Source organism: Polyergus mexicanus, unplaced genomic scaffold (assembly GCF_030449975.1).
Source record: "Polyergus mexicanus isolate NDT 795.1 unplaced genomic scaffold, iyPolMexi1.0 SCAF_27, whole genome shotgun sequence".
NCBI lineage: Eukaryota > Metazoa > Arthropoda > Insecta > Hymenoptera > Formicidae > Polyergus > Polyergus mexicanus.
In genome coordinates, this window is record NW_027223347.1 from 572,357 (window position 1) to 644,445 (window position 72,089).

General features: G+C 33.2%; 2 protein-coding genes across 3 annotated transcripts; one reads left to right on the forward strand and one right to left on the reverse strand.

Annotated features, from left to right (window-relative positions):
- The first annotated feature begins 2,792 nt into the window (after window positions 1-2,792).
- On the forward strand, window positions 2,793-4,339 carry LOC138943603 (glutamine amidotransferase-like class 1 domain-containing protein 3, mitochondrial). Its single transcript, XM_070314573.1, has 4 exons — window positions 2,793-2,942; window positions 3,395-3,684; window positions 3,890-4,053; window positions 4,125-4,339. Exons 1-4 carry the CDS (start codon window positions 2,793-2,795, stop codon window positions 4,337-4,339), a joined length of 819 nt encoding a protein of 272 aa, XP_070170674.1.
- Window positions 4,340-4,439: 100 nt separating this feature from the next.
- On the reverse strand, window positions 4,440-57,339 carry LOC138943566 (uncharacterized). 2 transcript variants are annotated; one of them, XM_070314487.1, is made up of 4 exons: window positions 33,309-33,635; window positions 32,919-32,961; window positions 11,674-11,717; window positions 4,441-7,302 (listed from the first exon to the last, which is right to left on the reverse strand). In XM_070314487.1, the coding sequence occupies exons 1-4, from the start codon at window positions 33,360-33,362 to the stop codon at window positions 6,385-6,387; spliced, it is 1,059 nt and encodes a 352-aa protein (XP_070170588.1). In that variant the 5' UTR covers window positions 33,363-33,635; the 3' UTR covers window positions 4,441-6,384. The 2 variants fall into 2 exon arrangements, with proteins under 2 accessions (XP_070170589.1, XP_070170588.1); XM_070314488.1 differs by lacking the exons at window positions 32,919-32,961; window positions 33,309-33,635 and adding an exon at window positions 57,049-57,339 and having other exon boundaries at window positions 4,440-7,302.
- Window positions 57,340-72,089: the final 14,750 nt, after the last annotated feature.

A 72,089-nucleotide genomic window follows, 5' to 3' on the forward strand; every position in this document is an offset into this window, starting at 1 on the left:
TCTCTCTCTCTCTTTCTTTGGAGTTTTATACGCATAAAATATGGACGTAGCGTGATATGGCTCAGGAACCAATCAGTAGCGATCCGGAAAATTGACAAACGATCTCCTTTTTTTCTCCCCTATGGCTCGGTTGTGTCGTTATCGGGTATTCCCGTAAATCGAAGCGTCCAATACCGTTAATGGATTATTAATGATCGGCAGAAATGTCGCGGCTTCCTGATGAATCCGACGAACTGCGTATATAGTTACGATTCGCCGGTGCGTATGTATCGGCCAGGATTTCGGCATCGTTCGGTCGCATAATTTCCCGCGCTGGCAATCATATCGCGCGAGGATAATTGGCACACGATCCGACAATCGTCGTAATTTCGCGTTCCCGCTGCGCAAATTCTGACGTGTGACACGCGACGGATCGACGCTCCTGGGAGGCACCTCATTCAATTAGCCACTCAGTTACTCGCATCACATCGCATTTACCCATCAGATTCCCGCCCGGGTGAACTCTCTGACGACCCTCTCCGAAATTCACGTCTGTACGCCGTGGGGCCGCCGCGCGGCGGCGGTCTCTCTGCGAATTCGTGATTTAAACTTTTCGAGATCGACGACGCGAGGGGGTGCCTTCCTTCTCGAGTGAGATGCACGTACCGGCAAGGATCTCACGAAGCTGTCACGCGGCAAAACGGCTTTAGTTTGCGCGTCACTTTGCGCTGGCAGTATTGCCTCTCTGCCATGCTTCGTCAGCAAAACTTTGTTAGTTTTCCTAACGCTCTTTCCGCGACGCTTTATCAAGTACTTCCTAAATCAGCGAGAGAAATTGCTTTCATAACTGCGAACCGGTTTCTCTCCATCTACCGGGGAGTCCAATAATTATATTTTCGATATAATATCGATTAGATTATCGATAGATGCGTTAATCATAATTCATTGATTATATAATTCACATATATAATTTTATCTCTCTTTTTTTTTTTTTTTTAAATAAATATAGATAGATTGAATATCATAAATGGCTGTCTTTTTAATCTTCTGTCGAGGGCAATAGAAATAATAGTATTTTTCCAGGGTCAAAGTAAATGATTGTCAAGCTATCGGCGAAGATGGCGGAGAAGTCCGCGCTGCGAAGCCACAAAAGTTTCTACGAATCCGCGGCTGGTTGCAAACTCGCCGAAGGGTCGAAACCACCGGCGCCGTGAAATTACTCGACGGACTCCCGCGGGGCCGAACTTGTCCGCGACAATTTCAAACTTATTTTAACATTCATATAAGCTCCGCGCCCTCGCTCGTGTGCGAGAGCCCTTGAACCGTCATCTACGCATCCCTTTCGCTGCGTAACCCGAGAAGCGACCCGTGTACGACGCTCTTCCTCGATGTAAGGACGCGCAAGCATAAGGGCGGCTTGGGATTTACATAAGCTTATGCGTAAACCTTCGTATGCCTCGCGGAAAGGGGATCGACGAAATGATGTCGCGGCGAAACAACGCTCCGGGGTGCGCTCATCTCGCACTGATAATTATAATAAAGCGGCCTTATATGACGTACGAGCGACGCGATAAGCGTCATTGTCGATTCTAGTGGAGTACAAGCGATCAGATGCGATTTAAAATTTTTTTTATCGGTTTCGTAATGCGATCTGACTTTAAATTTTACAAAAAGTTATGTAGCAATATTATCCCGAATATGTACAAGAAAAGAAACTTTCTTGGTTAATTGTTCTTATATCTTATTGTTTTATTATAATATACATATAAATATATATATATATATATATATATATATATATATATATTAATTTTTTTATATTTTATTTTTCATTTATTACTTGTAATTTTAAAATTTATTTATACACATAATATTGTATATATATATATATATATATTTTTTTTTTTTGCATATAATATATAGTCTAATTTTTACTAAGTATTTGCATAGATAAAATTGTAATACATAAAATAAGAAGTGTCCTTAATAAATAAAATGACGCAAGAATAATGTAATATTACAACGCAAGTATTTTTAAAATTGAATTAATAAATTATGTGTTATGCATCATGTTATGATTTTATCATTTTTTATATACCGGTACAAAAATCAATTTTTACTTGATCTGCGAACTACTTTGTATTTCAATAACCCAATAGGATTTATTATCACGCGCGTAGCTGTTGTTTGCCTCGTGGCGTTGTTAAATCTTACCTCCCATCCCATGGTATGTTTTGTATTCATAGTCTGAGCGAAAATTGCTCCTAGAGCACAATAAAGATTATACGAACCATAAAGTAAGTTCAGCTTAACTTGCCGATGTTTATTTAAGCGTGTGAGATATATTACGAGAACTTTTTCATTAATTTTATCTCTATACGGGCTCATCCCTTATATCCTTACATTTTCTTTTCATATTAATCTCTTTCTCTTGCGGCTCTCGTGAAACTCTGTCGAGCCAACCGACCGTGGTTACTGCGAAACCATTGTCGGTGTGTATATCGACAGAGAGAGAAAGAGAGAGAGATTCTCTCTGTTGGACATCGAGAGTACTGACTGGAATTCTGAATGAATCTGCACTCTTACGAAAATGTCTGGAACTACGCGAACATTCGTCCTGACGCACGATTAACAAGGAAGGTAGCATCTTTCCTATGAAGTATGATGGGAACAAATTAAAATCGCAGTCTTGAAAATTAAGAAATCGTGGAAAACATTCCTGCAAAAATCATTGATCGATGCATTAGGTGCATGTTAATGTTTAATTAATAAATTTAAAATCTTTTCCCATTCCTTTTTTTACACGAAAAAAAATGTTACGAACACAAATCGTGCCTATCTTGCGACATGACACTTCCATTTTTATATCTATGTTTTTTAATAACCTTCATACGTCGCACATTTCGCCTGGATTAAGCAAAGGAAAAAAAAATAAAAAATGTGACGCTATACCTGTGGCCGTGGTAAGTATTATATTGCGATATACACTTTCCACAGCATAAAAAATTCTTCACGTAGTAGACAAAAATATTTGCGCGAAGCTTATGGAAGCAATTTATGTGCAAATATCCGCTAAACTATTACATATTATTACATACGTTTATTTTATTTCAGTTATCTCATCGAATAAAATGTATTTCAACACTTACTGCATTGATTTTCAAACACATACGGCATCTTATAGAATATTATTAATTTAAATATATTATTTCTCATATAATAAATGTTTAGACGCTAAAAAAATATAAAATCTGTCATGTACGAGCCTCCTAAAAGATTTCAAATAATGATTAATAATTTATTATACATAGTTATTTGAATTATCCAAAATTTTGAATACGGCAAACGCGATTACCATACTTTTCATAATATATAAAAAGTTTTTATACAATAGCTATGCAATATCTTGCTATAGATTCTATGCGGATGCGGTCGATTAGATGGTACCGAAATTTCAGAAGCTATTTCCACGGCCATACACTTACGGCAGAAAGATATGAAGCCGCTATTTTATGCTCCGGACATTGAGATTTGTGGTTTAGTCAATCATTTTACCAGAGAGATTGATACTACCTGTCCTTCTAGAAATGCTCTCGTGGAAGCTGCCAGATTAGCAAGAGCATGTATAAAACCTTTGACCGAGTGCGAAGCTTGTACACATGGTGCTCTTATCATACCCGGAGGGTTTGGTGCCGCGCGTACTTTGTACATATATATATATATATAATAATTTGATAGCGTAAAATAGCGTAGAAAAATAATAAAATACAAGACAAAATACTAAGCCGTATAATAATACCAATAATATTATATTATAATAGCATAATATAAAAGTTGTGAATATATTCGATGTTGAAATATGTAGTAATAATTTTCACAAATATTCAACAATTATTTTATATTTATAAAGGAGTAATTTTGTCGAAAAAGGAGCAAATTGCACCGTCTTACCCGACTTAGAGAAGCTTATCGAAGACTTTTACTGCGAGAAAAAACCAATCGGATCTATGTGCATAGCTAGCGTGCTTATCGCTAAAGTGTTGAAAGGCGTGAAAATTACACTTGGCAAAGAATGTGAGAATAATTGATCATCTTCTCTCGTCGGTTCTCTCTTCTCTTCTTAATATCCGTTGATCATTTTACAGCACCTAAAGAATGCTGGCCATACGCGGATGCTATCAAGAAGGTCAAAGAGATGGGTGCTAAAGTAGAAATGAAAGATGTCAAAGGAGTAACACGATGCAAGAAGTACAACGTTGTCAGTACACCAGCCTGGTTGTACGAGCCTGCTACTTATTCAGATATTCACGAAGGTATCGGTAAACTTGTCACGATGCTAAAGAAATGCATAAATAAGTAATATACATATTTGTGAATATGTCTAAAAATCATATCTTATGATATTTTCATATTTTAATAATGTTTTTCGTCATATTACAATATTTATTATATCTACCATTTTTATATGCCTTTGTATTTTTGATGGGTAAATATTTTCATTATATCTGATATGCTTTAATACTTTTGTAATTGAAATTTGTAAATTGCAAATCTTATTTTTTAAAATATTAAAATTAACATTACCCAAGTCTTATGTGCGAGAATGCGTATTTTTCTAAAGTAGGATAGGATTCCATGGGTCAGGAATGTTATTTTCAAAAAATATACTTTATTCAATTTTTTTACTATGCCTCTTCGGAATGAAATGAGATGAACGAGGCACACGTTTCTGATATATATTGTTAGCGCAGGTCAGTAAGCCTAAAAATACAGTTAAAATAATCAACAACAAGTAAAACAACAATGAGTCGAGATCCGCGTTAACAAATCTCCATTGATTTAAAATCATATTTTTGTTCGCTAAATAATGCGCGAATCTTGGTCGAAAATTTCGTCCGAAGTAAAAGTCGTCTTGAAATTCTAGTAGGTAATTCCAGCGTAAATACTTAAGTATTCTTTATTTTATAATGATTACGAATGGCAAGAAGTGCTTAGAAATTTTCCTTATTAATTGTAAGTAACATTTTCCTTATAAATTTCGAGGTCGATTTGCCAATCTCGTTAAACCTGCAAACACTGAGAGAAATAATTAACATATTTTTATAATTAATTACAAATATAAAATAGACAGTCTTTATTAGTTTAATAAATGTATGCGGATCCTCACCTAAAATATATATCCAATTAAAATTAATTTTCTGCGTTGATGGACGCAGCTATAAATCCCGCATGTTTAATATTATTTGAATAAACGTAATATTATTATCCTGTTTTCGCTTTAGCTATTAAAATATTAGAAATGTAAGCATCACATCGATATAATATAATTACGATAATAACGATTTTTGTAAGTCAATTTGAAATTTTTGTATAAATGTTTTCACAGGTTAGTTTTTTTCGTACACATTTTTCACTTTGAGCACCCAATATGAAACTAAGTCACGTTCGTTTTGGAAAAAAAAAGAAAAAAAGAACGAAAGCAAAGCTGTAACTAAAAGAATCAAATCTTATATATATTTTAAAATATAATATATTCCATATTATATGCTGTGTGTTTCGTATAATGACAGGATAACGAGGCCGCACGAATCTCGTGGAATTCAGGTTTAACTCGGGCACAAGTGTCATTGATTCCAGAATTGAAGCTTACTCGAGCGTAACGTTTACGTACAAGCGATGAATTCAATCAACGTAAAAGGTCTCCGTGCATAATAGTTAGCTTTGCAAGCGTTTTGCCAAAACGGGAACAGTTCTTCAGAAAGTGTCTACATGTTTGGCATAAGTTATAGTGTCACATGGAATTTCTTAATCGATGCAATGTAGGCTCGAAAAATCATATAATTAGAATCTTTCAAACTTACGCAATTATCACCTAATGTAGAGAATAGTTTATTGGCTAATAAACAGAAACGACGGTATTATATTGTATATATCTAACGCAATACCTTCGCACATCATAAATGCATTTTTATCCTATAATATCTTAAAATCTAATTAATTATCTCGAATTCTCGAATCGTTTAGGAAATGTTATAGAAAGTTTGTACAATGGTACATTAAAGACTACGAAATGATGTTTTCGACTCTCATTTCATTCATAGTTACAAACCACCGTCGGAGTTCCACCAACGTTAGGAATTAAATACCTTTTAAACCCGGCGACGTTAATTTCAAAATACGATTTTTAAGTCGCCAGCTTTCCGAATCGATTGAAAAAGTTCGGTACGCGCACACAGTATCGTACATAAAGATGCGAGTCTTCTCTGTCTCTGACGCACGTTTTCAAAAGAGACGACTCTTTTCAGAGATACCTTGGTTCTGATCTCGAGGCCAGATTTCGCGTTTGGAAGAAATCCCGAAGTTAGCGTCCGCGTTAACGTACACTTTAGCGATGTTTGTGATCTCTCAGCTGAGAGCAAGCAGTGGCTCGACCGACATGCCGGATCTCCTAGCCTTGTCCTCTTCGTATTGTTTGATTTTCATAAGCTTCCATTTACCTTTACTCTGTTTCTTTTTCGATGTTTCTGTGGTGGTCATTTCCTCTGTATCAGACTGCTCTTCTTCCTCCTCCAACATTCTCAGAGTCTCGATGATGTTTCTGGGTTCCGTGATGCGTCCAGTGGAAGTGTCATTCTTGTTAGCGTACACTACGGAAAGATGTGAAAAACTGGATTTTGGCGGCGCTGTAATATCGGCGAAATCGCGAAAATTTGCGAACAAGTCTCCGCCGCGGATTGGTTGGGGTTTAGGATTCCTGTAATACTGCGCGCGACCACGATTATGATAGTACGGATTATAGAGGCTTTCGTCCACCGAGTACTCGTCGTTCTCCTTATCCTCCGGATAATAAGTACCACCGCGAATCACGCCAAAGTTACCCGAACCTAATAGGGAATGCTGATCTTTGCTCGTTGCGGCTGGATAATTACGTTCGCGTTGGAAGTAGCCCAAAAATCTGTTAGGACGATATCGTTGCTGCTGCTCCGTCAACGGAAGTCGGTGATTCGCGAAGAGTTCTGCGAAAGACGGGAAGAAATTTTGACTCTGCGTCTCCAAGTTTCTATCTCCTACATCGGTAAATTGTTCGACGGCGATGCGCTGTGTATTTTTCGCCTCTTGATCCTTAGAGGCGTCAATTTTTTCAACTTCGGATGGTCTCTCCTCGCTCTTATCAGTAGTATCATTGGACGCTTTATCCAGACTATTATATCGCGTGCTATTTTCTACGCGATCCGATTGCAAAGTTTCGGATTCATCCGGCTCCATATACATGTCGGAATCGTCGTATTCTTCGCCTACTTCTGACGCTGACGCCACGGAATCCTGCGACAGAGGAAAAAATTTTTGCATAATGAAAAAAATACTACGAATTGTGACGTCGCCTTTCGAACAATAAATGCGAAATGCAAGCTGAGGAAAGCTTATCGGTACAAGCAAAGAAATGTTTTACGAGCCACGTTACGGAAACGAACTATTTTAAATTCAATCATTTTGTAACGCGAGAACTTTCTTCGCGCTTCTAAACGCGCATCCGATGATTTGTGTAACAAGCGTAACGATTAGTTTTACTCGGCATCAATATTAAAGAATTTATTATAAATTATCGAAATTATCATTATGCTAACCGATTATAATATAATAACTTGATAAAAGGATACTAAGTTCTCCGTTACGTAATTTTTTGCGGTCTAATATTATTTCAAAATAGCGAATGATACTTTTATTTACACTAATTACATGATAATTGTGGATTACGCGTTAGCGGAACTTAAATAAAAATTCTACAAACTCAGCATGGTTATTTCTTATAATTTTTTATTTTTTCATTGTGGTTTCCTTCTTCTAGTTTGTTTCCTTATTCAAGAAATTAACAAGAAAAATATAGATGGTCACTACCGGAACATTACACTTTCTATACCGTTATTCTCAGAATTATTTTTCTGTATCAATCTAACGCGACAGCTGCAGTGATTAAGGATCGTTCAAGCGTGACAGGAAATATTTCAATAAGCGCAACAGTTTGTTTCGGGGAGTGCATCGACCGAAGAGGGACAATCTGCGTGTTCGAGCCCACCGTGTCCTCGCCTTGACATTTAAGACATCTTCGTGCGAGATCGTTTGTGCTCAAGATTAGTCACCATAGGTCATACGTAACCCATACATTGTACTATGTACCATCCACGCGTACCATAATATCGCGTTGTATTGTACAAGAGCGCGGTACGATTGTATATCGACTACATGGCGTCGTGGTAATGCGTACGAAGCGCGTAGATGGTCGTTGAAATTGGTTGCGACACATCGCCGAGACACGCCTAGCATTGTTACGAATATGTCGGGTCAACACTCGTCTCATATAGCTGTATCTGCCTTCCCGAAGTTAATATAATACCTTGCTCCCGTATCAAAGTTGTTCCCACAAATGCGACATTAAGCTCGCGCATGAATCTAGTTTTATCATCAACTACAACACATTTATTATACATGCCAATTTATAATGCAATGTGTACACTAGAGATATGTCCCTCTCTCTTTCCCAAAACATATTATATCGATTAACTCTACTTTTTGTCGATTTCTAAATTTTATTATCAAAGCGCTTATTAATATTATATGCTTTGATAGTGAAATTAAAAAATTTTCTAAAAAGCGAAGTTGATATCGTATAATACTATTCGAACAGAGAAAATTATTATGAAAGATTTTGTTTGAAACAAAGCAATTATAAATCAATGGTCGCGAAAAAAAATGGCTTTGACGAAGAAGGATCGTGGTAGCGGTTCCGAACGTTATACGGGCGTGTAGACAATAAATTCTACACGCACCGACGAATGAGGTTGATGGATGAGCGTCTTTCCAGCCCATAATGCGAAATGAACGATAGACTTTACGAGCAAGATTCTATCCACGGAGTTTTGATCGTATCGGAAAGAAAATAATATTTCGCAGTTAATCACTTCGGTATAATTATTCGCCTGCTATACTAATGTAATTAAGCGGCACTACAAAGCTTACATGTGAGACAAATTGAAACACTACCTTTGCGACATTATATCGTACAGTAAAATTTGAATTTGAATGTTTACTTATCTCGATTGATACGTAATAATTAAATATCCATGATATTAGGCGTAATGGGTATAATCATGCAAATATTAGTTTTAATTAGAAAATAAATTATTTCCTAATGTGTATTATAATTTATTACAATGTGTGTATAGTGTATGATAATAGTATAAATCTTTCAGAATTGTGTTGCACGCACAGATACAAAATTAGTGATTTGTAGAGAAAGCTCATTGAAAATAATAGAGACAGGAGACAGTGAAATTAATATTATGCCATATAATTAGAAGAGTTGGGTATAAAAAAAAAAAGGAAGAGACAGGTTATAATTATGTGATTGCAAGGTATGATTTAATCAGTTCATATGTCCGAAAGAGTTGCAAGATAAATGCTATAATAAAAGTACTGGCATTTCCATGTAGATCTGAATATTTCATCTGAATTTTTATGTGTGCGTACATATTTATTAAAGAGTTCTCTGAAATATACGACTATTATTCTGACAAAAGAACACGCAAATATAAGCGTTGTTACATTTCAATAAAATTGATAAAAATGTATATTAAGTAATATTGTTTAAGGAAAAGATACAAGTCTCAAACTCGGAACAAATATATTAATGTATCAGAAATATACTTGATCAACGATAATAAGAAAGTAAAAAAATACAAAAAGACGTGATGATAATTGTTATACATAATTACAGAACGCAATTAGTTTCGCGATTTGCACTTAATAAATATACTAAGTTCTTATTAATTTAAGAATTATAGTACAAATGACAAAATAGCAAGCGTTTGAGCAGAAAATTTAAACAGGATCTAAACTAGTATGAAAGACTTAGAGGTCTTTGTAACGATCGAAATTGACGAAGATTGACAAAGAGAAGAAAGCTGAGAGGAAAAGAAGAACACGCTATTATTATGCGATTACGAGATGCAAATTAGGCCTGCGATGCGTTTTTTTACCAGGTAAAATATACGATGTGCATCCGAAGATTATTATATTATCTCCATGTGTGCATGTGCGTTATCCAATTAACTATAACGCATCTATCCCCGTCGGTTGATACGAATTATATGTGAATTAGGGGTAATCACACAGCACGAACAGCCGCGGGCCATACGATGGATGATCCGCGGTTCTTAGAGCAACGCGAATTGTCTTAGCACGAGGAAACTTTAGGAGCTAACATTAGGAAAGCGCATGTGTTGTGACACGCGAAAGTGCGGCAGAAATCCTGGAGCGAAATCGACATAAGTTACTCGGCTGATCGATCGTGAAATACAAGCTTGTAATTTTATAATGTTTTTTTTCTTTTTTTCATAAAGTTAAATGAGCTTAAATAAGATCAGTTGCGTATCAAAAATCCATATATTAGAAAAATTCATTGATTAAAGCATTATAATTGTCATCTTGTTTTGTTTTATTGATTTAAAAAAAAAAAATAAACGTATGAATAAATAATGACGTAAAGAGAAAGTTATTTTCAGATGTAAAAAGATTAATACTTTTTTCTTTCCTTTTTACTTTAAAATAGAGCTGTTACAAAAATAATATATTGCGGCGACATATGGTAAGAAAAGTGATTATTGTCATCTAACAAAAAAATTCTTGTTAAATTTATTCAAACGAAAAATATTATATGGAGCATATTTATGCGCAAGCTATATAAAATTGTTTTCCTGTATACTTTTTGACGTATTATTGCCGATTAGCATATTGTTATAATATTATATTTCATTGTCAATGATTGCTCGTTTGCATCGTCATAAATGTAATTTACAGCATCCTGTCGATACAATCTCTGAGCGAAATAATCGCACATCTGATTTATATTACTCGTCATCCATGAGAGCGTTACGTTATGGATATTGAAACAGAAATATACTACTTGCATTTATTGCGACAAATGGAATTATACTTTAGCGATGGATAGAGTTATAAGCGTGACGGTCAAGAGCAGGACATAATCAAAACAAATGCAGATATACTTGCATTTTTCAGATGTATACTTATATTTTTTATATTTAATTATATCGATGTAAGAAAAAAAAGGAATGTAAAATATAAATATAAATAAAAGCATACATATATATATATATATATATATATATACATATATGCGTTTGCATATACTGTACGAATAAAAGATAAGATAAGATAACATAAATTAAATTATGATAATTTATTTTATATGTTAATAACATAATATCTTTGCAACTGTGAAATTAATATATTTCTGACTATGCTATAAGTTACAAAGACATTTTGTAATATATCAAATTGATCAGAAGATTTTATCTTCGCTCAAGTATAGATGGTACAATGGTTGGCGTTAATATTCATGCGGATAACTATCTTCATATAAACTAACTTAATATAATACGCGAAAGGAGAACACGAGATGTTTTGTTGAAAACGAGATGATATCTGTATGAATCTGATGATAATCCGTGTAAAATATGTAGGCGATTACTGAGGCAATCCTTTCGCCTTATATACCGTATATGTCGCGATTTCCCATTGAAATCCGACTTTATCAAGCTTTAAACATTCGAATTGTAGCATGGCGATACTATATATGCAATCTGTTCCTTTTTATTATTCTTAAAAAATTTTTCTTACCTCGTGTTCGACAGCATGTTCGTCCTCGGGAACCGGCGCTCCATCTGAAACAAAGAACCAGATCTTTGTGAGAAAGGTTACATCCTATTGGTAAATGTGTACGCGACACACGTACAACACGGTTAAATTGAGAGTACTGATATTTACGATGCAGTTATGCGCCGTAAGCAAAGAGCGAAACATCTTTGAGACAAACACGCATCCGCGAATCGCGGATGGAACGACTTCGATGGTCGATATCGAAACTTGACAAAACATATCGCAGTCCGTTAATGATCACCCCCGATTGCGTGCGCGGATCATTGAACCGGTCGTCGCATCACTATATAATAATAGTTGTTCACTGTGTTTTGTATCGCGATTTTCAAGGAGCTTTGTGGAACACCTTGAAAACGCTACATACATTACATACGTATATTGGTTATACGAGAGATCAAATATATCGTAAAAGTCGATAATTTATGGTTTCATATATCATCGAATTAAGGGGGTTATCTGAAATTTTGTGTAAAATTTATTTTTATTTTAAAAAATAAGCGGATTCAGATATTCGGCAACGATACCTGAATTATGATGTAGTAATTTAAGTTATTTTTACGCTACGTAAACTAGTATATACGTCCTCGTAAAATACATTTTAATACCACAATGGCAAAGGGATCCGTTCCTGTGAAATGCGATTTTTCATCTGCAAAACCTTGGCTACTCTTGTTTGTGTCGTCGAAATAAATTCAATTGTATTTATCGCTTTTCACGAGCGCACGTTTAAATGTTAATTTATATCCACCTGCCCCCTCCCCCCTCTTTTATAAAGTATTGATCGCGCACAGTGAAACTCATTTAAAAATACAAAAACATACGGAAGAAGAGAGAAAAATAATGGCACGTTGTTCCGTAGCATTCGATCGAGCAGTTATTAATTAGCTCACAGACATCATCGGACTTGCTTAATTAGTTCGTATCTTACTGACGAACGATCTTGCCGTGTTTCTTTCATTCTCTCGACACGAGAGAAAGTCAATTACGTCGACGACAAGTCGTGGACGTTTACCGAGGATTTAGTACGTCTCCAGAGATACTTGTATAAAGTCAAGACCCTCGCTCCCTCGACATTGCTTGTCAACTGTATATCTGAGACACACGGTACTGGGTTGACAATGTTTCCAACATTTCCGCCTCTTTTTTTTATTTCGCCATAAATCTCAGGAGTTACGAGTGAATTTGATAACTTTTTAATGAGACATGTGATATTTGTGTAATACTTAAATTAGAATAACAACTGTGATAAGAAAATGGCTTCTAACATATTTTTGATTAGATTGAATGCGCGTATTTATTTCCGCGAGATAATTCGCGATATTTCTTTCGGTGTTCCATTTTTTGATTTATCGATCCGATTTTCGGATCGCATCGAAAGAAATTAGCTCAATGGACTTGTTAAATCGCGATCTGTCAGTGCGTCAGTATTTCACCGCGCCAATTATGGCTCGCCGCGATGTAATGAGGCAGCAGCCGGCAATTTGTTGGTGCGATTCCGCGGGATTCTCGTAATTTATCGTGCCGCGTGTCGCCATCAAGAATCACGATCCTTGATCACCTTCCGCTTAAATTGTCAGATACGGCATCTCTTTGAAACGTGTTAACAAAGAGAGAAAACTATACATTTTTAATATACAGATATACACAGCGCGAGTTATTCATATATAAATAATCGCTAATGTAGCGATCTATACGTTCACTCTCAGTTTCATTTGCCACATTTGTTATCATAAAAGCGCATTGAATTCAGAGAGGAAATGTTGCACGATGACACGACAATCGGTCTTCCTTAAACATGCACGACGTATTTTACTTTCTAGCGACGAACCGCGAACGAGCGCTTTCTGCATAATAGAACAATCAAGTCCGAGTGACGAAAGACACGCAGAACACTACGTGTTTCGTGCGGAATGTAAATCTTGAGTAATAATACAGTCTGCCAGATTGTGTTACTTTCGACAAATATTGCCATGCATTGGCAGATCTAAAAAAAATCGCGTATTATTAATTTCATTTATTATGTTGATGAAAATTGATATAGTAAATAATTTTTTAAAAATTTATTTAACATGTGTATATATATATATATGCGTTGTAAATTTAAAAAATTACCGTTTTATCAAAATGTATAAATTATAAATTATATTATCCTCTAAAAGAGAGAGAGAGAGAGAGGGAAGATGATACATATTGCTACTCAACTACTTATTAAGCATCAATTTACCTGCATGGCCCCATTTTTCAATGACATTCTGTATGTGTATCCTGCAACAATGGAGATGACACCAATGCGGGAATTCCGCTTCCTCGCGTGCGCGGCGTCGTCACACTCTCAACATTGTCCCAGCGACCCTATTTGCGACACAACCGGAGATGACGCTTTACCATCGCGCTCGCCTCGCGTGAAAAGAACATTGCGCGATCATTATAACTTAATGAGAGTTGATAAACTTCGCCGATTTATGTCGCTTCGTGACATGCGACGATTGTCTCAGCTATCGAGACTTCTAATCAGAATTTATGTTGCGTATTTAAAAGAACATTATTTTGCAAAAAATAAAATGATTGTCAAAACATTATTCATGGTGTAAAGTAACGTAATATCTAAAGCGAGCGTTTTCGTAATTAATATTTTGATAACTTTATATTTATATTTATACTTTTTTGTGCCTAAAATTTTACGATAAATTAAAAAGATTACGTTCATCTATATTCGGTAAACATTCGACAATCGTACAATGTGTAATAAATAAATTATACAGTGTATTAATAATCTAATTTACAAAAAAATAAAAGAATTGCATTATATATCATAAAGCAAAACAGGAGTGAATTTGTATAGCACGTATATTTCTCTCGTGCAATATTCATGAAAATATATGCTAGACGAATAGACGAATACGCTACGATATTGATGGAGGAACGAGATGTGTGTTCCGCCATGCTACAGCTTGCAGTTTCCCATTTTGACATTGCCGCACCCTACTTAGAAATTGTAATGAATACGCGAACGACATAATCAAATCGCAAATCAGGTTGGATTCTTATGGGCGCTCCGCACGCCGACGAGGAAGTGATTACATTAGCTGAAGTGCGCTGCCCCTTTCGTTCCTTTTTTCGCCCTAGGTCACGAAGGGAAAAGACGCGGGCTATTACGTTCCATGGAACGAGAGGAAAATTTCGTACTGACTAAATTGAAATCGGGGAACGTGCGCTTCCTGCTTTCGCGAACTTTCTGAAAAATTAGTGACGACGGTGCCGCTGGCACTGGCGCGTAATCAGATATACCGTACCATAAGATATGCAAGAAAGACGCCTTCTTGTCAGTTTATCAACTTTCCGAATCTAACCGATAAATTACTAAACACGCGAATAAATTATTTAATTCTTCAATCTCAAGCGAAATAGATTTTAAATAACGTTAGTATCTCCTTTTTTTCAATATTTTATCAAATAATTACATAAAATAACGATTTATAAATATTAATATAAAAATATAATTGGATTGTATAATGTGTGAAATAATTACATACTTTCATGCTGATAAATATCTAATAAAAGCAAAATTAAGATTATAAAAAGTGGTCGTTGCATCAATAATCATTAATGAGACACACACACAGGCGCTTGGTTTTATATTATCATAAATATCTTGATGATTTCAACACAAGGATTATTCTTGGTCTTTTTTCTCTCGTAACGCATCTCTCTGGCGTATAGCAAGAAACAACTTTGCCTAATTAATCGATCTCATGATCACGAATCTTGCTGTGCCGACATCTGCATCTTGAATCAACGTCAGTTACAATCTCAATAATTCGATAAACGGACTGTGAAAAACTGTATACATTTTCATGATTTTATGCATGAAATATTGCAATTTTATGTATAACACTTAAATAGTTTAATAATTTTTAGAAACTTAATAGTTTATTTAATATTGCAATTCTATGTAAATTTTTTCTATTCTTCTTCTCTAATTTAATTTAAAAACAAAATTAAAATATTTACATTATAGAAAGAAATACAATATATCATATTTAATATTTTTGCACGATTTATGTTAATAGGACTACTTTTTGCTCTCTTGTTATAATCATTACAGATTAAGAATACGATGATAAAACAAGTTTAAAAACGTTTTCATTTGTTTTATTCGAGGTGTGTTATCGGCTTAGAAAAATCTGTACAACTTGCATTGGGATGCAACGTTAATAATCGATAATATTATGGGAATCTCGCAGTATAGAACGTGGGAGTTCGACACACGTTGGCCACACCTTTATCTTTGAAAGATTATGTGTTGAAAAGGACTGCATAGAAGAAGGATAGGAGGAAAAGAGATAGAGGAAAAAAAAAAAAAGACGCGGCTCCTCTCTCGAAAATATTTCTTGAGAGTGAAAGCATCCGGTATTCGCTATATAATATCATCCGAGCTTCACACAGTTTGCACTGCACGTATTAAAGTAGCGATAACCTCGTAGAAAACGTGATGACTTTAAACTTTCGTTTAATTTATCGCAGCGTTGGCGAGAATTCAATCGCAAACTTTCTCCCGAAAGGAAGTCACGATGAGATTGATAAACTACCTCTTGCGACATTTGCTTTAAAAATCTTCTTCTTCTGTATTATTTTTTAAAATCTGTCATTGACGAAACAACTTTTGCCGCGATATTTTTTCCATGATATGGAAATAAATAAGACGCGTGAAAAGTTGTAAAAATTATTTTTAGTAATTGTTATATAGTTGGATGATAGTGTTGATTGGTGATATACATGAATATTTAATTCTTCGTATCTTCTTATTCCGATTCAATTTTCTTCGATTAAGATACGTACGGGGACACGGGGCTTATGCAAAGTGGTTTGAGTGATAAAAAAGTTTTCTTTATCCGGAGGACATCAAGATGTATATTGCTGAAGTAATGACGGTGTGTCGAATTGAGCGCGCAACTTTATATAGCACGCACTGCACAACTAAAGACCATTATGTTACGCTATAATAATGTTCGACTGATAACATTTGGCCAATGCTTTATAGATTAACGTTTTGCAATATTTTATAGAGACTGAATCAAATGTCTCTTTGCGATTTATCGACGAATTTTGAGATTCGGCATTGTTTTAGGGGGAAAAAAAAAAATCTTTTAAAGCTTTTCCGTTTGTACGTCTAAATGCAAAAATTTAGATATGCAAATCACGTGTACAGAGGCCGCCGATGATATGACAATATGCATAATATGAATCCCCATTCTCCTCGCACCTTTCTCAGAGTATTAATCTCCTTTCACAATTACATTATGTCGAAAGTATACTATTATGAATATGACACTCTCTTTTGTTCTATCAATTTTGCTAACATTTACGTACTAACATTTAAAACACGAAATATATAATAGAAAAAAAACCAATTTTTTTATTTTATAAATATAACTTAAACGATTCTGTATTATGTTGGATGGTTTAAAAAATATATGATGTATTATCAAGAATAATATGGGAAACAGCATGGGAAACAAATCGTGAAAGTTGTTGAGAAATCTAGGTTTGCAGCTTGTGCTTTTACGTATATATGTTGAGATTCATAAATATATTCCATGAGAACGTAATAAATAGCAAGGAACAAAGCGTGATGGATGGGATTAATTAAGAATTAACTGCGTTTTGCACAATTCTCTGATGTAAGAATTTAATTTCTAATTAAATTTCTAATTAAACGTAATCGTACGAATATTTTTTGAAGAATAATTAAATAGATTATTCAATTCTCGATAAATGTTAAAAATAAATTCTTATAGCATTTCTACATTATATTATATATAAAAAAAAAATATATATATATATATATATATATATATATATATATATAAAATACGCACACACAAATATAATAAAAAATATATTAAATAAAAATTGCAATTTAATTAATTTAAATATACTATACTATATGAAATGCAAATCGAATATTATTCATCCAAATATATCCGCACAATTTACAAAATTTTCGATATTAGAGAAGAGAAAAGAGAATATATCTTTAATGGAATGACGATAAGAGTTAAAAATGCCAGCAAAATATTCCATTTTTGGCTATGTGAATGTCAGCACACTAACAACTAGTTAGATGAGATTAACCTTGACAGTACAGTCAACCTATTCAGCCAATGGTCCAGCGACCACCACTGGCATAGGTCGATGCCACTTTCACGATCAGAACTATATAATTATCTCGCTACACGAGGGTTCCTGTGAAACTTGTTTTCAAAACTCGGATATAAGAAGTGGGACGTCCCACCGCTTGATCATAGAGATTATATATAAACTAGACTAAATTATTTTAAATGTTAAAGCATAGTTATCAAGATCGCCATTATATGTTATATTAAAATAAAAACTAAATAATTAAGAATATAAAAATAAATTATATAAACTCCATTTTTCTGTCAATCTTGACTTGATAAAATAATCTTGATTATTTTATCAAATTAAATCATACAATCACGTAATTATGAACGTTTATTTCTGTGCTTCATAAAATCGTTATACAGCAATATAGAATAAAATAAATAGATTAATAAATTTCCATTGCGAAGATAATAATAAAATAAATTTTACTGCAATAAATAATCCAAAATTATTTCCAAAGAAAAATGCTCCAGCTTTGCTTGGAAATCTAATAATTAATCTCTAAGATTCTTTCAAAGGAGAAATTTAATAGTCGTTGACTTTCTCTTTGTTTAAATCACATATAAGTTCCTTAAGGCGACACTATTAATTGATATTTCATCTTTCTATCAACTAATATTGATCTCGCGTATATCATTACTTTCAAAGTGGAATTGATAATCATGGTTCGATATAATCAACTTTATTTTCTCTCTTTCGGATTGTATTTATAGATTTACTCTCTGACAATCAATTTTATAGTCAAAATCTTCGGATATATTATTATTGACGATGATAGATCATTAATTTCAATGTAAACTTTTTATCGATTAATTAAATCTTATGAACCATTAGAAAATTAATATGTTTCAAGATTAATATATAATCGGAATGATCGATGTGTGTTAGATGCAATTTTGGCGCAGATCACTGAAATTCTCAACTTTCTCTTTTCCCTTATATCTTCGTCGTGGCGTATTTAATTTCCGGGTGTCACGAAGTATATAATATATATTGAACACGATGACGAGAATTCTCTATGTTCTCTGTAGCATAGTTTTTCTTTCGGTACCAGTAGATGAGTTAACGACGCAGTTTAGGACGTAATTCTTCGGGAATCGTGATTCCCGTCGGGCACGATCGTTGTAGATCGTTGCGATCCTTTCGACGGCTGTTGGAGAGGAAAGTGGCTACCGATTATATCCCTCATCCTGCCAATTCCACGGTATAAGATTTGTATAATACCTATATCATTCGATCTTCGTTCCCTGCAGCAGGTTCTTTTCTCGCGATCAGACACGTTAATGCCTCTACGTAAATTGCAATGTTTCACTTAAGAACGCAAAGTTTGCTTTCATAATCTCCCTAAGGGGCTAGCCGTACAGCTTCATATTATTATATTTTTCTTCTTGGTTGTAGGAGAACTTTCCGTATTGAAAAGAATAGTCTTCTTCCTTCGATTTTATGTAACTTTATTTGTACAGGAATTTCTATGGGACTATAAAAAAAAAAAAAAAATAAACAAATAAAGCTATAGGCTTTACGAAAGGAACGTGCATTCTAGGACATTCTATCGTAGTTTCGAAATAAACCGATAGTTCCTCGCTGTCGTTAGACCTTCATGTGATGCGTATCGATGGCAAGTATGAAAGTACATCGTAAAAAGACAAGTGTCTAAGAAGGACATGGCATCCTTGTTACCGTTTTCTTCCTGCATGTCTAATTACCGGTGGGATCTAGAACGTCTCGATCATTGGCACAAGGACGCATTGATCATTAAGATTCTGCGCTAACCAATTAGCTTCGAGACGAATGTTCGCGAGCTCCGATATGTATTTCTATTTCTCCCGCTATGCTTCATTAATCAGAGTCATCCTAACAAAGATGATGATTTTCAAGATAATATGTTTTTCACTGTACAGGCAGTTGTCATCCTTAATGTTGTGCGTTAAAAAGGCTTTTCATCGTGTCGTGATTTATGTATTCGTCGTAATTAGAATATCACGGGTAGTTGAAAATACCATTGAAAATATTCAAGTAAATTCAGATTAAAATCCTCGGCGTGTTCTGCCATTTTTCATTAATCATTTTTCATTATTAATTAAACCATAGTAAAATGTGTACTCAATATAAGTATCTCAATAAATAAATAAATATAAACATATATAAATATATTATACATTAAAAAAAAAAAAAAAAAAAAACTATTAAATTTGTTTTCGTTGCAATTATGAGATAAAATATTATAAAAAAAAAACACAATTTATATTACATTATTTTAATATTATATATATAAATTTTTCTTCCAAAAAACATAAGATTACAAAAATAGGCAAGTGAGAAAAAAGTAAGAGATAGAGTTGGGTGGTATAAGATTATTCTCTCTCTTTCTTCATGTCTACGATCTTTGACAGTGCAAAACGGATGCTACTTGAATAACTTGGACGTTTAGCAAAATGATTTAATTATTATTCAAGCCACTGTTCGCTGGCTTTATTGCACCAATCTGCGCCAACGCAGTCATCGATTAGCAAACACGGCGACGTTCTAAGGCAATACTGATTCTGCGTTTAAAAGTTCAACGATCACCCTGCATTAAAGGGCATTGTCCGGAATGAACGCCCTTCAGTTCGGGCGGAGTGAGACGTGAACGAAACTAACTAGGCATCCTACATGATCGAAAGTCGACCGACAGATAATTAGTCATTTTCTTTATTACGCTACATACAGAGGCGTAAATGTCAGCTGACCGATCTTGATTGAAATTATGCTCGAAAGCTTGGTGGGCAGAGCCGGTAAAAGTATCGACGGGGGGCTATTACAATGCTGTGCACAATGAAACGGGGCGATGTAACACTGCAAATTACATTAGCCATACGTGCCCCGGTGACAACTAAAACAAATTTTATCGAATGCGTTTCGAAATACCCGCATACCTCATATCCAAACGTATCTCGGCGTATAAACGGATAAAAATGTCTCGATTGCTACGGCATACTTTGCCGCAATAATCGTTTTATTTTTAGCACGACGAGGTTTGGTGAAGAAAGTATCGCGCATTGTGCGCTTCGTTAACCCCTGTGTGGGTGTAGCTCGCAAATATGGTACATTACTCGCTCGAGCCGAATGATCCGCGAAACGGATTGCGTAGGTGGTGCGTTGTCGTGGACTACCGCATACGATAGGCGACCAGTTGCTCTAGGGAATGTACCCGGCTCATTTACAAGGCGCGAACGTTTCGCCTATCGATTGTGCGCGCAGGATAATAGGCATAATATGCGTGCCAAGGCTCACGAGTCACGCATGATCCCGGGGTTCACGTGATCCGCGCGATAGCGATCCCCCCACTTTTACGTCATACACGTGCAGGGACTGTCACGCAAGAGTGATGCGCGCACGCATCGGTCACCGCCGAGAAGAGCGTGTACTTTCACACGCGATCTTGCCATCTTCGGTGTCCTTGTCGATTTTTGCTACGCGGTTAACGGATAATAAGCGGTAAATTTACGCCGTTCCCGTATCCCGATGCACTTTCGCGCGACCCGCGATACATCACTTTAGAGATAAATCTGCAACCAGCGCGTTGCGTCGAGAATATGTATGTAGACATTTTGGACACCGTAATACACATCCTCGGTGGCGGAATGTTATTTGTTTACTTTCAATATCAGCAATTGGGTAAATCTTATTGTATTTAGCAAAAATATATAGCTTTACCGAAACGAAAAAAAAATGTTTAAATATTAACATGTTTTTTTAAGTAAAATTGTGTAAAGAAACAAGTAAATATATTATGTAATTTTTTAATATATATAATAAATTTTGTATATATTATTTTATATATAATTGATGAAGATACAATTGTTTAACATATATATTAATGCTATATTTCACAAATATTAAAATAATTACTATAGATAGCGATATATGCATGCTTACATATGCATATTTATGAATAGATAGCGGATAGCTATTTTTAATATGTAAACTAACGTTCTTTTTGAGTGACAGATTTCTTGCGGTCGCGAGAGCTCGTGAAAACGCAGGTCAGACATAAATTGTCGAGTTTCGCTTAACCCGTTTTACCTTCAAAAACAAGACTTTGTTTTTTTCTCGCGTGGAAATCCGCGGTGAACACGGTTTGTTACACATCAATCACTTTACTTGGCGAAACTGTTTCAGTAATATCTTCTCAGCAGGTCGCCGCGTACTGTTTCGAGTAGCGTATAACGTACATTTGAGATTTTACCGAGCGATATATATGTAAATTTGTAGTAACTCGGCCATCGTTTTTACAACGCGGTCGGGTAACAGTTTTGCGGAGAATAAAGAGCGTCAAGATTTTGTTTCGCTTTCGAATCTTACGTTACGATGTCGCTCATTACTATTTACTGTCCATTCATCCTGTCAGTGTAATTGATTATTTCTCGCAAAAACAATTTGTCAGCAGAATTAATGATTAGAAATCGAACGAATCAAAGCAATATTAGAATACAATCAATTATATGGAACTTACTTAAAGAAATCTTTATTGACAGTTGCTAATTTGTACTTCATTGCACTGCCATTATCTTCGTCACAAATGGCAAGAAATAAACATTTCACGCGCTTTCACGAAAATTCGAAACTCTCGGGTATGTGTAGAGAGCCGATGCGATTGATCGATAGCATGACATCGGTTTATCGTACAATCGGCAACGGGTTATAAGCGTGCGGGAGGATAAACGTTGATTCGAGGATCCGGTGAAAGCGAACGAAAAATGATCTGGTTATCACATGAAAGAGCTCTCTCGTGCATGACAAACTTTCTTTCGCGTTATGATGTTGATTTATCGTCCATCTGCATTATTTAAGTTGCAAAATAATGATCGAAAAGGTAGACCTTCTTTCTAGTCAGCCAGCCAGTAACGAATCGCGATTCTAATCAGTTTACATTAGCATGTTTGACAGAAATCCGCGGGTCAAATCGGCTGTATAAATTATTTTTTATCAACAAACTTTTGTTCCGATTTCTTATTATTACAACTCGTTTTTCTAACTCGATTATATGATCCTCGACACGTTCTCCATTCCGACTTTTTTTTATGCAGCTCGTTCTTGGTATTCGTATCTCGACGCGTCGTTATAATAATTTTTGTGCGATAACTATCCGACAGTCTAATGAAATGGTTAGATATATTTCATAAAATATGTCAACATGTCGGATTAATAGCTGAGAATTGTAATACCAGCAGAAATATAAGAGAGACAATTATGATTTTATCTAACTTCTCTTGCTTGTCTCTTGGTTTTTCAAATTGAATGCTAATATTGCAAAAATGTATACAAGCGTAATATAAAATTGCATTATAAAATATAATTATTTTATAATAATTTGAGTTGAAGAATTTAATAGATCCAAGATCTTACAAAAAGCTAAACAAGTATTGTTCGCGGCCAAGGTGATCAAGATATCGCGTAGTCTTTTCGATACTCGATTCTTGCCTCTTTTGCTCCATCGAAATAAGCTAATCTCAACATACGCTATATGCGTACATCTTCGCTATTATGGAATCACTTTCACACGCAACATTCAGAGAGAGAATCTCCAATCTCCGGCAACGCGTCGTCACGATATCTCTCTCGGCTACGACCAAAGAACATTTCGACGCAAAAACGCGCCGAGACGCGATCTATCGCTTCCTGTTTAATGTAACTTTCTTCACTCATTCCGCCATAGGTTCTTACCGATCGTCTAATGACTTCCTTGAAATTCGCTTGAAGAAATCTCATTCGCCTAACGTTTCCAGTGCATCGAATTCCATCTATGCGATAATAAATTAAGAATCAACGTAATCCATGTCAAAAGAGCATAGAAAGTATAACAAGAAGAACGGAATACATATATATATATTCGATATTGTATCAAAAAGTTACTTGGGGATAGCTAAATTTATAGCAGTTCTTGACCAGTTACGATCATTTCAGTTACGATCGATCGCGGACACTGACATCACCGAGCCAACGAAAAACACATTTCTCGTATCTTTTTTTTTTGTGCCATGACATGGCATAAATATCGCGGATACACAGGGGTACGGATGAGTAATTTCACAATTCGACGAGTGAAAGATATTCCGGTCTGACTGGAGTATCGGAGAAAGTGGCCGATCTTCGTACGCGTAGGTTCGCACTGTTTCTCGAGCTCATCCTGTCCTTCATGAATCGTTATCGCGAATCAAACACGTGATCGATTGTCGGATCGCCTACACACGATGATTTACGATCGGGCAATTTAAGGATCGCGAGCACGATGAATGAACGCGCTCGCACATCCATCGCTCTTTCGTCGGATAACAAATTGCCGCTCGTTTGTCTAGGATAGCAAATTCTGGATCGTCGATCGCAGATCAGAATGCATCCTTGCTCTATAAAGCGTCCGTGGGTCTCCATTTTTTTTTTCAGCCATGATAGGAGGTTAATATATCGTTAATACGAGGCAATTTGTCAAGAAACGCGTTAAATCTCAACGGTGGAAGATCAGGATCGCTCTACTACGTATCTCTAAATAGTTGATAGCTTAGTATTTTCAAATGTCTACTATAGTTCCATAATCGGAAAATCAGTATTTCTTGCACACCAATCTGTTGTCTAATAATATCATTTTTGTCGTTGATTATCTAATAATACTTTCAAATTGCAATGAGCAATGTATAAAAAATGATACATAACAACGTGATGCAAGAGTATGAGTTTGATCGTTATACTTCTGTTCGTACTCTCACAACTTCCCGTATATATCAGCTTTCTCTCATAATAATTAAATTTATAAGGAGCCTCGTTCTAATTTGCGAATTAAAATTTGCCACGCTTGTCAATCGCGCATTTCATATAAATTGCAATTTGATATATTGTTTTTCGCTTTAAAGGGTTTTAATGTAATATGGTTTAATTTTTTTATCACTCTATAATTATACAATATACGAATAAATATAAAACGATGCAGATTTAATCGAGGTTTTCGAAGGAAGCTAAGATATATTAAAATAAAGTATCTACTTGTATTTTTGACGATAGATGAATTTCCTGGTGACTGGCAAGCTTGTTTTACCGCAATAAATTATCAAGTCGCTATTACAAATTATGTATCCTTATATAGCTAACCAGTTGAAAAGTATCTTATTCGCCATTTTTGTCGGTTATTACGTTCGTATAGAAGAACACGCGGATGTTATGCTCGCGAGATAGAACGCCCCGAAGTCCGTGACAAGGCTAATAAGTACATTGGACAAGATTTAATAGAGTTCCGGTGTGGCAGCTTAAATTCTTTGAAATTATATTGTTCATTTTATACGTAATCTAATATGAATTTTATAAGTACTTCAACGCGTCATTTTTAATATATATATATTATGCATCATATCTTTTAAAATAATTATAAATATTAATAGAAATATTTAATTATTGTATATAATTAAATGGTACTAAAGAAATATATATTGTATTTATGATACGTTTGTAAAATGTAATATCCGATATACACTTGAGTTTATTTTTAATCAAACAAAGTTATTTTAGAAGATCGAGATCATTTGATTTAACAAATCGTGCATAAGTGTCCTATCGATTTTTCTAGTTTCTTAATCGTTTGCGATTGTTTTTTAATTTTGCCTCGAAACAAGAATCGATTACTTGATACTGATACTTGACAAAGTAAACATTACAAATAGTACGTCCTTATTTATGCGAGCTGATCGGGCGAAGAATGTATTTCTTGGCTATACAATTTTCGTCTATCGATCAGGCGATCGTGTATTTGATCCTGACATAAGTCGGGCAGCAAGGAGACCAGAAAGACTCAAATACCATTACCTCACCAGGCCGGATTTCTTAAAAGTCACGAATTATGAGGGATACTGGCTTTTCGCGATTTCCATACAAATCACATGAAATAATTCTTTCTCCGTGTTCTACGCGCCGGGATTCTTTTTTTATTTTTGGTGCATCTCGTTAAAAGAAATCTATTTAGTGAGACAGAATTCAGTGGAGAATGCAGAGTCGAGATTCGTGCTCGTGAATTTATAAGATTACAGAAGGACTGAAGCGTGTACCGAATCAAATATTCCACGATTCACCAACATCCACGACATTCGCTCGTGTTTAAGCTCGTTAGCTTGGCATTCGATCGAGTATTGAAATCGATGGCAATTACGAGGTGTTGTGCATTTCGAAAGAATCAACCGATACGGAGAGAACCGGAAAAACGAGAGGAACCGCTGACGGGAAGGCATTTCTAGAACGCGATTTCTTACATGCTTTTTGCGAGCGGCTCTTTAAGGAAGATATATTATTAGGAAATTTCGCGCGGCAACCGCATTCAATTACCTTTTACGTTCAGGAAGGGCCTTGGTGAACGGTAACAGTATTATCTATGTTCTGCTCTCGAAACATAAAATAATTCTTTTTGCACCACATTGAAATACGCAAGGAATGTTGGAGTACGTAACTCGTGAAGTATAAATCATTATCGGACATATATTCAAGTGTCGGATTCACGCGTGTACTTGTTAACGTATCGACATTGAAATTATTCATGCAATAATCTCGTTAGTGATCTTACGTAAAGCAATAATTAATTATATTAAACAAATTTTAAAGAAATATTTATGTCCAACTGTTTCTAGATAAAAGTAAATATATGATACAGCAAAACCGCAAATTAAAATTATCGAGTATTACGGAATGAAGCAAATGATTTGACCGCATCCGCATCATTACATATAATTATTTCAAATCATCGAGCAAAGAATTATGCCAGAGTGAGAAAGGTATTCAGAACGGATATTAAAGCTGACATTGATAAGCCAGATAGTGCTATAATTTTTCTTTTTTCTATATGTAAGGAATATATTCTTCTTGCGATGACTGTAAAAAAAGCATTAATATTATAAATGTTGCAACATGTATATAATATATATATATATATATATATATATATATATATATATATATATATCTAGAAGTTAACATACATTTCTTTCCAATAGATTACAAAACCTTTTTAAAAATGATTAATTATTGTAATTGATTCAATATTGTTTTAGATAAAGATTTAGTTTGCTGATTGTAATGAATGCACAGCGGTAGATTACAAAGGAAGGAATACAATGTAAAAAATAGAAAATTTATCCGCAAAGAAGACTATATATCTTATAAATCCGTAATGAGTAGAAAAGCAAGGATAAACCGGTAAAGCTAAGCCGAGCACCGGCCCGAATCGAATTACATGAGATCGCATGAAAGAACAGATCGAAATAGCAGATTACATAGATCAGCGGTGTTTTACAAATGTAATTAGTTTCTTAATACTAGTTTCTTGTATACTATAATTTTGAATCAGATACAGATATAATTTAAACCAAAGCGGTGCTAAAATTGCACGTCGACGAGTTCTGATCGTCCTACACACCGTCAATTATCGCAAAGTATTCGGAGAAAGTAATAACTTTGCATTCTACTCTCGATCAGTTAGAAACGAAATTATAACTTTCTTCAGCGGAAGTAACATCAAAAATTCCGTCTCATACTTCCGTGTCTTTGCAAAATTAATGATAGTTATCGAATTAAATTGAACTTGATTAAAAATAAAATAAAACTTGAGAAAGTTAGAAACTTTAACTAGGTGTATAAAAAAAAAAAAAAAAAAAAAAATTGTAAAATGACTAGAGTACTTAAACGAGATGCTTCGACGATATTTTATATAGTACATTTAATTAACCATAACATCGCGCGTAATAAAACTTTGGTTTAAAAAAATGCCGTTTACGCGGGACAATTCGTGAAGGAGATTTCTCACCACATTTGTTTTACGACCCTCATTTGTGCGATGCTCATTCTCATTATTACTTCAACGACTGCCGTGAATATCTTTTTTACACGTCTCGCTCTATTTGCGCGTTTTTTTTATCGTTTCGCACTGTGAATTTATATCCGCATGCGTGGACCTTCAATTACGCGCCGACAATAACTAACGATCGGCTCTCATCGAGCAGTCCGGTGAATCTAAGTTGTTACAATACGTAATGATCATATTAATCACGCGTATAGGGAACGATATGCTATAAATATACACGATACAGCGATTTCTCGTGCACTTATTACGAAAGATTTGCACAAGTATTAAGTAATGCGTAGAGCAGTAAATCAATTGAATAAAGATGATAATCGCGTATATCTTTTTTTTTTATACCGTTCCGTATTCATGATAACGCGTGAGTAATCAAGAATGCTTTTTCATGTACTTTTATCGCATAAACACATTGAGAACATGTAGCAATTATAATTAGTCGTATAATGTCCATCCGTATACAATGCTGACATATAATCGATTATATGTAATATCGTTTATTATCGACCATAAAAAAATCAAACAAAAGACTGAATCAATTCATTGATTTTTCTGATATGTAAAATGTAAGAAAATTATTATTAAACTTATTATAAATAATAATAGATAATAGATAATAATAGATAGCAATAATATAATCGCAAGGTATGTTTGTGCCGATCGACAAAGAATTATATTGAACCTCGAGAATCGAGCAACTATAATAATTAATCACCCATCGATGATTTCGTGCGAATTAGTTGATACACGTTAATACATATGCCTCTTCAGTTCCTTTATTTTATTGTATATAAACACTCGAGATATTTTCAACTGTTTCGTTAATCTATATTGTGTTAGCAAATCGCGGTTTGAATGACGCGTACGAGGATTCACTTTCTAATTTCGACGTTGGTCCCGTGTATAACTCGAAGTTCTCGTTACGGGCTTTGTAATTTTTACGACGCGCACTTACCGCTTCGCACGAGCGTCATAGTCTGATTAGCCCGTCGACCTCTCTTCATGCTCTGAGATAATATTGTACAAACAAGCCGACATGCGTGTTATATATGTATAACACGCCCGACCAGCGGATGTATGATTATTATGTGCGATTTACAGAATTACGGATGAGTAAACGATCACTATAGGTTGTACCAGTAGACATATAGAGCTTAGCATGTAACATATGAAGAGAGAAAGAGAGAGAGAGAGAGAGAAAGAGAGAGAGAGCGATACGCACGTATGTAATTGTGTTAAATGAATTGGAATGGAATCTCAAAGTAGTCGCGTGCATCGCTAATGTTGGCAATTGTCCAGAAATTGTGTAACGCTACTGCATCAAAAAACGCGACTGGCGCCAAAGGAGATATTCTCCCGATGCGCAATAAATAATTTGATATATGTCGATTTCGAGCCATTGCGCTTTACTAAAGAGAAGCAAAAAGGGAAAAACGGCTGCATATATTTGCACGTGATATTGAGCCTGAAATATATTTAGACAAATAATTATTTTGCGCAAAAATATAATTATTTTTCCACAAAACAAATTTAATTTAATAACAATTTAATTAATTTTTTCATTAAAGTTCGTTATATATATATATATTTAAATGACCGAGTAATCACATACTTTATTGTAAATTTTTTATTCTTAAAAAATTAGTCTAAACTTATCGAGAAGTAACAATAAAAAAATATATATTATTGCATATTTCAAGTTCGCAATTATCGGAAATAAATGATAACCGATGATCGCTACCGATATAAAAGTTCATATTACATTGTAACGTCAAAAATAATCATCAAAATTCCAGCGCTCTATTAATAATTGCCGACAGATTTAATACAAACGTGTTTTTTGAAAATAATAAAAGATGCAACGGAGACGGATAGATGCCGCAAGTCGCGTACATTTGTAATTGTTTTCGCGGGTCATTTGTCGGGATGGCCGCGATTTACATACGCAAGTGGCGATGCCGCAGCGGAACGTTTCCACGGCCGTTACTGGCAAGACATTGCAATCTCAGTCATCAGTTCTCGATCGTATGCAACTCTCGCGGCGCAATCGCGGCGCTTTTCTAAGACACGAGAGGATCTTATGCGAACCGAGCGTCATGACGATATTCATGTCGCAAGAGAGCGCCTACCTCGCGTATTCCTAACGTTCGATTATATATATATATTTAGATATATACCCATTAATTATAAAATTAAATGCGGACATGAAGAGATAACTATATATGCTTGTAAAATATATATGTTTACATGAATTATATTTGGCATGCATTATATAATACAAATGATAAAATAAGCGGATGTGAAATAAGAAAAAATAAATTTTTTTTTTTTTTTTTAAGAAATAAAAAGTATCACCTTATCGCTCGAGATGAATCAATTACCGTCATAACAATTCGCATTCGATTATACGCGATTTCTGCGAAAGCTCTCTTTCTAATATATTCGGAAGTGTCAGATATTCTAGTCGAGCCGGTTAATAGTGTCGATAAACTGCATATTAAATTAGTTCTCGCGTCTTTCTGCCTACAAATATCCACGTTTGTCAAGGATAACGAGTTGCGATAACTGGTTTAGCGAGATAATATCTCAGAGGCCAGCATACGGTACTAAAAATATTTCCAATGCTTTGTATCGTGGCGAGAAAGCCTTTCCTTGAAATAGCAACATGACGGTAACGCGATAGAAAATACCATCGCGATGATGATTCACGAACGAAATTCTAGATTGAAACTTTTATTGACACGCGAAGGATTCGCGTGTATATGTAAGAATACGCGATTCCATAAATTTAATCCTAATTGGAATAGTCTAAGATCGACACATGCCGTTTCTCTAATGAAACTCCAAAGGTTACTCTTTATGCAACAATAAGATAGATAATGATTTGCGAAAGAAGCATTGCAATCTTGGTATAGAGAGTTCACGATTGTTAAGTTTATTTCTAAACCATTCCTCGAACGGAGGCAGTCAACCCAATGCCGCGGTAAACCACGTTAATTGTGTAGTCGCCTAAAGGCAAATCGCAATTGCAAATACTATTTTTTCTTTTAGGCTTGAACGAATGTATAATCTATCTATCTTAATTGCACATTTATACATATTAATAACAATTTATACATTATATTTAAAACGATTTTCTAATAAACTGCCATATCGTTTACCCGATCTGTAATTATGTCCAATGCCCAAGCAATATTTTTCAACAAGTTTTCTCCACTTTGGGGAGGGGGGGGGGGAGGGAGTATATTCGAACCATTATTTGCAAAAAAAATAATATACCGTCTTTGCTTCTCCGACATGGTAATTTAACGGATATCGCGAAACACGTCGTGCTGGCTTGTCTTACAAATGAGTCGCACCTGTTGCGCGTTGCAATATCGTTGCGGCAGGTCACGGTTATCGGTGATGATAATGGTAATTCGCCGCATATTTCATTGCCTAGGCGATTCCGCGAACGAACACCGTATATAACCGCAAATGCACCTCGATAGACAATACACGAAATGGAATCGTTATAATAGAAAGTTTACACAACACCGGGGTATGTGATAGCGTATTAATTTACGTAGCTGCGCTTGGACGCGTGCGTTATTTCTTATGGACGCATACTCGTTACGGTAATCTTTCCCTCACGATTTTTCATTCCCTCTTTTTCTCTTCTTCTTTCATATAATAAATGTGAACGAGCAAACACTTTCATGTTACAAGCCTTCACGCGTGCACGTTATTCGTCTCTGACAGCTGCTTGTTTCAAATAACCGTATAATATAAAATCAGTGTTGCCAGATGCAAAGCGAGATGCGTGTTTTATTATTAATCGATAAGTCAATAAGGCATTATAGCACTTAAATACTTTTTGGATTTGACTTAACGATTAAGTATAATATACATAATTAATAAACATTGATGAAAAGAAATACTAATATAATAATACTAATATACTAATGATAATAAATACATTAATATATTTCGATGGAGATTTATTGACATAATGATTAATGATTAACGTAATGAAGATTAAATCATTATCTAAAATTTAAATAATAATTTTCTGATATAAAAAACGCGTTTATAACGACACCCTTAAATTTTTTCATCGAATTCAAAAATTTCCTTGAAAGATTTAAATCAAATTTTTTAATTAGATTTAATTTTTTCATTTTTTTAATGATTTCAAGTTTTACAAGCAAGCGCTATGCATGAAACGATCAAGCGCTGCACTATATCGCTTCTTCAATAAATTATCGTTGAATGTGAAAATATAATATCAATTATATATCAGTAATATCAAATTCGGTCTTAATTATCACTATATGAATTGCTATATACGTAAGCTGTGATTGCAAGCATCGTAACAATTCATTATCTACGTAGAGCAATCGTACCACTGTATATTACTACATAAATATTTTCTTTTATTACCGTATAAAGTTGGTCAAGTCATTTAGCTTTTCCGAGTTGACTTTTAATGATTTTACCGTAAAAAGATCTTAGTAATGTATATTAATAAATATTTTCTTATTTTCCTTAGATAACAGATTTATAATTGTGTAAAATAAATAAGAATAACAGAAGAATATAGTTTTATTTTACTTATATCAAGGATATAATTTTTTTAATCTTTGACTATATATTTTTCTCGCATTTCACAACTTTTGTCTGCGCGCTATTGTTTAATTTCATTGCAGAATGCATTTGCTTGTAATAATCATAGTGCGTGTATGGCATTTGATAAATCGGTAAAAATATATTTGACAGAGATTGAGGCTGTTGCGTGTAATAATTTTGCGACGAACTTTCGTCAGCAGCGCGTTGCGAAATTAGTAGACGCGTTTTACCATTATTAGATATGCGTCTTCATGAATACGCAAAATACTATTTTATATAAAACGCACAAAAAGAGAATGTTCACGACCTTATAAAAATATATTTAAAAATCTTATTTATTAAAATGATACATTTTTTTAGCATGAAACGCGGAAACGATAATTGTCTCCCAAAAAACTTCAATTTTTAGATTCTTATCTTCCCTCCCCCTTTATTCGTATACGTGTGTGTAATAAAATTTTTGGCCGATTTCCCTCTTTTTCTCTCTCCCTATCATTTCAAAAAATTGATATAAAAGATAATTTATACATATATATATAACACTTACCGGTACGATGTACAATGGCAGAGTTGTAATATACTATGTTAATCTGTAAAACACAAATATATCAAAATTATATAGCACAATAATTAATATTTCAAAAATAATTATTCCACACGTATAATTAGATCTTTTATTTGCTTTTTGAAAATATTTTATAGAAAATTACGTAGCTTTTTTAGAAAAAGTTTTTTTTATATATGTACGTAAATTTTATATAACACGTGATGAAGAAAACTTTTTCTTACATCGATAATTTTAAATCTTAAGCACAATATTCAAATGATATTATCTTTCATAAAATAATTTAAAATATATTATTAACTCGAAAGTAAACGAAAAAAAAAAAAAAAACAATTAACATTATAAATAATATATAAATTATAAATAGCTTACTGCTTGAGGATACTCTATAGCTGCCCGATGCCTTTCTTTTCTTCTCCTGTTCATTTTTTTGCTGCTTTGTGACACTCACTCGCGAAAACACGGTTAATTATAATTGCGCATGCATTAATTACTATATTTTATTCGTATTTGATTATAAACCGACAAACGATCTACTTTGACCGATAGCCGTTATCTGTATACATTTACGAGTTGTCAATCACGAGAATTAATTAACATTACGAGTTGAAAATTGTTAATTCAAATGAAGAACGACCGCTTTCCGAAATATATGACGATATACGGAGCGCGATGTGCCGCGACCTACCCGTACGAGTGTCGTCGTGCGAATGATAAGATGTACACATAGCGTGCTATGTGAAAGTCGAACACAGAGAATAACTATTTATCGTTATTACCATGACTACGTAGCGCGTCATTGTTTACGTTTTATGAGGCGCGCGGCGACACGTGAATGCCAAGGCCGCCACAGCGCGTCACGTTGTAACCTTGACATTCCTGCGTCATCGTCGCTAGATATTCGTATTATATTTCGAAAAGTGATCGTGTATAAATAAAATGATCACATGATATTTTACACGACACATCCGGGCGTGACATATATGTATGTTATTACATTGCGACAAAAGCACAATGCGCGGAAACTGCGATCATATAAGATTATATAATTTGTTTGATATTCAAAAATTATATTCATTACCGGGAAACTATCTTTGTTTCTAATAAATAATTCACATTTTAATATAAACGAATAAATGTACAAGTTAAAATTAGTCATAGAATTAAAGCAAGAGTTGCAAACTGGCAATCTCCTTTAACGAATAGCCGTTATTTCTATAACTCTATACATTTACAAGTCGTCAATCGCGAGAATTAATTAAATTTGCGAGTTGAAAATTCTTAATTATAATAAAAAATGATCACTTTCCGAAATATAATACGAATATCTAGCGACGGTGACGCAGGAATGTCAAGGTTACGTCAACGTGACGCGCTGTGGCGGCCTTGGCATTCACGTGTCGCCGCGCGCCTCATAAAACGTAAACAATGACGCGCTACGTAGTAATGGTAATAACGATAAATAGTTTTTCTCTGTGTTCGACTTTCACATAGCACGCTATGTGTACATCTTATCATTCGCACGACGACACTCGTACGGGAAGGTCGCGGCACATCGCGCTCCGTATATCGTCATATATTTCGGAAAGCGGTCGTTCTTCATTTGAATTAACAATTTTCAACTCGTAAAGTTAATTAATTCTCGTGATTGACGACTCGTAAATGTATACGGATAACGGCTATCGGTCAAAGTAGATCGTTTGCCGGTTTATAATCAAATACGAATAAAACATAGTAATATACGAATCGCAGAAACGAGTTAAATAAAATAATTACACATTCCGCAATATTTATACGTTTAAAATATATTCAGTATTGTATGTAATATTGAATTACGATTGTGTATTTTTTTGGTCTTTGTCGCGTATTTTAATTAATCATTGATTCGGCTTGAGTCATATTGCCTATGGCATTAATTGTTACTGTTATTCTTAAATCTCTCAGTCATTGACAGAATAATGTGAGAATACGAAACGGAACTATTTCATTAAGATTCTATTGATACGTTTAATTAACAATAAAGTTATTATACCATAAATTTAACGTTTATAAATTACTGTAATTTGTTAAAACATGTATTTCGTGAAATTTATTAAGTTGTAGTATCAATAAAATATATCGTACAAATAGTCGATAAATTCAATCAAATTTCGATTATTACAATAAGCATGAATTTAGGATTGTATGATTTTTAAATATCGAACGAATCGTCGTTTTATAATACGATCATAGTTTCCGCGCTGTGCTTCGTAATGTTATAACATGCATGTCATGTTCGGAAGTGACGTGCAAAGTGTCGCGCGATTAAAATTAACCGTGTTCTCGCGAGTGAGTGCTATAAATATAAAGCAACAAAGGATAAATATAAGAGAGGAGGAGGAGGTCCAGGGAGAGGCATCGGGCGACGGCGGAGCAACCGTGAGGTAAGCTACTTATAATATATATATATATATATATATATATATATTTATTTATTTATAATTACTGATATATAAAAATAAGATTTTTATTTATCGTATATAAAATTTTATTTCGTATGCGATAAAAAAAAATTCTTTCTCGAAAGATTATGTAATCTTTTATAAAATATGTTCAAAAAATGTATAAATAATTCAATTGCGTGGAATAATTATATCTTTAAATATTAATTATTTTAAACATCGTTTTACATTGTTTCGATATATTTGTTTTACAGATCAACGTAGTATAACTACAACTCCGCTGTTGCGCGTCGTACCGGTGAGTCTGAAACTGTTTTTTTATATATATATATTTTAATCACAAAAAAATTTCAATAAGATAAAGTAATTCCTATATTTATTCGCACGTCATATAAATTGACAGTTAATAGGATGCCCTCCTGTCAATGCTATCAGAGAGAGAGAGAGAGAGAGAGAGAGAGACCGGTTTTTAAAAAAAATTATACTAATTTAAATCTTTACTATAAATATACGCAATTAAAATATTATAAAAATACGGTCATTTTATCGGCATTGACAATTATTTTTTATGATAATATATATCCTGAAAAGTAATCATATAAAATTTAACTCTTCACCTAAAAGAGAAAGTAATATTATTCTTTCTTCGCTTGAGAGAGTATCACATTTCCTAATTTGAAAGTAAAGTAAAAGAATCATTCTTTTTACTTTATTTGCGAATTACTTTATACTACTTTATATTACTTTATCTTATTTCACTTACTTCACGTACATCACTCGTATATACAGAGGAAATAAATTACATTCGATATTGCTTCATGATCGCTTCATCAAGTATTCATAATTATGTAAACGAGAACTCTATTTTTGCCGACATTTAATGATATTTATTACGGAAACGCCGTAAAGAAAGAGTAATGTGGAGTACAGTATAAGAATTTCATGATTAGATTGATTGAAATCGCGAAGACGAATGAGTTTTGGTTCATCAAGCGCGTCTCCCGATATCGCACGCACACCCGATATAATATATAGCTCGAGTTTCTGTGCCGCTAATTATACCGTTGTCAATCAATCGGCAGTAAGGTGCGATCATGATTGAGAGATCAAATGATGTGTAAGCCGTTTCCTCTGTTATCGATGTTAGGAAAGATCATTCGCTATTTTGGAGTATATTAAAAGCTCAAGATGCGGTAAATTATTTTTATTGCTTTAAAAGGGGAAATAGAAAAATCAATTTTGATTGATTCTTTAATAAATTAAACACTGATATATCAGATTTTAAAATAACAAATTATTAAATAATTCTAGAAAATTGTATGTGTATAGATTAGATATAAAAGTTATAAAATGTTATATTGTACAATACAAGAAAAATATAGCAGTAAAATTTTTTACATGACGTGTTTCATAATCAATAATATATAAAAGGATAAAGAATTTTCGTTTTAGCAGAATAAGCTTATAATATTTTTCAATAATTTTTAAAAAAGTTGCAGATGCGTTTAAGTGAATAATATTTGACCGTAACTACTAAATTTATATTTTTTCTCGAGTTATTTGAGAATACACAAAGCTTTTACAGATTCTAGTTTTGCGTAATATAAAACTTTTTACGATTTATATCGATTATCGTTTTTCCCCTTTACAGCATAAAAAATATCGCAATTTACAAGACACTAGTCATTCAATTTAACTACTATTATACGAAATGATTTATTTTCGCTAATATAAAAATACAAAATGATAAAACCTTACACGCTAAGATTAGATACGACATATTTATAAGACTGCATATATCGCAGTGAATAATAAATAATTAATTATCTCTGATCCATCGATTGATCGTTGCACGTAGATCGCTGGTCACTATTACGTACATTTTTTATCTATTGATGTAATTAATTGTCACACCAACTCGATATTCTATTACCATTTACATTGTTTTATAACTATTGATCAGATATGCGCGATCTCTCGATTGATTCAATAAACTTAATTAAATCAACGATTAAATCAATAAATTTTACGTGGAATAGCATTTGACATCCATTTATCCTTTTGTACGAACTTTATATAATTGTTTGGAGATTAAAGCGCAAACATTTCGTTTTAAATTAAGAGATTAAAAGAGTGTATGCGATGTATCTCATTGTTAGTATCGTGCGTGATCAAATGCGACAATGGAAAGAAATTGCTTCCAACACTTTCGCGTTGGTTTTACGCTCACTGGACCATATCGATCTCTCGCTGTCCCCCTCACCGATCGCGATAGTGATCAGTGTTTTTTCGCGATCGAAGCGAATTTTTCGCTTCTAATTGCGTCAAGGCATCGTTGAGCATCGTAATAATTTTTCGTGTTAGGAGAATGTGGTAATGATGTCGGTGTTATAAAGAAATTACAATGACACACAAGCTGTAAGTATATAATATATTGCCGCGATTTAGCAAATAACAATTACCACAAATCCATAATCTAAACAAAGGTATTTTAAACCTGATTATCATATGTACAAACTTGTAATCTTAAACAAAAAGAAAGATCGATAATCAGAATCGCGCATCTTGGCTCTAACATTGTCAATTTTTTTTTTTTTAAATTGTGGACACGAGGAAAAGAATCTTCGTTTATTATTATTGTAATAAGAAAGCTCTTATAGCAAGAATAAACGCGTGCATGAAATTTCATAGCGACACAATTGAGTTGTATAAAAAAATTAAAAATGTTAGATATTTCAATCAAATTTGTTTAAACAGCCGTTCAAAAAAAAACACAAGTGAAACTTAGCTCCGGCCGCGAGCTCTTCTCTCTGCACACGGGATAATTGATGTAATTATCGTACAAGCTATTGGCACATATCCACTGGGTAGGAAACCTCTCGTACTCGGGCTTCGGAAGAAATACACAAGTGTACATTCGCACACATACGGAGCGTTATCTTTCGTGTTTCAATAATAATTATTCACGTTGTACGCAACAACCGGTCTCAGATCTGTCGTTACTTATTATATGACTATTAACCAAATTTTGCGGGCGTATATAGCCATGCGTAACTCTTATTGTATGTTGCACAATTGAAAAAAAATTGAGCATTTTATTAATATTTTTTTAGCATATAAAATAAATGTTTTGAAAATGTGTGTGTATTGTTACTGAATAATTATCTTGCTTAACTTGCAACTTCCTACCGAATAATTGGTTAACGAAACTTCCGGTTAATTGAAATACCTGAATTCAACGAAATAGATATTATGCAAAATCTTCTTGTTGTTTCTCCAGACAAATTGTTATTGCAAGATAGTATGTAGCAATATTATTATTATTTTAAATAATAAAATATATTTATAAAAAATGCTTGTTTTCTTTCAAATTATAAAATATTCCAAATAAAGTAGTGATCTGTGTTTTACGTCTTTCAAACATCTAAATTTTCAATACAGATTTTTTTTGTCTATCTTATTTGCATATTGAAGTAACAATCCGGTAATATAGTAGAAACGCAGCATTGAAGAAAAAACGTTCATTATGTACCATAAGATTAAATCGCAGGGACGATATAAAATACAATAGAAAGCACGAGCTCAATCTTATCTAACTCCCAAAGTTTTATAATAGCAGAAGATTCTCGTGGTTCGCTAGAAGTTGAATCATAAGCAAAATATTTTATTGCGATGAAAATATCCGTGGATAATAATCGTTTAATTTAATTTTATGTCAAAATATTACTGTCAATAAATCGAAAAGATAATAGATTTCAAGTTGCTTCTTCGATCGTCGAGAAGTTTACTTTTTTATTATTTTTATTCAGATGCGCAATTTGATCTTTCTTTCTCCTTCTTTCTTTTACGTTAATTGATCTCTAGTAATGTTTGAGAGGATCGATTCTTATCTTAAAGCCGTCTCGTTTCCGCGATTGCGATAGGCAAATTGAAATTCTCGCTTATGATCCGCGTTGCGCGGTTCCCATCTGGCTTCGCTCTTAAGTATCACTCTATCGCGTACATTTTCCTTTTTAGAGTTTAATGATTCTTTGCGGTAAAGTTTGTTATCTAATCCCGATGTCATAATGTCGCCGTTTCGTTTATAATTTTCTACCACAGATTTGTTAATATAATGTCAAAAAAATAATGGCACTTTATACATCATTTAAATATTGCGTAATGTCAATATTTTTAGACGTTTATCAATATTAAATTAATATATAATTAGATTTATTACGATATCAAATTTGCAACAAAACATTTATACAATATATACTCAACGGATATTTAACATACAAAATTAACTGAAAAAGGAAGGAAGAGAGACATGTTTTTTTTTGTAATCGCGCTATATAAGTTTTCCTTCTCAAAACATAGCATAAAGATCATGCACGAGATTGCATTCGAGTTTCTTATTTTTTTTGCGACAACATAATTGTTCGACATAAGACAGAAAGTTATACGTGGCAAAAATCTAACGATATTTAAAATATTCTTCGATGAAAGCGATACCTCATATAATAAGTGGTAAAAATTGTCTTATGTAACTACTGTGAGTTTATTGCCTGAATTGCTTTCCTTGCATAGAATAAAACGTTTATTTTACATGCAATAAAAAAGTTAGCTATGCCGTTTGAGCAAAAATTACAATTCATTAATAATCTGCCTGCAGAATTATTATCTCAACATATGCGAATATACTTAGCTATAAATACTTAAATTAACGTATTGGTAAAAAAAAAAAAAAAAAGGATTAATCCTTTTTTCGCTTAATAAAGTAAAAAAAAGTTGATTTTCATGAATCGGCTAAATCCCTTTCTAAAAAAGGCACGTAAAGTCGATACTCGAAAGTCTCGAAGTTTATTGTTGTCGTTTTTCCGCGACGCTGATTGGCTGTTTCGTTTGTGCGCTGCAACTTGCTTCATTCGTGTTATAGGCAACTGTCAATACATGCGAATTTTGATAGTTTGACAATTTGTGAAAGAAAAAGTTAAAGTTAGGAAAGAAAAGTTATGAAAAATTTGGAAAATATCCATAATTAAAAGCGCGCGCCTATGTTGTTCTAGTTTATATAAAAAATTGTGGATTTTAAATTTTCGTACTTTTTATTACGTAAAATCTTATTGCAATTTTATACAAGTCTATCATTAATTGCTATGTGAAGAATTTTTAATTTTATCATTTTTCTTCTTATTTTTAAATTATGTATTATATATAATTATTTTCTAAATTTTTTACGAAGAAAGTAGAAACGTGCTGCTATATAAAGCAAAATTTGTAAACGCCTGACAGTCTTCAGTTACATATTATAAATACATATATAAATCGATTTGTATAGGTTTGTTAGATTCAACACTCAATTATCCGTTTAAGTTTAAGACACTCCGCCCCGAACTGGCAATTCTTTGAGAAATGCATGACACGTGCAAGCGTCAAATGTCGTCAGAATTGTGATTTCGTAGCAACGCGCGGATGGAAGACTATTGCATTGTACATTTCGTAACGCGATTTACCGTGTTTATCGCGCGATTCTTGAGGGCCGATATTTTGAGCAGGATCAAATCGAGAAAGTGTTTAATGTGAAACTCGCACGATAGTTGACAGTACATAAGCCACTGCCAAATAGAACGCGGCTGGCACGTCATCGACAGTGGGTCTATTAGGTTCCTTATTAGATACGAAACATGCGCTCGACATGTTGGAGGACGATCGCGAAATCTGCGGTATGTTTCGTGACTTCGTGTGCACCGTAACGTATACCCGGAAATCAAAGGTACTCGTATAATCGCACGGTGAAACCGCATAGCCTATTCCTCACGGATTCGCCCGAATGATAATCTGCGGCGCAGAATGTGCTTTTTTTCCCCGCGAACACGCTAGGCGTTGATACAACCCATCGAATTAATCGCCAACGTAACGGTCTCGAATGCTGAGAGACTACAAATCATTTTATCACTTTACGATCACACATACACTTTTATTATTATAAGAATATCAAACATGAAAGAAAATTAGACGAAACAATTTTTGAAAACGGAATGTATCTAACTTTGACATTTTTTTAAATATAAAAATATTGAACGTATCATTAATTTGCTGTAACGCCGATGAATGGTGAGAAAATGAAATGAAATCAGCGTCCGTTCCACGTGCAAGATCGCCTTCTGATACGTCGATGACGTTGATCTCGTTGAACTTAAATGCATTCCAAATACAAATGCTGTCGTGCTCTTGTCGAGATATAAAGGCTCGTCTCATTAAGCCGTGCTCGCGAGTGTGATGTGAGAAGAGTTATGAGATTGGTTGTGTAAGAGTATTACTCATTAATTCCGCTTTATAGCGTAAAGGATAGGCACGAAACACTCTCTTCGAAAATAACAAATTTAGGCACTAACTACGATATTTAAATTTTTTTCTCATTCTAATAGTATCACACGTAATATAAAGCGTATATAAATCAAAATAATTGAAAGTTTTTTTAATTATTTTATATATCTTTTGTTGCAATCGTTATTATGGTTATTAATGGAAAAAAAAAACAACCAATGTAAGAAAGCTATCGATTATTTTTGCCATTTGCCATATTTTGCGTCGTCATAGATGGAATATGGTCTTACTTATAAATAATGTTGCGTAAATACAAAAATTAATGTTGAAATATTATTATGCATTAATTGATCGTGAACGCTTGTTTTGGGGGGGACACAGTGAACCGTATCCAAAAATTTTACAAAATCACGGGCTAATCATCAATCATTCTCGTGTAATATTTTCGTAAACGCACGATAGCGCTATGATTATCTATGCAAATGGGACTCGATATGTTTGTTTCACTCTCATATGTGTGAGTAGCATTTTCGAAACAAAATATTCTGATCGCCTATGCGCCGTCTATAATTACATGGTAATCGCGATCAACACATTGACAGCGCGTACTTTATCGAAACTAATGCCTGGTTTAGTTATACGAAAATTATATTGCTTACTGCCTGTGATCGAACTCTGTGTCGATGGTCATTGATTGCATCGTCGTCGTTGATTGCTTAAACCCTTCACTGAACATATCGGTCACACTGACATGAGCGCATGCCACGTGCTCATCCGCGCACGTGTCGCCTGTCAGCGAACGCTCTGAATCGTGACATAATCAGTTCTGCTTCTATAACTGCCTAGTCAAATTGTAATTTGAAGTCTTTGAAGAGACGCAAGACATGGATTTGTTGCGATTATCTAAAAATCTTTTTTATTTAATGTTTAAATCAAATTCTTTGTAATTGTGACGTTAATTGAGTTTATTTCTGTTTGCTACGTTTTTTTAATATTTAATGACAATAACAAATTGATTTTTATTTTAATAGTTTAATACTTTACATTTCAGAAAAATATTTTAAGAATATATCATAAAAGATTATATAATATATCGAGTCTAGAAAATTATTACAATAATTATATAGATATGTATCTTTTCTTTATAATATTTGTGCTAAATCATTTTAAGTCATATATTTGCAAAATATTTACATTTTTTTAAAATATTCCATTTCGTCTGTTTACTATGGTGTTATAAATTCATCCACTGTACAGTATATAAGAAAGAGAGAAATTGCACCCAAAGTAACTAAATATTTTATAATATACATCGAAGACATGGAATTTTACGAGCGTATTGAGCTGTTCGATAGAGCTACGCGCTGTTAATGTCACCTCTCTAACTTGTTTTGCGCTCCAGCTAAACTTTACGATATAGTTTTTGCTCTTGAAAAGATCAGGGTCGCGCATGAGAAAGCGACTAAGTTATTAATGAAACTGGCTAGTGCGTACAACAAAATTTGCTAAATTTTTATAATCGCGTTATTACGAATGTTTATAGAAAGAAAAAGAACGGAGATATATTGCTCTATGTACGAGCATAGCGTTCCGTTTCGAAATAACTGGTATATGTTGTTTGATATATAAAAAAGTTATCCGCCGAGCATTGCCAAAGCAAAACTTTACGTTATCGAAAGGATACATTTTATTTCTATTTCGAGAAAATTGTGCTTTAGATATTGCAACGAGGATTTTTATAATCATTGCAACGTATATGTAAAATAAAAAACCCCCTTCCCGACTGTTCATCGCAAATATATTATCTTCGCTTGTGGCGTATCACGGTCTTAACTTTAAAGTCACGCGCGAATAGACCACGTTCAAGCGTACTTGTAAGAAGCATAAGATTGAACCGACTTTGTCGATTGCAACGAAGACGACGTCAGCTTCCGATGCTGAGACAGTGAACGCTCCATTGTTCCTTGGTGTTTTGATTGAGAGACCACGGCAAAGTTTAAATTCATTGAAAAGCCGTGTTGCAATCACGGTTTTATTTCGCATTGCGGCAATAAGCCTGCCGCGTCACGAAATCGCTGAGAGAAGAGTCACAGTTTTCGTTCTTCGACAAATTGCAGACGATGGTTGCAACGAGAAATCTTATCTCGACTCGCGGGAAGCTTGTTGTGTAAGGGATTGCACAGCGAAGTTTAGATCTCGAAGGTTTTCGCTGTTTCTAGTATCGAGGCTGACTCGGAAAAAATAATATTTGCTTCGAGGATACAATTTCGTCTGTTAAATTCTGTCTGTTTTGTTCGGTTTACTTAATACTGTATTATAACATCTCTAGTAATGATTATACTGTAATGTATGTAGTAGATGGGGGAAAAGGCAAGTACATAAATTTCCATGATTTTTATTTCCGTGTAAAAGTCACGAACAATGAACATTGCATTCCAAAGACTCGACTCAAGGACTGCAACGACGTGTAGAATGTGTAGAATTAATTTTTAAAATTCTATATAGATCTTGTAATCAAAAGAACGACGCGATAGTTGATAATTGTGTTACAAAGAATGCGGGATATCATTTTAGTGTCATAAACACACCGACAGGATATGTATACGTGACATGCATATTGTAATTTATTATTTGCAAATTGTATGTTCTAATAATAAATCGTAATCTGATTCGTTTGGAAAGTAAGACGGTTGTGTATCTTATTATTACAGGTTTAATAGGTGACAGAATTAATGAATTGCATTCTTATATGAAAGGACATCTTTGTCGCATAAGTTACACGTAGGTATTGACATTAATTAAGTAAATGATGTATTGTGTATTAATCTGAAGAAAGAAAAGTTAATACTGCATATAAATCATAAATAGATAATGTTGTAGTATTATTGTTAATAAGCATACATTTATAAGAAAATTGAAATTATATAAATATAAGAACTAAGAACAGCTGTGTGTAAAATCTTTCTATAACAGCGCGATTGTATTATATAAAGAAAGAGAAATATATCTTATTAGGAGCGCGCATAAATCAGTAAAAGTCCTCGTCACGATTCGATCGGATTTATTTCTCGAGATCGACAGGGATGACGGGAAGAGATTATACAAAGTCGTGTATCGCGCGAGGCAGCATACCTGACAGATGAGAAGAAATAGGATCGCGATGACTTTTGCCGGCGGTCATCGTGACGAGTCACGAATCGCGCTCGTGCATTACGCCTCGTTGCATCGGGATTGCGTCGAAGGAAGCTTGATTCAAGGACTGCCTGATGTTAAAGTTCACGATAGTCTTGAAGTTCCTCGGAGATGAAACGTTCCTCGCGTGTCGCGCATCCTGGACTCGAGTAACGTTAGAAATTGGCACACGCGAACGCTATTCATTGCGAATTTCACTGTTGGAATCAATTAAAGTCACTTGAGAGAAAAATGAATAAGCGAGTAAATCGAAGCTACTGCTGTACAACGTGCTTGTTTAATCATTCGCATTTCTAATTTTTCCCGTAATAAGAAAAATTTGCGACTTGATTTACAAATTGATTGACAAATTAGTTAGCGATCGATGAAACGTATAATCAAAATAATTATTTCTAGCACGCTGATGCGATCCCTAAAGAGAACGATGGATTATAATTCTGTTCTGGTGTTGTGTAGCCAAGAATTTTATATTTAAAAACGTAAATTTATCAAAAGAGAGATCATGATTCGGAATTGTTCTATATCCAAGCAATTGATTAATAAGATATATTTCTTTCTATAAATAAATCATTTATATTAATTGTTAACGAGCATATTTTCGCATTTTTTTAATTATACGTGTTATATTTCCTATCGCATTGAAATATTCGCAGTGTTGCTTGGAAATAGAAACGCAGCATGCTCCATCACCATATAAAAATATATTATTACGTAATTGTCACACAAAAATTTACATGCTGCTAATAATTAATATCTATACAAACAAAGGGATATATCGTCGCGCTATAACTGAAGTATTTAAGATGTTGCTAATCAATCGTGATTATCAATTAACAAAGCTGAGTGACATCTGAATATATAAATTCACGTAACGAAAACGAGTAGGGTAACGGGAGGCTTATAACTGCGCACTGCGATGTAAGGGTAATGCGAGATGAATACGTTTGTGGGTTACATAAATGCCTAATCGCCCAATTTCGCGATGCGTCAGTACTTGCACGCCTGTCGCAAATATTGAGATTGTCCGTTTTGCAACGCTTTATAAATCCTCGAAGATACTTTATTGCACACAGCATGACACACTGGGCGCTGAGACGCGAAAGAGCGCTCCGCCTATCACTATGTAATTACCAGACGCTATATGTAGCAATGTTTGCCAGGATTTCCTAACTGCTGTTAGTTCGTTCTGATCCTCCCTAACAGTTGTATCGTATCTCTTTTTGCCTTTTCTCTCCTCTTCTATCTTCGTCTTGCTTTCTCTAACAAGTGTAAATAGCCAACAATTTCGTCGCGGAAAACAGATGGACAAACCCAATGCTTTCGAAAGCACAATCGGTTCTATCGGCTAAGTAAGTTAGCAGAAGCAGAACACCTTCTTTAAATTCGCGTAATAGGAATAATATTAACATTATTGTAGTGCTGAAGACGATATATGCTCAGAAAAAAAAAAAAAAAAAAAATGTCGTTTAGGAGAGGATTCGTTTGGCCAATCGCGCGATAAGAATACAAAGAGCGAGAATGATTTAAATTCTTCTCGTGCACGCGGTCGCAGTTTTTAGCCGGGACTACTCGCAGCCGCGCCACGAGATTTATGGCCATGCGGTTCGCCAGGATACAGTTCGACGGAGAAATGCGGTAACGGCGTAAACGAAAGATAATTTTCGCGTCGTTAAGTTGGAACGCGTAAGAGTCTCTCGAGATGTTCCGCGTTTCGAGATAAAGCGAGTCGTGCTCTCTTGATGCCGCTTTTAACCGTATTTACGATCGATTAAAGAGACCGCCGCGATGCAAATAGCTAAACTTGTGAGAGAAAACTCCGTGGTATACGTTACGAATGCGAGGCGCCAATAAATAATCTGAAAGAAAAAAAAAAGCATATATATACTTAAGCTTCGTGATTTAAACGGTCGTAATTGGGCTTACTAGGAGAAACTCACGCCTTTAATATATCTCTTCGGGATAGATCTCTTCGTATCTCGCGAAATAACTCGGCGCTGTTAATCGGAATTTTTGCGTTTCGATTGCGCGTGTATCGGATACGAATGATATGTGAATCGAGCAGATTTCGAATTGGCCGCATTCGCGATCTCACAATAAAATCCGACTCGATAAAATTTTTTATATTAATTGAACCGTTATATTGCGAGTTATAAATGCTCATGGTGATTCAATTTGAACAAAACGATTAGTTGCACTTTTTTTTATATATATATAATATGTAGGTACGTGTGAATGTCAGTTAAATTCGATCTGCTCGATTGGTTTACGCTTCATTTGCCTGCTAGCTTACCGTAACCGTATTAAAGGTCTAGCATTGTCTCGGAAAATGTGTTAGTTTTTTTAGACAAATGCAAGACTAATTATAGCGTCGCAATCTTTTCCAAGAAGGTCATTAGATGTATATTGTAAATCGGCGTACCAGAAAGAAAACCAAGTTAAAACTAAGGCTGAAAAATAATTTATATAATTTGATTCGAAGTACAGAATGCTAATGGTTACGTGCGATAATGCGACACGAATCGCATTAAGGGTGACGGTTTTAATCACCATGTCGTCAGCGATCTTAACTCTGTAATGTCCTATAAATCGACGAGTGCGATAATCATTTATCCTTGTAAAGGTAAAGTTAAACAATTTCTCGTGTGAATGGCGCTAAGAGAAATAATGATAAAATTCGTACAATACGGACTCTTTATAGGAATAAGAGCCGCGCGATAACGCGAGTATGAGATGCAACATCGACGGAGCTATTTGAAAGTACGCTAATAATTCTAATCACACTTTTACCGAAACACTGACGAACTCTTCGAAGATAGTCTATATATTTGAGCTGTCTACAGATAGATACACATACTTTGGTGAATTGGCGTCTATCGATAACGATGATAAATAGAAAATTAAATAAATCGTAATAGAAACCTCTCTTCTAATCTTTACAAGCTTCCAGATAATGCAGTAACAATAAACCTAAAGTGTTCTTATGGTCGCGACAGTTTGAGTAGCTCGGCTGCGTGTGGCTCGTGGCAAAATAATTCTCGCGCCGCGCAAGATCAAGGGAATCTGGTTTCTCGACTCTTGGGTGCAATCTTGGCGCGCTTATCCGGACTCGCTCGTATTTGCATGAAATAGATTGGCGGCGAGTCTCGAACGGGCGGTAGTCATTGTAACCCGGCGGTGCTCAGAACGCGCCGTAGCAGATCTTATCCTTCGATCACGAGCGATCCATACAAGCGGATTCTTAGATCCTAATCAACGACGGATGACCGCACGTTCGGATGGCTGCCTATTTATGCACCGCCAACAGTCGCGTTTATAAACGGAGGCGTTGATGCGCGCGAAATCGAATAATTTATTACGATGCGGTTTATCTAAACAAGGAAGGATGGGTGTTATATTTTTAGTAGAACGATTAAATCGTATTATTTCTCAATTATACAATACAACAGAGACGTTGTACTTAGAGAGCTAGGAAAGAAATATCGAAGAAATGTATAGTTATTTTTATTAATCTTTAATTAGACATAGCAAAATTCTTCCGCACGGTATTATTAATTGAACTGTATCTGTTCTTGCCGCGATTTCATTATCGAGGATACGGATACCGTATATGTGCTTTCTAGCTATGTGAAAAAATATTCATTTTTCTCGAATCGATTGGAAAGTCTCGAACGCATTTATAGAGATAAAGATGTTGTTATAAAACATGACTGGCTGTATTTATTTCAATCAGTTCCGTTTTTTATGAGCGGTTTGTTCGGCGGAATGCGTAGCTTTTCATTTATTTGCCAATATAATTTATTGCGCATTCATCGCCCCTCATTCTCTTTCCTATCCCGTAATAGAGAATGAAAGGATACTTTCTCCCTCTCCTTCGTTTGCTCTTATCGTTCCAATCTCTATCGACATTATCCGTAAAAAGTGATCAAACGGTACGGCACACTTCAAAGTTCTTAATTAAGAAATAAGAGACAATTTTCCACCTAGGATAGGCAGGACAAACATTCGCCTTCGTTCTCCGAAAAGAATGCGACTCTTGCGTCAAGAGAAGCGGGTGGCCCCAATTTCTGTAAACGATCTCTCTCTCTCTTGATTTACAGGATATACAATACTTATTATTTTAGCATTTAAATTCTAAAATTATCTGGGATAATTTTATTATATACACGTACGCGCGTGTATTGATATGTGAAGTTGCGATATCTTTTCTTAAGAGTAATCATCTCTTTATTTAAAGATTTTGATGAGATATTTACCCACTTCTCTTGCACAGCTCAAGATCATATTTATTCACATATATAATTATAATAGATGCTAATAAAATGCTTACACGATGCATTTACAACGAGTCTTCGATGCGATTTTTGTATCGTATGTGAACGTAACAAAACATGAGAGCGTATTTGTTGCAATAAAATTGTTTGCTCGTTGGCTAACAAGTGTCACGCATGAATACAGAGTTGGCCAAAGTTGGAGACGAGGCTTTGTGTAATGAGATGAGAATTTTATAGAATTGCTGAAAATTTACGAATATGCCTAATAATTATAAATTTGCACGCACATATATCTTCATTTCATTTTATTTCACAAAGTTTTTCAATCCTTTTACTATCTGTAGTGACTTAAATGTTACACGCTCTTTTATATCATAAAATATTCGTATATTATGATTATACAATAGCGAGTTATAAAATTGAATAAAGATAATTTTTAGCGAAACTTTTAACGTACAAATGATAAACAACGGGAAAGCAATTTTGCAATAATTTCGATGCTAATTTAGAGGAATCTTTGAAAGACAAATAATAGCGCGACGAGAATAATAAGATACGTAGGCGCAAATTTTTCGCATACTCGAGAGATTGCTCATTAACACGCCCTCTTTGTTTGCCTAATAAGGCAAGCATGACTGCATCTTTACGTTCAAGGATGATAGGGACATAGAAACTTGACACACACACGATCGTTGATCGCTCGATCCGTAATCTCGACGGGTCGACTCCATTCAATATCACTTCGATGTGACGGATCATCGAGAGACACGCCATCATTACATTGACACGAAATCTATTTAAATATTTTATAGAGATAACGCGAAAAAATCAGCGTGCATTTTTCATCCAAGTGCAAAGAAATTGCAAGCGACAGCTCGATCGATTGACGAATTTTATTTAATGTAGAACTTTTTATATAATGTATAAAATTTATTTACATCAGTGTAGCATACGAAGGCTATTAACATCAGATTATAGGTGTCCAGGTTATCAATAAAAAGCAAATAATAATTATTTTAATTAATACATATAATTATAGAATATTGCTTTTTATTGGACTAATTAACACGCCTTATCAGTGCGATAATGAGAGAGAGAGAAATGATGTTGCAAATAAAGTAACACGATTTGATTTACATAAGGCCGAAGAGAGTTGGCGATTGAAATTTACAATTCTGTTACTATGTAAAAAATAGATTTAATAGTATGTATGCAGAAAGTTGATGTTTTATTTAGATTTCTGCAAAGACGAACAAGAAGATGCACGTAATCTGTCAATTTCATCCGGAGATTGCGTTTTTGCTTTTTTGTAACGTATCCATACATTTCTATTGCTCAAAATGGTGAATGAGCGAAACTAGTCTATTGGCATCTCATTGCGTTCGCACTCATGCGAACTGCACGTTTCTATTTATTTTACTTAAACGCATAGATAAACTGTGATTACATTCTACATAGTAAACACAAGTATAGATGTATCGATATATACAATACATGGCATAAATAGACGGAAACGTACATCTATCTTCTCGAGAGATTTTTATCTCTAATAATCTTCTTAAGTACTTGCAATTTGCGCATTGTCTTTAATGGATAACTCATCTTTTGTTTTAAACAAAAATAATAATATTGTATATAGCATATATAAGCAAAATTATACATATAATAATAGTAAAATATATATTAATAACGATTTTATATACGTTTTCGAGACACGAAACAGACGTAAACTTATAGTAACAATAAATAGAAATACGTAAATTATTATTAAAATTTATAATGTTATATATGTATAGTATTTATAATATTATATCACTCGTAAGTACTAATATCACACTTGTTTCGGATTAATCAGTCAACGATAAAAATGTAGAAATCGAGAGGGAGCAATTTAGAATTGCATTTCAGCTTATACGCATGCGGTCAAAAGTCGGTTATAATGGCGTTCGCCAACGTAATTACTTATTAGGCGTAATGTAAGCCCGACCTAGAAAACCGGCATCGGGGCCGACAAGCGATATTGGTCGCGATAGAGCCTTAACGGATCGTTGCCACATGTATCCGATAGTTATACACATATATTATTGAATAAAACGTGCAAGAATTCGCTACCAGCGTCTTTCACTTTAACGCTGAGTATTTATTTAGTTTACGCGAAAATGCGAGGAAAGACATTCACAATTACGATCCACTATCAAGTAAGTTATACCTTGTTTAGGAACGAAGGTTATTAACAGCGCTTTAATTTCGAAAAAGTCTTTATTGCGGCGAATAGTGTCCAATTACGCTTGCTGCGACAAAGCAATTAAGCGACCGGGGGAGCAGAGATATGTTGTCCTTTCCTTGCAGCTATTTTTTTATCTTACTTTTAGTGTTACATGCTATGATACGCGCAAAAGAACTTTACTGTCACTGTGATTGAGATACGGTGTTGTAACAGAATAAAATATATTGATAAAATGAAATAGATTGAATTAAATTTGTAATTTTAATGACAGATAAAAAAATTACACACGCTAGATCAATTATTGTAGTGATAAATAATTATTACAATAAATTGCATTGAAACATTAACGAACGGAATTGCAATAAAATAATATTATTATATTAGCATTAAGTTACCGTAATAATTTATTCTTTAATGCTGTCTCAATTAAAATATACTTAAAAAAAGAAACCGGTAAATATTTACTTAATTAAGTAAACGATTCTACGATGTTTTGTATCGCTCATGGTAAAACATTATATACTATATACGGTTCAAAAATAGTAATAATAAGCGACGATTTTTATATACTCGATGTGTATTTTACCGAGAGCCGCGGATCTCAAGCAACTTTTTATTAGCTTATCGTAGCGCGACGGCAATGCGCGGTTGGTGCACGTGACCACGTGCAGCGTATTGCACTGCTTGTCACGTGCATCGGACAATGCGCCGACGGCCACGCTCTCATGCACGTGAATTCTGCATAAAGGGGAACAAGAATAAACGCACTTATATTGCGGAAATTTCTATTACAACTTGGCTGCGCTTTATAGTCTGTAAAAAGTATATATTGTATATAGCGATTTTCGCGAATAAATTAAAATTAGTTTTACGTATTATATATCTTATTTTTATTTACTTTTATGAATACGAACAAGGAAATAAATAATAAAAGATGATTGTTTTATTTTTTATTATTAATATAAATATAAGAATTATTGATACAATATTATATTTCAAATTTGATAAAATGATTTTAAAAAATCAGAATAAAAGTGCATGATAGATAAAATTAAACTGAAATAATAAATCTCATTAATATGTGTAATGACTTTTGTAGAATACATACATATTGCGAATTATGCATCACAATGTATGTGAAAGAAAATATTATTTTTTTCAGTTCCCACGTTTACTCCAAATTTACGTGAAATAAACTTTCCATTAGACTTTCTCGTACCGATTTCACAAATATATAACGAAAAAAAAGACTTGCGGTGCAATTGGTAACGATGGATCAATCGCGACTCAATAATTGCTGAGAAAGAATTTGCTGTTCTTACGATAAGACAAAAACTATAACAGCAAAGGAATGAGACGGAGTCGATCTCCATCTAAAAATCACACTATCAATCATTGTGCAGTTGAAGCAATGATAGTTTAACAATGTTAATTACTCGAATTAAATTAAGTCGCGCGGTCCTTTGGGGGTCCTTTCTGTACCGGCTTAATCAACTTATCCGTATTACCGTAAATCTGTTTGACAGCGGTTTCATATTACATCGATACTAATTAACATTGATTATGGTCAAACTGCCGTAGAAAGTTGACGTTTAAATTCACATACTTGTCGTCGCCAATGAAGGAACGGTAGTTAGCAGGTGCCTTAAAAATCCCATGGGTATCAAATCACGATCATGAATTGTGGAAAGTTGAACTAAGAAAGAACCGCATTCGCAATGTATTTACTTGGATATTATTAGCAGAGACGGTAGATGTAAGCAATTTAATAAATCCGTTGATCATAACCATTACTCGTTCTCGTACACTAAAGTGTCACTAAAGCCGTAACTTTTCCTTGTCAGAAACTCGATCATTAATAGCAAACCTAATGGTGTTCAATTAGAATTTTAAGATTGATTATATCTTTTGTCGATTTATTATGACGATATAAAAAGATGGAAAATATAAGAAATATATTTGTCGCTTAAAAAACTATTGAATACAAATTAAAAATATATAAAAATATATTTGACAAGAATGTGTGAAAAATAGATTTTATTTTTGTTTAATAACATTATCTATTTAAAATATACATAGAAATGTATTGATAAACTATGTGATTTATATACAATATATATATATATATATATATATATATATATATATATATATATGAAGCCAGTTTTATTTTTATAAATCTTGATAATTTTTCTAACTGCCAGAATAAAAAATTACGAAAGAAAATAGAAAGAGAAATAAAAGGTCAATTTAATAATAATCTAGATGCTTACCTTTATTGTGCGTACGTACGTTTCTTATGCAACTTATTTTTGCAGTGCAACATAATTTTATATTTATTAGACATTTAATTACATCTTGCATTAATGACACTAATTACTGATACATCAATCACTTTTGTATGCAGTAAAATCGGGGAGCTTTAACGCGTAACAAATTAGCGGTTTTGCTAATACTTATTGTTAATTAATAGTGCAGCATATAATGAAGAAAAGATATTGATAAAAATTAGAATCCTTAGATATGCTCAAACCACAATATCTTGTCGTTTCATATTTGGCGAACGGAGAAAGTGCAGAAAATGACTGTATCATATATAATATCTTGCTCTCTGCAGTTTAAATATTCAGATTATATTCATGCACTCTAATTAAGTCTTCATAAAGAATATTATAAATATACAACTTGTCTCTACCAGCGTATTCGATATGAGAAATTGAATCAATGTCAATAGAGGTGTCGTTTTTCTTTTCCCTTTTGCCGCGAGAATATCATTATTCGATACACACTGCAATCTCATTTAAATTTCTCACACTTTCTCCATCTCTAGCAACTAGCAAATAGGTGCGATTTAACGAGGTGCGACTGTATTACTTTTTTTAACTACTACTCGTTAGTCGCTTATACAAGGCTAATTTAAGGTACGCAATGTCAATGTCGGAATTCTTAGAATCTTATTCTTTTCATGAGAATCACTTTCATTTGCACTTTCTCGCACATCATAATAAGTAGTTTGTCAGAAGGAACAAGATGCGATCTTGTTTAGATCTCTCTTTAAATATTAAAACTTGCAATAATGATATGCTTATCCGCAATTCTTTGACAACAGTTTGAAGCAGTAATTGAGTCAATGCAATATCATCGCAAACTTTAGCAAACTCTTTTGCAGAATTGGTAAAAATATCACGCAGTGGGGAATCGATACAAACGAGTTTTATCGCGACCTTGTTACGGACTGGTGGTGCACAAACGCTGAGAAGATACCGCGCGATCATTAATTGACAGAATGGATGGTCGCGTGATTCGAAGTGAGTGGCTGGCGCATGCACGTGACTCGACCAGACTTTTCTCTCGATGGTATTAATTCGTACGAGGAAAGGCATACAAACGTGACTCTCTTTCTCTGTCTCTCTTGTGTTCGCACCGATCGGTAATAACCGACACGTGCAAAAGCATATGCAATCACGTGCGGCACGTGATATATTCTTGCGCGTCGATATAGAAATTGCTATTATCGTTTATGTCCTGATCTATGCAAATGCATTGATTTCTACGTAAGTGTAAACGCTAAATGTTATAGTTATTAAATGATTGCGCGATGTCCTTATCTTGTATTTGCAATACAACACTGAACGAAATTAATCTCGCTGTAAAATCATTTTGCAAGAATAGTATAAATACAAATGTACAGAATATTTCAAATTTTGTACAACTTTGTTCGTTTATGAAATTTTTAATTACAAATAGATTTTTTTTTAACAAAAACAGCATAGTGTTAATTATTTTTGAGTTATAAAAATATCAAAGTCTTAAAAGATTTTACAAATTATGTCTTAAAAATAAACTTTTAATTCTTGAAAAATTCAGAGATGAAATGAAGTTAAAATAAAATCAGAAACAGTTTGCACGAATATTTGAAGGAATATTTAATGCATAATTGATTTCATAAGTAAACGCCTATTGAACTTATTAAATTTGACATTCTTTTGTCATATTCCTTTTAATATCCAATATATATATATATGCAAAAAGTATTTTTAACAAATTCCGAATTATTGTCATCTGAGAGATTAATTGTGTATCTCTAATATTTGATTATTATCGAATCTATTTTTCATAACAAATAGAAAAATTTATTCTTAGTCAAATTTTTCTCTAGAAAACGCGCTACTCTTCGAACGCAGCGTGATTCTCGGTATACTTGGCGATCCCGCTCAATTTCTAAAAAAAAAAATGCAACAAAGTTGTAGTCCTTGCAGGCCATCGTACTCGCATACAACAACGATGACAAACATATACGCGTAGGCGGCAAATCTCGTGAGCGTAGTTCACGACGAGCCAGACTCACGTGCTTATTCAGACACCCGTTTACAGGTCTTTTCGCGGCTCTCATGCGTTTGAATGACACATGTTGTAATATCTATCTTGCCGATGTTTAATCGACAAACGTTAGAGTCCTAAATGCGAAGCGATATGAGGATGATGTTAAAAAGACCGTTCATATAATTGTGATAGAAGCGAGAAATCTAAACTACAGCGATTTTGAGTACTGTCACGTTTCAGAGAGACGGCACACTCTCCGAGGTTATCAGGATTAGCATCTGTAGAAGGAAGTGTTCCACTTTCGCAAACGAAGGATAGAGAGAGGGTGGAGACATAATTGTATGGGATAGAGTCAGACGTAACGACTATCATAGAACAAAATGAAAAAAAAAAAAAAAAATGAAAACAGCAGCTAGAATAATCAAGATCGTGTCGTTCTCGAAAAATTATGGTGCTCAAAATTGCGGAATTTTTTTCATCTTCAACTTAATTATCACAGAGTGCTGATGTATCAGTCAGCACTATATGTATAAAAAAAAATATATAAATGTACATTGTTTAATATAACTTTCTAGATTAACACAAATTAAACGTAAATTTTAATATTAAATAATTCATATATATATATATATTGTATAAGATGATTTTAAAAACTTAACTGTACTTAACTTTTCATTTTTTTAATACAACAAGTTTAATGAGAGTGAAATGTTTTATTTATCAGATTATGAGATAATATTAATCGTATATATAGATAATTTATCCTCTATTGTTGAGAAGATACATATAGAAATGTAACTATATATCTAAACAAGAACGCGAATAATGTCTTCGAACACGCCTTATTGCGAGTTGTATTATTAATGCTGTTTTATTGTGTAAGATTCAACCATGAACTTTAAATCGATGCACACATAAGAATACTTAAGATCACTGTATTTTTGCCGCTTAATCATTAGTAATGTAATAGGCGAGATAAAGATATAACGCTTTTCTTCTGATAGTTTATAATATTTTTATAATAATTTTAATAGTTGAATTTTTCTAGTACATGTTAATAATTTTTATTCGTATAACGGAAATGCAAATATTTATTAAACTAACTTTTCATAAAACATATTAGAGAATACATATCGATTTATTCATAAGATATTACATACTCATATATGTTATGCTTTATATGTATTATTATTTTAAATTTATATACATATGGTATATATTACTTAACATAATTTTTAAAGCAAAATGTCAGAATGAAAAATATAAACCCCATTTAAATTCAAAGAAATGAGAAATTATATGCGCATGCGGTACATGCAAATTTTCTATATATCAAATACATTAAATACCTGGCATTAATCTCTTTTGTGAAGGATGTCCTAAAATCTCGGTATCGACGATTAACAGGATAGTCAAGATTCCAACAAGATGCATCTTCATGATCACTCCCGATCTAAGCTATCCCGATCACAAATCGACGTAAGGAACGACGGAAATTCGTGAACACGTAAATAGCTAAGCACACGACGGGTAATTGTTTAAATTGTCTTATTTTAACGTGCAAATTTATGCGAGAGATTCCCAAGTGTTAATCTACGTCCGCCGTACAATACGTTGGCAGAGCTCCTACCTCTGTCGGACTGTACGCTAGTCTGGAGGGCCGCCTGGCGCTTTCACTGGCTTTATACGCGCGCGTGAAAGCACCTCTTCTGAAAGAGGGGATTTTATACGGTTCTCATGTACACCACTGGATGTATCGTGAAGCATTGCAGACAATCGTGAAATCTCGTGGCACAGACACATATATGTGATATACATTATTTTAAATTTTGGAGTAATAGAGAAAATATATTGTTTCCAAATGTATACCTCAATATAAAAGAATTAAAATATGCAACACGATATAACATATCATAAATATTGCGATAGAAAACATATTGTATATTTGAAAAATTACTTCAACTTGGTAAGAATATAATTGAAATTTATTGACAAATTTTGTTGCTTATAAATAGCATTAAAAAAAGCATAATTAATATAAAATAAAGTAATTACGAGAATACACAAAACGTAAATTCTATTTAGAACAGAAGAAGATAAAAAATTCTGCGCGCGTGAATATTAAAAAAGAGTATTAAAAATATCAAATATTAAATTTAACGTTAATTTTTCCTATGAAAAAACAAGTTAATATATTTCAAACCTTGAAATATATTAATAAAGCATTTTAAAGAGTTAATCGTTGTGCTCATAGTTTATCATGAATTTCTGTTGTAGTTGTTAATTCGTGTGTAAAATATATGGTATAGTGAAATCTTTCAATAGTATTGTTCCCATTTCATTGCTAAACCGTAAAATTCGGGGCTGTATAAAAAAAAAATTGTGTGCTATTCGAGATGCGCTATTACGAGATTTCACTGTATTATGAAAGATTTTTAGTTTCTTTTGATAAAATAGAAATGTTTTACAATATTGTTTGAGAACCATTTTAATTGTTATTGTAAATATATTGTAATTGGAATAATGTAAAACAGCTTTATAAAATATATCGTTTGATGGTTAAAGTGATATTAGATAAAGAAAACTAATTTTATACATAAAGAGACATGTGCAGATAATAAATAACTTACACTACTCGGTAAAGTTTTTATACAGTCTTTAAATATTTCAATTTATATTTAATTGCTATCGATTTAATGATTTTATTCCATATAATTTTATATATTATTTGTAATTGTAATTTTCTTTCAATTTATTTTAAATTATATAGTGATTATCGATTTATTAGATTTAGAATCGGATCTCGTATTATATACTTTGGCGATATCGGCGATTCGATTATTGGAACAAGTTAATAGAAAAGCTGAAGTCATTTTAACCAATAAATCTTTAATAAACTTTATAATTTATAAATATTGACTTGATACAGTATATATCAGTATCGATAAGTAAATATTTTGCACTGTCTTACATGATTGCTTCCGATTAATAATGATTGGCAAAGCATCAATCAAAAAGCCTATATAACGGAAATATAATTACGAGTGCAGAATTACAGACATACGTTTCGCACTATCGATATTACATGGATGAGCTGCCGATCGTATAATTAGCCACAATGCTGGTGTTGTAAAGCAAACATTCATTATCGCAGATTGTTGTATGATTAATTGCCGATACATAATCGGGAAATGCGCGATAATCGATAGATAGACTGAAATTTTTACGAGTTTGCTTTTTTGCTTATGATACAAATTATTATTATTTTTATTTAAACGCGCAATACACATAATGATCTCGATGACCATGACTCTCTCACGCTGAAGAAACAAATCTGATTTAATAGATTTTTCTTAAGAAACGTACTCGCATAATAGTTAGTTTGTAGAACAAATCTGCAGTTTGATTCATTGTCTACTGCACCTTGCCGGTCAATCGCTATTCTAGATGAATCATTACTGCACCTCGGGATCATTATCCTTGGTCGTTGAACATAATTTGTTCGCACGTTTCGAAAGCTTCGATAATCCTTCCGAGTTGTACGTTTTATATTGCTCAATATACCGAGAGCACCGTCTAACTCACAAGCTTAAAGTACTCAGGTCACTTTCGTGATCGTGCATCAACGTCATAGGGTATAGGTATGCGTACTATGACTGAATGACCTTAACGATTACGTATTGTTAGATATAATTATATTTTGCTATTAAAAAAAAAAAAGTATAATTCTCATCGCATATATATTTTACATATATGAAAAAAAAATATATATATAACAATACACACTTATTTTTGAGACATTAATTAGAATGTAAATTTTTGAAGAAAAAAAGAAATACTTGAACTACGCGTGTATCGTAAAGTAATCGAGTTTGTGCTAAAACATAGGTAAGGGAAATATCAGCAAACTTCGCCTATCATCCGAATGAACCGGTTTCTGAACTTCCGCGATTTAGCAAGCCTCATTATTTTGAAGCCAAGCTGATTTTATTTTAAATATCGTTAATCATCTTGACTGAGAGATGAGAGATCTCCAATAATTTTCGTCAAATTACGAGAGGTTACCAGCACGTTATTTATCACTAGAAGTTCACACGTCTTAATCTGTATTCTTATTACGTGTAGAGAGATATTGAAAATGAAATGCGAGATATATTAGATTTATTACTGCATCGAAAAGTGACGAGACAAGTTTATAAATTTTTTTCAACATTACATAGATGTTCTCTCATATTAATATTGGATAAAAAATTGTCTCGGACAAGAGTATTGAATGCATTTTTAGAATAAAAATTCTGCGAATAGTATTTACACCTCATAAGATAATAATCGATAGAGAAATATAAACGTTACGCTGCACAATATAACAGTTAATGTGAATATAGATTATATCATAGTAACATTTTGTATCTACTGTCGAAATATAATTAAGTCGCTTTTGCAACTTTAGCCATGCATATTGAACTGTATCAGATTGATCTTGAATTGATGCAAATTTTATATCGAATCCCATTACGCTTAATTATTGCAATGATCTCGTATTTACAATGTTGGAGTTTAATAATCTGTTATTATTAACATAACAGAAGATTTGTATCTTATGTCGTCTCCGGACTAACAGGTTTGTGCTTCTTATGGCAATGCGACAGCTATTTATATTGCCGTCTTTATTATCTCTTCAACGATCTCTATTGTAGTCGCATTCTCCATTACGCTGGCACCACAAAAAAATTTCTTATAGAAATGAGAAATAAATAAAGCTATGTACTTTATATGTCTTGTATGTAATATTTTATTCAAAGTACAAACGGTTAGGTTAGATATTATTTTTACAGTACGATTATACCTTAATAAACTTTTAAAACATAAACGGCAAATTGATAATAATCGGCAAGAATAATTAATATTTCTGATTATAAATGCTGATTTAATTTACACAGTAGTATTTCGCGGTAGCCTCCTTTCCCTCGAACCGATAATGTCTCGGCAAAACTATGAGTTTGTGCTGATACCTGACACATTAATCTCGGATGGTGCAAACATCCTTAATAATTAGCCAGGCTAAGGGAAGTGTCGACATACATTCGGCACTGTTGCTCTACGCCTTTCTCGTTCTAACATTTTTCCATTTAATTGCATTCGTATATCGCGATCTTTTCGCAACAGCTTTAGTATTAAAGCACTTGACCGTGATCTTAATTAGTAAAAAAATTGGAATTAACGCACAAGAAAATGAAAACAAAAAAAATTTGTTTAGAGATCTTTCCCCTTTTAATCATATGTAACGTATGGTTTTTATCCTGGAAAATTTATAAGTATATTCAAGATACGCCGATTCGAGTATTCGATTACTCGGACGAATAAGTAGTATTCATTTTAACAAACGCTCGCCTATCATTAATCAAAGTGAGTCTATAAAAATTTTCATCGGCTCTTAATGACTTCTACGGTTTGAAATCTGGCGAAATTTAGGTTGATGCAATATCGACGCAGCCACGTGGCGCATTGCTTCTGCGGTGCCGCGTTCATTTCGTTTTAATCCTCAGTTGCGATTCATTCGATTCGAATTATGCAACGATAAGGAATAAGTCGTTAATACAATTAATGCGCGTCTGTCATTGACTAATAGATAGAAGTTATGAATGTCTTTCGAACAAAATTCGTATATAATTATCGTATTTCTAAAGTTGTGTTATGCGCCAACAAAAGTTTCTTTGATATGTAAAATTAAAAATTGCCAAGTACCTTAAATTTACTAAATTTACATAGAATATTTTATTTTACATTATATGTTAATATCTCATTTCGAACTTTGGTTTTAATTCTTTTTTGGCAAAATATGAAGAGATTTTTATTTCCAAAATTAAATTAAATAATTTTACATAATTTGTTTTACATAATTTCTTTCATTAGCATTAATTACTTTAAATTATTTTTAAATGATTGTATGATTTAAATAAAATTTAAAAATATAAGATTATTATAATAGATATCCCATAATTGTAAACAATAATATTGTAATAATATATATATAGTTTAAAATTATATATATATATATATATATATATATATATATATATATATATTTGTTATGTTATTATAGGATAATAAAACTGTAGTTAAATTAATTTATTGAGTTGGCTTTCCTATAGTCGTTCATATCACTGTAACGATCGGTCGGTCGACTTCCCTTGAAAGTTCGCCGGATGTTTCTAAATATGAAATACAATATAAATTCAGTGCAAACACACTTTGTATTTTCATTTTCTTCTATAATCTGTTTAGATAATATTTTATGGCTATAGTATGACAGTTATTTCAACATTTAATTAAATCTCAGTACTCTCTCACTCTCTCTCTCTCTCTCACCTCTTTTGTAATCACTATAATGCAATGTCTCTCTGCTAATAAGTATAATTGAATAACAAATATATTTTCTCAGAGAGAAAGTTTGCGAAAATAAAGTCTCAGATATGATATTATTTTGAGCATTATTTTTCTAATCAATTTTAATAGTAATAAATAAATTTATAGAAAATTATTATACACATTTATCCAATTTAGTTTTGTTAGAAATGGTTAATTATAACTCTTACCTTGCTGAAAAAATCGATTATCAATTATTGATAACGAAATTTGTACTTGTAATTCTTGAATCGATATATCTTATAATATAGGATATACAACAATTTATACATTAAACATCAATTATATTTCAATTATATATTTAACATCAATTATTATATATGTAAAATGTATATATTTTCTTTTTATATAATCCTCCTATAAATCAATGATAATATTAAAATAGCAATTAAGCGTTCTTTGATCTGCCGTCGATCATCGATCCGGAAGAATTTTATAACATTCTCAAGCCAAATTCGTCGAATGATTCGTTAAATATTCACGAGGCCTTGCACGATAATATTACATCCTTATATATCTAATCGAATATTCTTCACTATTTTGATTGCTTGCAGATATTTATGGATACATTTTTTTAAATAAATATTAATTAGTATTAGACATAGGCGATTATTGATTATAATATTTTATGCAAAAAAGTACATGTACAGTTTGCGACAAATTTATCGATCAACTTGTTTTAATATTGCTTTAGGAGCGAGTCAACGATAACACAAAGTGGCTCGATTACTGAATTTATATAATCACTTAATATGAGATTAATAAATATTTATCGACAATAAATTAAAGTCATCTCAGATAATCTTTATGGCATGTTAAGAGTTAAGAGATTATAAAGTTCTCAAAATGATTTAGAAAGTCGACTTATTAAGAACTGTCACCCGATTATCCGATGATTAAAAGATTTGCTAAAAACGCAGATTGCATGCGGCATGTTATTAATAGCCGGATCAATGCATTATAGATCGTAAATTGTTCATGCAATCGTTTGATTGCCTCGACGCACGATTGCATGCCAGTATTTCAAAATATATACTATGCAAAATAAAATATTGTTATCTGAAAATTTTAGACATTTACGGTGATATTTCGATGCGACTGATAAGCGGCATGGCATTTCTCTTTGCAGCTATGCCGGAAATTGATTAATTAACAATTATTAGGACTTTGCGAATTAATTCTGATTATTGTTAGTAAACGCTTAACAATAACTTTCTCGTTATTGACTCTCGGTATTAATCGCCAAGATAAAAAAGGATACCCTGCGATAACCATGCGATTTCGAAATTTGCACGTATGTCCACAAATGGCGAGTGAGAAACTTTGCTATCGCGGACTAAACGCAGATCAATGATCTATCGCGATAATGATCTGAGGACATACATTCTCTCTCTCTCTCTCTTTTGCTCTTTCGGCACCTTGTCGAAAGGCTACGATAAAAATGGGGAAAATCTTATGGGACTCGGTTGAGACACGTGACTACAACCAGGGCGCAACTTCTACGTACCGCTGGTCTGTGCCAAGATTGATCTGTGATTGATATATTCACCGGCGTATTTCTGCCGTTTTCAAAGACAGACATTCCGAATGCTCGATCTACCGTGATCGATCATTATTTCACCTATTAATCCTTCGTGTAATGCAGTCTCGATTTCGTTTCCCCCGAGGAAAATAATCGCCCGAGTAAACTAATGAATTTTGATACGGCGACCAGCCGTATCTAGAGTAGTCGAATGCGGCGACACTGAATAATGTTACCGTAATATTTGTTTCATCACTTACGTGTTATTAATGATCGCGAAAATTATCGCTACAACTACATATTATGCAGTTATACACCTTATGAGAGGAATTTAATGAGGGGACTATTTTAATCATATCTTTTACGTTATAGCCTTTGCTTTCAAATTGTACACAGAAGATTTCAATAATTTTATCTCATTCAACTGTCTTTTTTTTTACATTTTTTTTACGATTCTAAGGCTTACATCCTGCTTTTGTGTAAGCATATTTAATTTTAATTAAAACCTTGTGATTCCTTGTTCTAATTACACGTCCTTCGCCGTTCTAGCGCTTTTGTGCATGTAATTTCAACGAATGTCATTGTCATTTTGAAAATTGCCATAATGAAGTTAATAAGAAGTGGATGTGACTTTAATGCGGAAGTTTGTTCTAAAATATGCGCTTCGCGTTGCGTATCTCTCTTCCGGTTATAACTTAACAGTTATAATTTAATGAAGTAAAAGAATTGTACAATTTTCTCTAAATAAAGTACATTTTCGAAATCTGTTATGTGTTAATGAGATAGAAACAAAGTTTACGGATGGTTTCATTAAGCGAGTTAAATTAAATATTCATATAAATATGAAATACTGTGTATAATATTTTCTTCACACACACACACACACACACACACACACACACACACACACACACACACACACACACACACACACACACACACACACACACACACACACACACACACACACACACACACACATATATATATATATATATATATATATCTACCTAACATTATGATTGCCTGACTTAGACAAAAATAAAATTAGGGAACGATAGAGTCAATAAAAAAAAGATGAAAAATTTTTCGGCTAATGCAATCGACGTATTATACAATATCTGTACCCTAGATCTTTTAATATTGAGGTCAGCCTTCTGTTGTCACAAAAATGAGAGTAAAAGTGTAGTTGCGCGTTAGGTATGTATTAGTGAACTGTCGAAATGACAAATTGATTGTTATAAGATTTTATGTATACGATTGTCAGTGTTTTTATTTGTCATTATTATTGATGTATATGATACGATAAACGACAAACAATAATCTTTAGAATTGATAGCACTAATAAATTTTGCTCGCATTATTTTTTCGTGTATAAAATTCGAAATTCTCATTTAAATTTCACTTAAAAATCCAAAGTTAATTTAAAGTTTATTTATATTATTAATTATAGAAAACATATTACATTGTATAACATACACATACGTAAAAATGTTTAAAAATTTTACAACGCATATATAAAATAGAAAGCAATATAAACGATTACATAACAGGTCAGAATATGTGTGACAATATTAATAAGATCTTTTAATGCTATTACATGTTATTGAATATATGGTATAATAAAGCTTCGTTTTACGATACTTTTGTCATACATATCTCACAATATTTATATCATAAGTTATTACAATAAAGTCGAGTGTCTATGAAACTATAATTCTTCACACACACACACATACACATATATATATATATATATATATATATATATATTATTATTTTTAAAAAATTCTTAAAAACTTTTAATGTAAGATAAAATAATTAGTAAATAGATATGTACATTAGCTTGTATTGCATACTTAGAAATATTTAATACGAAAATCGTACTATAAATGGGTCAAAATGTCTTATTGTCTATCCGGACAGATTACGCGTCGAACTATAAGGAAGTTATCTATTTTGAAGTACACATCTTTTTTTAAATGCTGATACAGACAACGAATATTCGTGTAAGCCGATGAATATTAAACGCGATCGATCTTCGAGTAAATGTGCTTACATTGCGCAAGGACTTTGTCATAATTAACATTCTTTATTTTTTGTATTCCTACTTACATTAGATTAGTTTGTTGATGATGGTCAAACCGTCTCGCTTCCCAATTGTCAAATTAATAATTAGTAACGGTTTAAACATCATATGGATAAATCATATATAACATTCCAATTGAAATTTTGATATCGGACACACGTGAATCCTTGATATATTCGTACCAAATTTTTACTATGTAACCTTGAAAGTTACAACATTCACCGTTATGGGCGCAATAATGGCACAGTGATGTGATTAAAACTATGATTTAATTATATAACATATTTCATAAATATATGTTTATTAATTATGTGTAGTTATTTTTTTAAGTTTACGTCTTCCAAAATTACGTAACATAAATTTCATCACTGGTCATTATTTCTTGTATATTTCATCCTTTTTTAATAATTAATAACACTTTTACATTAATGACATTGTACCAGCGGAATCGTAAATGTCAAATCAATCAGCGCAACAGTAGCAGATTCGAATGTCATTACCATTCGTACCTTACTTGGTAATCTGATATCGATGAATCTTGCCAGTTGCGTAATTATGTTTCCGGAGTTTACATAATGCACGCGCGGACAAGTGCGTGCTTACCTGCCTACTAAGAATTATCTGACATCTAGTGCGACAATGATTTTGCCTACGCAATCTGATCTATTGTGTGCGGATGATCTTATGTAATTCCTCGATTCCCTCTTCAGTTGTTACACCGCTTGAAATATATGAGTTATGAACAGGTTAAAGTTCTTGAATGAATTAAAATTTGATATATATGAGATTGTACAAAAAAAAAAAACTCTCTTTCTCACTTTCTAAAAAAATAATAATAATTTCACATATCGTTATATGTGTATATCTGTTATTATAGAGAGAAAATTTTCTATTAATATCTTTTACATTAAATGTATGATAAATAATAATTATGGAAATAATAGAATATAATAATGTGTAAAGAACATTATATTAATAAAAAATGTGCACGATGACTGAGAATTACATTTAATATCTTTATGATAAAAAATCATTATCTAGTTGGAAATAGTTAACAATAAGTTTTACACGCTTAACCATGTGTTTAAAATATATATATATATATATATAGAAACGGATATTTTTTTAAACTATCAAGGAGATTACAAATCATAACATTCTATCTTGAAATTGAAGCCAAATACGTTTATAGTGTAATTACGTAATAGAATTTTTATCCGATTGGGAATTGCGTTGCGTCGTGCAGCAAAAGCAGATTGTCGTTATAGGAAAACGCCGTTTCCTGAGCACGCGTGTATGATGTTGCGTGGTGTAAAGTACGTGAATATAATGCTTTCACTGAACGCTGATTACTTCCATTGCAGAAAACGATCGATAGGTCAAAGATGCCACGTTCTCGACAAGGTAAAGCATAACTTTCTTCTCACAAGAAACGATGACGATTGCTTTTCAGTCGTATCTGACTACAACAAGTGTCTAAACGATCTTCTTCAAAGCGATCGTATTTAAAAAGGGATATAGCACAACAACATTCATTTCTCAGTCAAGGATTCTCTTTTTGTCATATGACAGACGGGCGGAAATCTTGTTGAAATCTTTTCTTTAGATCTCGTTTACATATCAAAAGAATGATTGAAAAGGCGAGAGAATAAAAGAATATTAAAATATTTATCGATGAAATTACAAATTTATTCGTAGTTGACACATTAAAAACTAAAATAATTCAGAATAATTTAACGCGCTTAATAATGCTGGATAAGCTATATATTCACTTATCGAGTGATTTTACTTATTAAAATGTTGATGTAATTTAATGAAGCGATAACAGCATAACTACATAATTGACAATCGGATTTGTTGAATTGATGCGTTTAAAATATAATGCCTCTTTAACTCAAAGGTTTAATTATGTAATTTATACATGAACATTGACACTTCCAAAATTTTACCTAGATGATTTATGATCGTATTGCTATTATTATTATTATTATTATTATCTACGTAAAACGTTTTGATCAGTTTTCAAAAGATTCTAAAGATATTGCAATATTTGATAGTGCAAATTAAAAAGTAGAAAACTTTACGATATGTTTGTATATGTGTGTGTGTGTGTGACTGATTTCACAAAATTTTATAATAAAATTTGATTCGACATGATAAAACTACAAATTGTAATAATTATATTTATATAGAAAAATAATAAAAATTATATAAAAGTATAATATACATAATGTATCTAACAGTACTTGACGCAATTAGATTTTTAAAATTGACATAATGCAAATTAAAGTGTTATAGAAAATATACATTTTTACTAATGTCTAACTAGATCGTATCTCTCTACCTATATCTTTAACATATAAGTTTAATAAGGATTCCTGAGTTATACTCACGTGAGGTTAACCAACTTGCACGAGAGAAGGTGCACGAGTCTTTATCGACTTGCCATTAAAACAGCCATGGTGAATCCGGTGCTAAATAGGTCAATGCACATCTCTCACTATTGTATATTTTACCTAACAGCCACGCGTGAGCTGCTTGAGTCGTGTATTAATGGCATATCAAATGCTCAAATGCTCAAAGGCACCTGTGTATTTAACATTCCCATGCATCTCATACGCAGAATTCTAGTCGCATGAACTTTTCAGGATCTTTCCAAAGTAAGAGAAAAGAAGATAGCATATAATTATTACATAGTAGCTATTTTTATACTAACGTTAGACAGTGATCTTTAGTTTTCGAAAATCACAAAAACATCACGAGAATAAATTGAGCTAGTTGACCGACTTATCACAAAAATTATTACTTTTTGTAAGCGATAGTGAATAATATGATTTATTTTTTATTTTAACATTTGTTTTATACATTGTAAATAAATGTGCGGTTATTGTATTTTACTTTAGAAGCATCTTTAAATACAATATTTACAGATAAATTTTCGCCATGAATGTAGATCTTATAAATGTGATTTTTTAAGTGAATACATACACATATTGTATATATATGTTCAGCATTTATTATATATTATTTATTGTTAAATATTATATATATTATATATTTATATTTTACTTTATATTCTTTAATCGAGTATATTTTAATAAAAAAGGTTTCAAAAATAAATCTTGGCAATGTAATGGAATTTAACAGAAACATCTTTAAATATATATAAGATTTATCAGTGAAAACTGCGGCGTTAAGTTTGCGAAAGAACGGCCCGGTAATTATCTAAGATCTAAGGAATAGCAATGGTAACAATATTGCACATTTGCCTTTGAACAGGATCATATAAATTATGACACGATATAAAATGTCGAACGAACGATATACGCAACGTAAAGCGCAAAAAGATATCAGGAAGCGCAGATCGCGATCCACGTAAGACATAATTAGCAATTGCACGGTATGGAAGTACTTACAGGGTGGTTATACAGAGCCGCTAAGCTACGCCTAAGCAATAATTTCTGTCTTCGATGAAAGATTAATTTGAACTGGTCAACGACGTTTACATCTCGCGTTGCCGCTCGTTACACGTTTATTATTCCAGCACGTGTGTCTTTGCTCACGTATCATCTGATGACGTTACGAGCATAAAAATTAACCGTAAACTTGTAAAAGCTCATTATTTAACGCGATACAATCAAAGACAATATTCTCATCTCTAGCAAAATTGAGAGATATACCAGACGTATATAGCAAATTTGCTAAATTTAGATACCAGTTGATCGAATTTATAAACCCCGACAAAGAAGCTTCTTGGCAGGTGAATTTAGTAAAACAAATTATGAATAAATAATTATATAATTACGGAGATAAATTTTCATACACAATTATATTGTTTTGGAAATAGAAGAATTCTAATATGCATCAGTGAACTGAGTAAAAGTGAAAGTACGATTAATGAGACAAATTCATCTTACTGTGCTGAATAAGTTTTGTTTATTACCAGCGAGAGAAAGATATAATCATGGACAGAGTGATACACGATGCCTCAAATTACCGGACGATCCGCGTATTTTCCTCACCAAAACGTAACCGCTTCCTTGTCATCAGCCCAACTTTCACACATACAGCGGCGCAAAGCGCCTTTTCCTCGGCTTTCCATTTTGTTCTCGCGCGCACATCCAATTGACAAAATTATCGCTAGTAAATCGACGCAACTATCGATAATACGACTTCATCGATCGCTGTCGTTGTGCAAAAGAAAAAGGCTCGACTCGCTTCCTAGTTTCTCCTTGAAAACGGAACAGGTCGATGCCTCTACGCTCATGCCTATCCGCGAGTATCTTATTATCATAATGACGATATTATATCGCCACCGTTGCAAAGGACAAGGAAAGAACGAAACAGATATCAGAGTTAACTCGCATATCCCTGCATTGCCAACAATCGCCGTCCCAAATGCCAGGACGCTCCCTCTTCCATTTGTCTTTCACCCGCGTGCCAAAGACTCGTGAGTGCCAAAGTATAAATACAGTTTTAACTACGATGCTCGATTCCGATCGTCGACCTGAACGCCAAGACACGGGCAATCTTTTGTTTATTACATAGTTCCTCGATAAGTTTGCATAATTGTGCTCACGTGCGGGAACGTATTTCCCTCTCGGCACTGTGTTAACGCACGAAGCATACTAATCACCTGACGTACTTATACAATTATTCAGAGAGAAAAACAATTTCTTTGTGAATTCCTAACCGATAGCTTTCAACTTAAACGTTCAATCATGTCATAATCATGCTGTGGATACGATCAACAATTATCACACTCAAGTATTTTGATTAATTTTTAACAAGATAATCTTCAATCGAATGAAAAATAATTCGCGAGATGATATGTGACTAAACAGAATTCTGCTGACGCTATTAATAACCATTTTACGTTTAATTATCGCAATCCGTATACATTCCTATATATTATAGATGCGAGACGTATACATTCAATTAATTTCGCTAGCAAAAGTATGTGTGTTTTTAAATGTAAAAATATTACAATATTACTTTTAAATTTTTCCTTTTCTCATTAAAATTACTTTTAAATTTTTTATTCTCGATTTCGTATTTTTGATATTTTTGCGAAATAATTTATTTTATTTCGCGAAAAAAAGTCGAGATATTTTTTTTCTTTTGCAGTAATTGCATTATTCATATCGTGACATTAGTATGTAGCAATTATTTGTAAAATTATTATTATTATTATTCATAATCAGTTTCGCGAATTTAATAAGTAAAATATCTTTCGTAATATTTAATATGCAGGATAGAATAAGAATGATTAGATGACTAAGGATCCATCGATAAGAACATCGGCGTAAATGACTGCCAAGAATAATATCGCTAGACGATATCGTTAGATAATATTGTTGATTACAACCGATCGATTAACAAGATAATACGATATACCGACTCGCTTATCCGTAATGAGTGATCACGTTTAATTGCCGTACGTGAATTGTGCGCGGACAATATCCACGCGGCGATCTCGATGCACTTCCCCGAATTTTTTATCCGGTCGTGCAATAAATCGCACTAACAAGGGCAAAAAGCTGAAAATCAGAGAAATCGATGACAGGGGAAGGAATACGCGAAGACGCATGCCGACAGAAGCTGGAGAATCTGGTATGGCATTGCACGTGAGTCTCTCAGTTGTATCGAATCGGCATTTAGAAGGAAACCTTTTCAGTCGGCACTCCCTCGATCTCTCTCGATGCGTTTATTATTTTGTATATCTCACGACTTCTCATGATTTTCATCTACTTTGTAATCTATTAATAGATGAGAAAAAAATCATAAAAGTTATCAAGCCTGTGATTCGTGATAGTTAGTTATCGTACGATCAGCCAGATTATAGTTGTAATGATTATTAGAAAGAATTTAATTGTTGAGAAAACAGATTGCTAGGATTACTTTGTTGATAAACATTAAGCGTGATAATGATAAGATTAATTCTTTTATGATAAAGGATTAATGAGATCGATGGATTTTGTTGGTAGTATAATTGCTCTGTAACTCAAAGTTTCATATATTGTCTGATTTATCTGAATTATGAATTTCGTGCATTTAATTCTGGACCCTACACTGTTGCGAATAAGAGATAATAAAATACACGCACAAAATTAAAACTTAAAAATAGCTGCAGAGAAACTTGATTATGTTCTTTAATTTTTCTTTTTTTTTATTAAAAGAAAGATAAAAAATTTAGAGTTTTAATTGGTTTTATTAAAAAATATGTTAACATTTTTCAAATTGTAATCCATTTTTTATATCACGGAACAGGTTTGTTTCAATGTTGCAGATTTATTATAAATTACTGCTTCGACAACTTGAAAATATATATAAGCGCGGGTGGATATAAGAAT

What these genes read in the sequence shown, in the direction of transcription:
- LOC138943603 (XM_070314573.1), top strand. Translation starts at nt 2,793, where the DNA reads ATGTTACGAACACAAATCGTGCCTATCTTGCGACATGACACTTCCATT. An exon ending in ACGCTATACCTGTGGCCGTG is followed by an intron (nt 2,943 to 3,394) that starts GTAAGTATTATA and finishes ATCTTGCTATAG; the next exon opens with ATTCTATGCGGATGCGGTCG. An exon ending in TTTGGTGCCGCGCGTACTTT is followed by an intron (nt 3,685 to 3,889) that starts GTACATATATAT and finishes ATATTTATAAAG; the next exon opens with GAGTAATTTTGTCGAAAAAG.
- LOC138943566 (XM_070314487.1), bottom strand. Translation starts at nt 33,362, where the DNA reads ATGAACAGGAGAAGAAAAGAAAGGCATCGGGCAGCTATAGAGTATCCT. An exon ending in TGCCATTGTACATCGTACCG is followed by an intron (nt 11,718 to 32,918) that starts GTAAGTGTTATA and finishes TCTTTGTTTCAG; the next exon opens with ATGGAGCGCCGGTTCCCGAG. An exon ending in AACATGCTGTCGAACACGAG is followed by an intron (nt 7,303 to 11,673) that starts GTAAGAAAAATT and finishes CCTCTGTCGCAG; the next exon opens with GATTCCGTGGCGTCAGCGTC.